General features: G+C 34.6%; 6 protein-coding genes across 10 annotated transcripts; 4 read left to right on the forward strand and 2 right to left on the reverse strand.

Moving 5' to 3' along the window:
* The first annotated feature begins 5,166 nt into the window (after window positions 1–5,166).
* LOC121267089 lies at window positions 5,167–8,826 on the forward strand. The gene is made up of 3 exons (XM_041170966.1): window positions 5,167–7,721; window positions 7,831–7,918; window positions 8,029–8,826. Exons 1-3 carry the CDS (start codon window positions 5,167–5,169, stop codon window positions 8,824–8,826), a joined length of 3,441 nt encoding a protein of 1,146 aa, XP_041026900.1.
* Window positions 8,827–9,636: 810 nt separating this feature from the next.
* On the forward strand, window positions 9,637–11,133 carry LOC121267090. The gene is made up of 5 exons (XM_041170967.1): window positions 9,637–9,827; window positions 9,921–10,130; window positions 10,228–10,320; window positions 10,561–10,656; window positions 10,786–11,133. Exons 1-5 carry the CDS (start codon window positions 9,717–9,719, stop codon window positions 11,131–11,133), a joined length of 858 nt encoding a protein of 285 aa, XP_041026901.1. The 5' UTR covers window positions 9,637–9,716.
* Window positions 11,134–25,711: 14,578 nt separating this feature from the next.
* On the forward strand, window positions 25,712–28,344 carry LOC121268544 (protein SRG1-like). 2 transcript variants are annotated; one of them, XM_041172859.1, is made up of 4 exons: window positions 25,712–26,080; window positions 26,801–27,051; window positions 27,145–27,469; window positions 27,904–28,344. In XM_041172859.1, exons 1-4 carry the CDS (start codon window positions 25,823–25,825, stop codon window positions 28,168–28,170), a joined length of 1,101 nt encoding a protein of 366 aa, XP_041028793.1. In that variant the 5' UTR covers window positions 25,712–25,822; the 3' UTR covers window positions 28,171–28,344. The 2 variants fall into 2 exon arrangements, with proteins under 2 accessions (XP_041028793.1, XP_041028794.1); XM_041172860.1 differs by having other exon boundaries at window positions 25,714–26,080; window positions 26,804–27,051.
* A 7,325-nt stretch (window positions 28,345–35,669) lies between these two features.
* Window positions 35,670–40,808, forward strand: LOC121268057 (eukaryotic translation initiation factor 4E-1-like). 2 transcript variants are annotated; one of them, XM_041172173.1, is made up of 5 exons: window positions 35,670–36,081; window positions 37,507–37,672; window positions 37,767–37,892; window positions 40,369–40,434; window positions 40,510–40,808. In XM_041172173.1, the coding sequence occupies exons 1-5, from the start codon at window positions 35,783–35,785 to the stop codon at window positions 40,522–40,524; spliced, it is 672 nt and encodes a 223-aa protein (XP_041028107.1). In that variant the 5' UTR covers window positions 35,670–35,782; the 3' UTR covers window positions 40,525–40,808. The 2 variants fall into 2 exon arrangements, with proteins under 2 accessions (XP_041028107.1, XP_041028106.1); XM_041172172.1 differs by having other exon boundaries at window positions 40,552–40,808.
* Window positions 40,809–41,634: 826 nt separating this feature from the next.
* LOC121268048 (transcription factor GTE12-like) lies at window positions 41,635–47,033 on the reverse strand. 2 transcript variants are annotated; one of them, XM_041172158.1, is made up of 11 exons: window positions 46,882–47,033; window positions 44,464–45,370; window positions 44,094–44,151; window positions 43,879–44,022; window positions 43,732–43,796; window positions 43,593–43,644; window positions 43,412–43,477; window positions 43,208–43,323; window positions 42,992–43,058; window positions 42,117–42,238; window positions 41,635–42,021 (listed from the first exon to the last, which is right to left on the reverse strand). In XM_041172158.1, the coding sequence occupies exons 2-11, from the start codon at window positions 45,268–45,270 to the stop codon at window positions 41,836–41,838; spliced, it is 1,683 nt and encodes a 560-aa protein (XP_041028092.1). In that variant the 5' UTR covers window positions 45,271–45,370; window positions 46,882–47,033; the 3' UTR covers window positions 41,635–41,835. The 2 variants fall into 2 exon arrangements, with proteins under 2 accessions (XP_041028092.1, XP_041028091.1); XM_041172157.1 differs by having other exon boundaries at window positions 43,412–43,495.
* A 3,521-nt stretch (window positions 47,034–50,554) lies between these two features.
* On the reverse strand, window positions 50,555–53,404 carry LOC121268533 (bidirectional sugar transporter SWEET2a-like). 2 transcript variants are annotated; one of them, XM_041172844.1, is made up of 6 exons: window positions 53,169–53,404; window positions 51,973–52,009; window positions 51,661–51,877; window positions 51,403–51,561; window positions 51,196–51,315; window positions 50,555–50,932 (listed from the first exon to the last, which is right to left on the reverse strand). In XM_041172844.1, the coding sequence occupies exons 1-6, from the start codon at window positions 53,227–53,229 to the stop codon at window positions 50,819–50,821; spliced, it is 708 nt and encodes a 235-aa protein (XP_041028778.1). In that variant the 5' UTR covers window positions 53,230–53,404; the 3' UTR covers window positions 50,555–50,818. The 2 variants fall into 2 exon arrangements, with proteins under 2 accessions (XP_041028778.1, XP_041028780.1); XM_041172846.1 differs by having other exon boundaries at window positions 51,505–51,561; window positions 53,169–53,349.
* Between the last annotated feature and the right edge of the window lie 4,361 nt (window positions 53,405–57,765).

The following is a 57,765-nucleotide window of genomic DNA, read 5'->3' on the forward strand; positions in this document are numbered from 1 at the left end:
TTAACATATGGTAAAAGGTCAAAAGTAGACGTTTATTTTAAAGCTTCTGAACATGTTGAAGAAAACTTATGTCATATGGTTAAATCTTCTAGAAACCAGTTCATGTTTTGTCTTTTCCATTCTCCCTTCTCTCTAATTTCTCCCAACTGAATTCAACCTACCACCAACCTCACTCTCTCCCTCAAGGAAAGGCCCATTTCCTTTTCCTTTCTCCTCCTCTTTCCTATAGTAGTTAGAAGGTTTTTATTTATTTATTTATTTATTTTTCCTTTTGTCTTGATCTATCCTCTTCCACCATTTTTCTTTGTATTTCACTACTCCTACCTTTCTGTCCCCCTTCATCTGTGCTTGTTGCAGTATAAAAAATTGGGCTTTTTGTCTGTAGACTAATTTCTAGGTATTTTGGGTTATATGTATATATGTATATTGTTCGTTATTGATATCTTGATGCTGTTACTGTTGAGAATGGCATTATGCAGTCAATCTGTAGCTTGAGATTTGCGTACTCTAATCTTTTCCTCTAGTGTGATACTTCTTGTTGATGACTTACAATTACAATAATTTTATGTTAAAAGAATGGGGAATTTGATCGGTATTATGGTATGGAAAATGTTAATGTGTTGTAATGAGCTAAGAGTACTTGTCTAACCTTATTATAGAAGAAATTAGTTTTGGAGGGGTTGGAGAAGTACTGGCGCCACATGATCATATATGCATGTACGAAAATACTCTTGCAATTATTTTAGGACTAATGTAGCAATGTTATGCAGTCTTTTGTTTTTGAGATATAGTTTCTTTTGTTTTATTTGTTCACGTAAAAATGAAAACCATTTCATTATATTAAAACCATCTAAACTAAAACCTACCTATCCTTCCCCCAAAAAGCTGTTTCTTTCAGCTTGATTCTAATTGGAAATGGGGTCTTAGAATAGTGATATTTTAATTGACCATAGAGATCATATTATATAGTGCAAGCTAGTGAAGAAAAAGAGAGGTGATGGTACTGATCAACCTGTTTATAAAAAGTTTGTGTTGAAAATGGAGCAAAAGAAAAAGAATGCAATATAAGTTGTGCCAATTAAGTAAAGAATGTTTCTTTCTCCATCTCATGACTGGTGTTTTATTAAAGCTAATCTTCCTAATATTGATAGTGATTGGCATAGGATGGCCAATTAATTACATGTGCATCTTCTTTAATGTGATAAGTACTGAATTGTTTTGCATTTGTTTTGTATTATCTGTCACCTTGTCTCACTCTCTGATCATCATAGAAAAAAATAAATAAAAACTGGTTTTTATTATTGCAGCTTGTTTTTAATAATATCTATGGACCATAGCTTATCCCTTCATTGTGCTACTTACAAAGAAATTAGGTTCCTTACACACCAAGTGATCAATAAGGCAATCATTCAAAATTTGTTCTTTAATTAGCAGGCAAAGAATGGCTAATCATCTTTCTTAATCAGTCAATATTCCCTTTAAAAAAATGACTGGCTAGCATGTATAATGATTTCTAAACCATCATGCATGTATAATGACTAGCTAGCCACATGCAAATTCCAATTGTGCCTTAACTTTTTAAGAGATTTTGTAGCATATTATGTGTATCTGCCTTTAATATTAGAAAGTGTTTGGATAAAAAGGATCTCATGGCCGTTTTGTTTGTTTTGCTAAGGGGAGAGAGGAAAAAAGAAGACCGAAAGTAAGAGAAGTGTCTGCTTGGCACTAGAGGCCAATCTCTCATGTTTGGTCCTCTTTCACATAACCAAACAAAACTATGTTTGATGGCCATTGAAGACCACATTACTTTTAAACTACTAAGAGCTTTAATAATTGTTCAGTGTAGGTTGTGTCACAATAACATGTAGTTTTCAATTTCCTATTCAAATAATATAGATCTGATCATTTTAACTACCTTTAAAAGGCATGTAAACTACTTAAGTTTTGAATGTTTCGTCCTTTAGTACTTGGATATGATGCAAGCTTGGATGTGTTGAGTTTGAGTGATGTATCTTGTAGCTTCTGATCTGTCTATCAACTAGAGCATTGGACCTTTGGTTTTAAGATGAGTGTCTTTTTTTGCTTTGAAAAATTCTTATGCGTATGCCCTCGCAGTTTCGTCTTACTTTACAGCAGATATAATACTGTCTAATAATCTGTCTTTTTTTTTTCCCTATAATTTGTGATTCTGGGCTGAATGCAAATGAAGTTGTTTTCCAAGTAATAGAGTTTTTATCTTATCTTGGTGTACTTGTTGATAACTATTTTTGTGGTCATCGCACTATAAATTTTGGCCCTGCATGCATAGTAGCAGCTAGCTGAGCCGGCATGACCCATTAGAGACCAATAAAGATATAAAAAATTATTAGAAAAGTTGCATGGATTACAAGCATATCAAGCTTTAATCAATTCACGTCATAAAGCTAGCCAGTAAGAATCTTGGTGGTTGGGACAATTTTACTCAATTTCTTTCTGCTTAGTGTTGCAGGAAGGAAAAAAAATTGATAAAAAAAAAAATCACAGAAAAGCTGAGTAGTACTATTACTGGACTTGCATTATGTATGCTCCCATACCTTTCTCATGAAATCTTCTATGCCATTAATATACATATATTTCTGGCCTTTCCCTTATACAATATAATAATATATTGTGCTGGATAATGCATTTTGGATTGTTGTAGTATTAAATATCTGAAGCAACTACAAATCCACTACCCTCTCTCTCACTCTCTCTCTCTCTCTCTCTATATATATATATATATTTATACACACACACACACAGGACCTAATCACAAAGTTGCATCTGTTGCTTCATATAAGTAAAATGGAAGAGGGAAAGTCATGAGGAAACACGTGGTGCTAGATTTTAGGGTGAAAAAAAAATTGTTACAAGATAAACAAAGAACAAGGAGATTGTATAAAAGTGTTTTGGCCTGTTTAAATCACATATTCTCAGCGTTTGTGCTGAAATTGATGTTTGTGGTCTAATGCTTTAAATATTATTTTATGAGATTTATAGTTGAAAATAGTGTTTTTATATCGAAATTTTGAGGGAATCGAGCAATATATATATATATATATATATATATATTCTACCTTTGTAAAACTAATCATGAGACATCATTTTGTAATATTTGAAATGGATCTTGATTATTATTTTCATAATTGTAATCACACTTAAAAACATCCATACCAGTTTTGTTCTTACCATTTCAGCGAATTATTATTGGAAAAATAATGTTACATACAATCATGATTTATGCAAGCATCTCGTCCTCATTTTGAAAAAGAGTGAAATCCACCATTAAATAAATTAATTAAGTATGTAGCATTAGAACAATATAAATAAATAAAATAAATTAAGTACTTTTTACTTGGTGGCTTAATCATATCTTATAGATAGTGAGTCACTAAGTGATTGCATTAATTAATATGAGTCTCTTTTGTATTTTGGACTCTAGCAACTCTAGGGATAACCAAAATAGCATGTTTTTGCTTTCTCAAGCTTTTTGGATATTTTGTTTTGATCTTCTTAGCTTTTGGAAACCCTACTAAAATTTTTATATTATCTGCCATGAAAATCTTGAGAGGGAACAACCAACTATAAAGGTTAATTAAGAGTTCAGGTTCGGCTTCAATGGTTGAGGCAATTTCTAAATAGGCTTGTGTGAATCTTGCTATGGATAAGCTTGAAGTTGAGTTGTTGGTAGCATTTAAATGGTGGTTTTTGTTTTTCTAGTATGTATTTTAAGGGTCAACAAGCCTAGTAGTTTGAGGTTTTTGAACGTCCAACCTTGAATCCTATGGTCCCAAAAGATCAAGGATAGTGCCATTCGACCATAAGACCATTTGCAACATTTAAATAGTACTTGTCTTTAGATAAGGCCAATGACTTTGTAGATAACATTGTAAAGGAATTTCCTATATATGATATGGATGAAAAGGTCACTCTCATTAAACTTCTTGCTATTACTACATTTTATGGAAATCTACAAAGAAGGTACTTGGGTACTTGCAAAGCACTGCATGTTTTATGCTGACGTCTAACTGATCTGACCTTCTTGATATGGTTGAGTATTCTAATATCGATTATGTTGGTTATCCATATGAAAAAGTATACTTCTCCTTATATTTATACTTCTCCTTCTTGATATGTAGATGCATGCATATAATCTAGAGATCAATTTGGTGGACTTTAGAGTTAAAGCTGATGTGTTTACTTGTTAGTGGAAAATCGTATGGCAGCATACATGTTAATTAGATCCAGAAAATATTCCTTCCCAAAAATATCTTTAATGCAGGAAATAAATTAAGAGTTGGGAATATAATATCTGATATATAACCTGCAGTTAAATTGGAAAAAAGTCCGCCTCCTGATCACATAGCTAGCTAGCTGGAATTTAGTTTCGGTCGTCTTTTTGTCGCATTATTCCCTACAAAAGTTTGATGGAGTCTCATTGTTCCCACACACTTTCTTTATTTATGGTCAAACATGCAGTATATAAATTGATTAGTCTCTATGTATTATATATCTTTTTCTTCGATGGGCTATGAATCCAAATTTCAGCATTATATCCTAATTAATTAATATGGACCTGCTGATAATAATTGATATTTTGTGAATTTCGGGTTTAGGTTCAATTCATGATTAAGAAAGAAAGAAAGAAAGGGCTAGTTATGAAACTTTTATCTCTCCACCGAATCTCTCTCTCTCTCTCTCTCCATCTCTCTCTCTTTCTCTCTCCATCTTCCTGCATACTGATGGCACCCATGACTTTCAATTCTTTATAATGTTCATTATTATTTAGCCAAAAAAATGCAGTTATTAGCCACACATTCATTATATAAGTTTGCATAAAGTTCAATACCTCCCCCTACCCTACAAATCTATGGCTCTAATTGCATCTTGTGTGAGTTTCAATTTACACAGTCCTTTGATCTATTTGTGTCATATCATAAATTAATATTAATATGTATTGATGTAAGAAGTCTGAACGCCACATTCATGATCACTTCCTCGTGCTAAATCCAGCGGTGATTTTCAGTACCTCATAAATCCCTCTTTACACTTTCTTATCTCATATGTATATAGAATATCGTAATAACCTATCATAACATCCTTCACCGAGACATTCAACAGAATTTGACGAGTCTTCTTTTTATTTAGATGGACAAAAGCTGGATGAATTTGGGTGATAGACTTGTATCACCTGCATATGCTGAAGGGGTTAAAAATTTCCTCACAATGGCACAAAACCATTGTGAGGAAAGTGATCGCATTCGGTGTCCCTGCCGTATATGCTGTAATAACCACTTCTTGCCTATATTTGAGGTGGAGTCTCACTTGTTCATAAAAGGGATCAATCCAAATTACACTCAGTGGATATTTCATGGGGAGGAGGAAACACTCCCCATCATTGATGACGACACTGATCCCGGGGTTGGAGTTGAAGAGAAGTACATTGATGACATGGACCGTATGTTAGATGACATCCGAGCAGGCACATTCGAAGATGCACCTGAAGACAACACTACATCGTCAACTCAGCCATCAATACCACATCCCTCCCCAAACTCAACTTTTGACCAACTATTACAGGATGCTCGACCTCCTCTTTTCGACGGCTGCACTAAATTCTCAAAGCTCTCATTCGTTGTGAAGTTGTTACATATTAAAAAGCTTGGTGGGTGGTCAATCAAGTCTTTTGATATGCTCATAAGCCTTCTGCGGTCTGCCTTTCCTGATGCTAAATTGCCTAGTTCATATCAGGAGGCAAGGTCATTGGAGCGAGGGTTGGATTTCAAGTACCACAAAATACACGCATGCCCAAACGACTGCATTTTATTCTGGAAGGAATATGCTGATCTTAACGAGTGCCCTATATGTAAGGCTTCGCGTTGGATGCCAAATACACATGGGTCACGAGTGATCCCACAAAAAGTGCTTCGGCATTTTCCTTTGAAGCCAAGATTGCAGCGTCTCTTTGTGACAGACAAGATAGCGTGTGATATGAGATGGCATAAAGAGCAACGGGTACCCGATGAGACTAGTATGAGACATCCTGCTGACTCTCAGTCCTGGAAGACATTTGATCAAGCCCATTGTTGGTTTGCTAGGGATGCTCGCAATGTTAGGCTCGGTCTGGCAAGCGACGGCTTCAATCCCTTCAACAACCTAGCAAAACCGTATAGCATTTGGCCAGTGATTCTTGTCCCGTATAACTTGCCACCGTGGTTATGCATGAAAGACCAGTTCTTCATGACATCACTCATTATCCCTGGTCCAAAATCACCAGGGAATGACATTGATGTGTATTTGCAGCCGTTAATTGATGAGTTGCTTGAACTCTGGGAACATGGGGTACCTACATATGATGCTTCTACAAAGGAAATGTTCATGTTGCATGCTGCCTTATTGTGGACAATTAATGATTTCCCTGCATATGGAAATCTTTCTGGGTGGTCAACAAAAGGGAAATTGGCATGTCCCTCTTGCAATGCAAGCACAGATTCTATTTGGTTGAAGTATGGTAGAAAACAGTGTTATATGGGACATCGACGTCTCTTACCGGCAGGTCACATTTGGAGGACGAGGAAAGAGTTGTTCAACAGTAAAGAAGATTATCGCATGCCACCAAATTGGGTTGAAGGAGCAGGTCTCTTAACTCAACTACAAATGCTTGGAGATGTCCAATTTGGAAAATCTTGTGGGAAGAGAAAACGCCCTGCAGAACAGTTGAACTGGACAAAGAAAAGCATATTCTTCAAACTACCTTATTGGTCAATGTTGCGGCTTCGACATAATCTAGATGTTATGCATGTTGAGAAGAACATTTCTGATAGCTTATTGGGCACTTTAATGGACATTCCTGGCAAAACAAAAGATAATATAAATTCTCGGCGTGACTTGGAGAACTTGGGCTTCAGAAAAGAATTGCATCTTAAGTCTGAAGGTGGACGTGTTACAATGCCACGTGCATTGTACACATTACATGGAGATGAAAGGAATAAATTCTGTGAGTGGCTCGCTGGGGTTAAATTTCCAGATGGGTTTGCCTCCAATGTCACACATTGCGTATCTGTACGTGATTGCAAAATCACTGGCCTCAAAAGCCATGACCATCATGTTTTCTTGCAACGATTGCTTCCTATTGTTGTTGGGGGGTTCTTAAGGAGTGATATTGCATTGGCATTGACTGAACTTAGCAGTTTCTTCAAAGAGTTGTGCGCCCGAAACCTGGATGTGAATCGCTTATCCCAGCTCCAACTTGATATCGTCACCATTCTATGCAAATTAGAGATGATATTTCCTCCTTCTTTTTTCGATATTATGGTCCACCTAGCTGTCCATTTACCGGGTGAGGCCATACTCGGGGGTCCAGTTCAATATCGGTGGATGTATCCGTTCGAAAGATATCTTGGCAAATTCAAGCGGTATGTTAAGAATAAAGCCCGTCCAGAAGGTTCAATAGCGGAAGCCTACATTCACATCGAGTGTTTGACATTTTGCTCCATGTATCTCCAAGATGTTGAAACGAAGTTTAATCGAGCGGACCGCAACATTGATGGTGGAGAAGAGGATACTATAGATGGTTTCAAAGTTTTCAACCAAAGACTTCGTCCATTGGGTATAGCTCGTAATGTGCAATTACAAGATAAACTCCGCACCTCAGCCATATGGTACGTGCTTAACAACGGTATCGAGATTGGACCTTATCTCGAGTAAGCAATCATGACTTCCTTTGTGCTTTTTCGAAACGACCTACTACTATCTCGTAGACTTTACGTAACTAACTAATATTGATTGGCCGATTGTGTTCTCCAAATGCAGGGAGCACTATGAGAAATGTAGGTTGTCAAACCCAAATTCTGTCGATCGTACGCATCAAACTGAGTTTCCAACTTGGTTCAAGCAACGTGTAAGTTAGCAATTGGACTAAATTCTATCTACTTATAATTAACCCGACCTTGCTTTTGAGTATGTACTTGAAAGTATAAGTTCAAAATTTTTGGGTCGCTATTTGTGTAGGTTCAAGACCAACGTACGGGAAACCCACCACGGGTGTCCGCTGATTTGTATGCGTTAGCTTGTGGTCCTGACCCTTGGGTTGCATCATATGCTGCCTGCATTATAAATGGTAAACGGTTCCATACGAAGCAGCTTGAACTTCGCCGGCGATCACAAAATTCAGGAGTGTTGGTAACTGGTGACGAAGATACTAATAATTTAGACTTTTATGGTGTTCTTAATGATGTTGTGGAGTTACACTACATGGGAGGTCGTCGAGTGTACTTGTTCAGCTGTGATTGGTTTGATGTTAGTGATAAGAAGCGTGGGGTACGAGTTGACGATCATTTAACTAGTGTCAACATGGACAGAACTTGGTATAAGAATGAACCATTTGTGTTGGCATGCCAGGCTTCCCAGTGTTTTTACATTAGAGATATAAGGTCGAAGGGGAACTGGTATGTTGTGCAGAAGTATAATAATAGGAATGTGTATGACATTCCACCAATGCCAAGGGTTCAAGATGATATTGATGACGAATCAAGTGAGGATGATGTATATCAAGAAAATGAGCCATCATATGATTATCCACTTTTACATTGTGATGCATATCCAGTATCAACTCCACTTAGTAGGACTGATATAGAACCTATCCACATTGATGCACGAGGCCATATGGCAGTTGGTGGTGAGCCTAGACATTCAACAGACTTTATTGATGATGGAATGGTTCCATCTGGTTCCGGAGATGGTTATGGTGATTGGGAATATTCAGATGAAGAGGACCTATCCACCGATGAAGAAACGGAGTCAGAATAGGCATCTGCCAACCATTGGAAACCAGGTGAACAGCGAGTCAGAAGAGGCAGCCTTCATGGATTGGATCGTATGCTGGGTTGCAAACTGCACTTTATTACAAATTTTTCTAACTTTTTCATTGGGTTTTTTCGTGGACCCTGAAATAGCAGTATTAATGAGGGTACTTCATGCAAATATATATAGTTTCACAAATTGACATTTTAATGCATTATCTTATTGCATGGTTGCTATGGTTATGTTTCCTCTAAATAGCTTCATGTAATTAACGTTTGCTATTGTTGAATCTCAGGTAGACGGAAATAGGAGACTTTTGGACACTTTTCAAGGCAAAATCCATCATAATCTCATCTCAACCCATGGAGTTAATGAGAAGCATAAACGGCCCAGCTAGATCATTGCCCAGTGTACGAGGAACCCGTCGCAGGACTGGTATGATGTACAGATGTAGTGCACGCAGGCCACGTGGAGTCCGCATTGGAGACGCTAGTTCAGATGATGAAACGCAACCTCCAAGCCCTCCATTGGAGACTCCTTGTGCGAACCCATGTCTGGAGACAGAGGCAAACAGAGAACCCTCCCCGAGGGAACAACCAGATCCTCTTCAAAGTAATCAGATCGGTATAGTTGACAATGATATACGAGGTGAATTTAATGGGCTATATCGTTGTTGTGTAAGATTGCTTTAAACAAATGAGACCCCTAACGCAACCTTATTGTGATTATGTCATACAGGTGAGGATGTCCCGCCTGTGCCTGTATCCAACCAGGCACATACGAGACGTGGTCGCGGGCCGACGAAGTGTACTGAATTTGAAAAATTACGTAAGCATGGAAAAGTGTTGTTGAAGATAAATAGTGGAGAAACAGCACCATGTTGCGAGAATGCAAACATGTTTACAACACGTTTAAGCTGGATCATTAAACATCACTGCAACATGAGCTACCCAAGATGGAGTGATGTACCCCAAGAGCATAAGGATGAATTAATCGATCGTGTTCGGGTAAGACTTTTATACTTTGATGTTGATCATTAAAAATTTATACTATAACTAATATTCACAAGTGATCACCCTAAATTTTAATGGGCTATGCAGGGTGATTTTGAATTGGATTGGGACTTAGAGAACCATCAATTGGCTGTGACTAAACAGCTTCGTAAGCGCTTTAATGCCTTCCACCACCAACTACATCAGATATATATGTCATATGGCAGCCATGACGAGGTATTGGCGACTGGGACTAGTTTGGTCACCCCCCTAGTATGGTTTAAGCTCTGTGAACGATGGGGTAGCGAGGCCTTCCAGGTATGCATTCTGCGTGTTCAATCATTAAACCCAGACTTTTCATGGGATATGGATTACTATATGTACTTTTGCTTAAAATGCTGGTTTTCAATGACAGAAAATAGCAAGTAAAAATCGGGACAATAGAAGGATGCTGAAAATTAACCACACAACTGGTCGCAAATCCTTTGTGAGGATGCTAGAACAAAAGGTATAAGGTTTGAAAGCTCATGTCATGGCAACCACACACTAACATAATGTTAAATTTAGGATGTAGATTTTCACGAAAGGGGTATATAAATTAGAACCCATGCTTTCTCTCATATATGATCAACAATTTTTGTTTAGCATTTGTTTGGATAGTCATTTAGTAGTGATTAACCTTTCCATGCCATATGTAATATATTATCTGATTGAATATGTTATATGCACACGTACCACACACATGTAGCGTGCTGAAAATGCAAATTTGGTGGACTTCTACAAGGAAACCCACTGGTCCAAGAAGAAAGATAAATTTGTGACACCTGCTACCGAAGACATTTATGTGAGTATATTATAGCATAAATTTTGTATGTTAAATGCAATGACGGAATACATATTTATCAGATTGAATCATAAAAATGCATTATTAGGACATATAAGTTCATAATCGGTTCATTATGTCATATTGCAGAAGGATATGGTAGGAAAGCTGGATAATTTAGAACCAGACAAACGAACTGATGAAGCAGCAGCGGGTGTATTCAGAGAGGTACTTGGGCGTCGACCGGGTTATGCAAGAGGAATGGGAGAGATGGTGATCCCCGAGTCTACAAGAAAACACTCCTTGGCACGAGAGAAAGAGTATATAGCTTTGATTGAAAAACATAAGAAAGAGGCTGAAGCTTCCAAGATTGAGATGGCGTCAATGAAGGCAAACATGGAGGTTATGATGGAGAAACAAAATGAAACCGATCGTATGTTGAGGGCCATCTTAGCTGCGAACCCGTCCCTCATTAAGTCTCTTCGAGAGACTCAGTGAGGATATTTTTTGGGGTTAAAAATATGGGAATTTTTTTTGCGGTATTTTGTGGTGCATTTTTGGCCTAAGATGGTGGATTGACAAGATATATATAGAATATATATCCAATGGGAGGTTATATGTATATGTTTTGTGGGAGCAAGCTGGGTTGGGAAAGCATATGTATTGGCTCAAGTTATATCCAAAGGAATAGGTATGATAATATGTACCAAAAATTATGAGATGATGTTAGGCCTCATACTTACATGAGTCAAACATGTAAGTATCTACGCTTTAATGCTTTCACTATACATATCGATTGGGTGTAGTACTGGCATGCTTAACAACATTTGGTTGCTTGTTGTACAGGCTAATTCATACCATATTGGATGTACTCTCTCTCTCTCATGGGTGGGGTCGTCTTACGCTAGAGCCTAAGACGTGTCCTGGGATTTTGTAATCATGGTTCCTAGTGCATGTTATGTTCTGATGGTACGTGGTAGCACATTTTGTCTAATGCTTGACTAGACAAAATCATCTTGCCCAAATTCACGGAAGGCTGAACAAGCAAGTGATGTCTTCATTCCCCTATGCGATTTACATCTATTATGCAGTTCTATACAAATGATATGAATTTAATGTAAATTTTATACATTACATACGAGTACATAAGCTTGTGCTTCTGCTCAAGTATAGATAGGCCTACTTTACATACACAAATAATTCAGGAATGTGGCTTAATTTGGAGTGATGCTGTATGAGATAATGAAGCATACTAGTTTAGACAGATTATAACTTATATTGGAACATGTTAGCTTATGTAATATTAATCTTGTGATGTTATATGTAACTGTTAGTTAGCTTATGTGATGTATACATGTGATGTAATTCAATGGAAGGTCTTGAATTATGATAATGTAATATATAATATGGTAAGGTTTTGTGGGTACAATACAATAAAGAATATGTATTGTATAGTATTTTTGGGCCCAGGTAGCTAACTTGAATGAATGGAGGAAGGGCTTTTTACATTGATTTTGAATTAAAATGTGTAGCTTGGATTAATGTTTTAAATTATAAATTGGTTAATGGATGGAATAACTAATTTGTTGGATCTTTGTTTTGTCAATATAAAGTGAAGCACATAATCTGGGGTAGGACTGAAACAACAATAAATCGCTTGAAGCTCTTTTTGTCAATATAGGTGAATCCCATGTTACTGCACGTGGAGGGTTTTCAATTTTCATATAATGTACCTGAGGAGCGCGCAAAGCTAATGCAACATATCAAAACCGGGAGTTGTCAAGGGAAGGTGGTGGGGTGATGAGGAATTTGAAAGTATAAGTTTGCTCCAGCTGAAGGGTAAGGCATGGCATGAGCGCATACGAAGTTGGCTAGATCCACTCTTGAAAGGTAAGCCAGTTCGGTTGATTGATCATCAGTTTTGTTGTTTATAAGTTAGTGCATATCTAAAAATACATTCAATATTTGTAAGATCCAATATTTTAGTTATAAATTAGGCATATGTTTATCAACATACTTAATTGATGTAGGAGTCAATGATGTGGCAGACACGTATTGACATCAGTGCTGATCTTTTAAGTGGACGTAGCAGCAGGCTTCACATTCAAGAACCCCCTAGTATGATTTTACAACCCAATGTATATAAGCTTGTTAATTAACTGGTATGCAAAACAAATTTTTTATGTTGCTACAAGTTTACTAGGGGTTAACTAAGTTTAAAGTAAAGAAATGAATAGCAGTATATAACTAAGTTTAGGCTAAGCAAGGGTAAGGTTGGCTGATCATGAAGTTCATGTGTACTTCAATGGAGGGGATTCTTTCATTTGCCTTTTGAGTTGTTTTGGACCATATTAATATATAATGTGGTCCTGTTTGACATTAAATAAAGCAAGTAACCAACAATTAATTGGCATAAATTAATGGGTGTCATCTTTATCCCGAGACTTCGAACCCATGTTTCCGAACTTCTAACTCTTTAATTAGAGGGTAATTATTGATGAGTCTGTGATGAAGAAAAGGTTGCTACTAATTGGAGAATAGGATTTCTCATGACTCAGTTTATGGGGTTATTTGCGGCGAATTTAAGCGCCGATAAAGACCCTATTTCCTGAGGTGTAAAACTGACAAGAATACCATCCCCAAGTTTAGGTCTATTTCTCAGTATAGACCTAGCTATGTGGGCTTTCTGTCTGTACAGGGAAGCTTTGGGGACCCTCTCTCTCTCTCTCTCTCTCTCTCTCTCTCTCAAATTCTGTGTAATTAAACACTCTACCCACTTAGGTAAGCATGGAAGCATGGGGAGTAAGAGCCAGAACAGGACAGGAAATGAAATAGACTTAATAATTAATGGCATATTTAGCAGCCCAAATGAGTTAGGCAATTTGCTCAACATTTAGTGATAACCATGTCGTGGTTCACATCATGATGATAGAAATAATATATATATAGCCCTGGAGATCAGAAAAAGAAAAAAGAATGAACATTATTAAGCGGCAGATCTTGTACAAGTCATGCAATATCTAATGGTGGTCCAATTTTTTGTTATTTTAATTTTTGATCTTTTAGACCCGTACCCTTCAGGATTGGGCACGAGTTTATCCGCACAGGTTGGCGGCTACCTTGTCTTATGACAGATTATTCCCTTTTCCTCAGCCCTATGACAGATTATTATTTACACAGTCCTTGAAATCCCCAAAACCACCCACAACGGCCAGGGCCTCTAGCTATATCTAAATATATAGATGGATAAATAGATAGCCGGGCCTTTAAACCCTAAAAACAGTAGTATATACTATATATATATATATATAAATATATATATTATATATATATATTTATATATATAGTCCCCCAAAGTTTAATTTGCATGTTGGGTTTGCTGAGGTGTGTGTCTGCATTATGCATGCCTGGCCTAGTACTGGATTTAGCATATATTTAAGACAGAATAATACTAACACAGGTTCTCTTCATGTAGGGAATGAGCTGGGATATCTCATATTATCTATATACAATTTGAATATTGATATATAGGTGTAATAGGTTACTAATTAACTAGTTTTATATATGCATTATTAACTTTCTTAACTGTTAAATTATTATTTCTTTTTCCTAATAATGTAGTTTATGGTTGCAACAATAATGGCATTTATTGTGGTTTCATCACTTTTTTTGAGATACTTAATCACACATATACCTTAGCCACCCCCAATTACATAAACAAAAAAAGGTGATAATGCAACATTAAAAAGTGAGACTGATGCAATGCAATGCAATGCAAGTGTGATGCAATGCAAGTGCATGACCTTTCCTAGGCCGGTCATGCAATGCAAGGGCAGTAATATATGTAGTATGCATCCTTCGAAAGGCTTGATTGAGGAAGACGCTAAAAAAAATTAAAAATAATAATAATGCAGTTTTCATGAACAATTGTATGCAAGTCTGAAATCATCTTCCTTAGCATGCATGTGGTATATGCAAATATAATGTACCACATGATCTAATACAGATCATAATCATCTTGAATACCTATATATACTTCCATTTTAATACATTTTCTAATTAGATTAACAATATATATTACTATTAGGTAGCTAGCTAGCTAAAAAAAGGTTTTAGATAATTTCTGCTATTTGTTCGTGTGAGTTTTATGCCCAAAAAAATTATAACATGTATAAGGCAGTGTATGTACTTCAATTGGCATTAGTGCTATTAATTGCACCATTATTTGTTCACATACACCATTTGTTATCATATTAAAGGCTTCATTTCAGACTTGCGTGCCTTCTTTTGTGCAGCTCATGTAGAAGGCAGTAGATGGAATACTTGATAACCCTGTTCCAGACAGCTGGACTGATCTTTGCCGCTCAATCACCAAGTCATCGCAAATCATCAACCATCGATGTGCGAAGTTGCGGATGAACTCCACCCACCATTATTTGTTTATACTTGTATCACCTAGATTGTGGATGTTTGATATGTACTTTAAAGCTTGTAAGAGACATTAGCTGCTCCCATTTGTAAGACTTTATTGCCTTCCATTAATATTGCACCATGATATGCCAGTTTATAGTAACCAGCTTAAAGGGTCTGATGTACTGATCATGTATTGGATGAAAACTTGAATTTTCATATATTAATATATGCTATTATGGATTAATGTACAATTTGGTAATATTATAAATGAGTTGGAGCAGGAAATTAGGTACCCAAAAAAAAAATTGTGCATTCTGTACGTGTAATGTTACACCAGTTTCAAAAGATTATTTGCGGCGATTTTATGTTCGCCGAGAAAAAATTTAGATTTATGTTTTGTGTATTTGCGGCGAATATATATAGACGCTAAAGCGCCGAAAGATTATTTGCGGCGATTTATTGTCGCCGCTAAAAAGATGCCTCAGTTGTTAATACTTATCTGCGGCGAATATACTTGGACGCTAAAACTAGGATTTTTTTGCGGCGCCTTAAACTCGCCGCTAAAGATCATTTACAGCCAAACAAATGTGCTGCAAATAATTTTTCGCAGCGATACGTGACCGAAATCCCAACGTTATTTGCGGCGTCATTAATAATATTAGCAGCGAAATAAATCGCTGCAAATAAAAATTTTTGGCGACCATTTCTGTGTTTCGCTGGCTATTATTTTAAAAGGCTCTACATTTGCAACGAAATGTCGGCGCAACATAAATCGCTGCGAATAATTATTTGCAGCGATTTCGGTGGTTATTTGTGGCGAATTTAAGTGCCGAAAAAGACCTTGTTTCTTGTAGTGTCTCTTTCAAGTAATATATAATATTAATAGTCACAAGCTTTAATACGTGATCTAACTCAGAAAGAAATGTTGTAAGTAGGGCTTGAAGGGAGGGGGGGGGTGGCGGATCGGACTGGTACATATATATTAATTTTTTAATTTTATATGTTATATATAAAAAAAAATTATATGATTTTTTATATTATATTATATGCTAAATCCTTGATTAATATATTCTGAAATTTTAAAATCTTATTATTCATGTCTATTAATTTATAACATAAAATTAATATAACATTTGACTATGATATAACATAAATTAATCTTATGATTTTTAATATAACATTTGAATTTTGATATAACATATAACTTTAGTTTTATAACATAAAATTAATATAACAATATGAAATTTTAATCTTAAACATGAACATTAATATTAAGCTATTAATATAAACTTACTTCGGGCCAATCACTTGCTAAAGTTTTGTTGGAGTATAATTTTGACGTTTATACGTAAAATCGGAACCGGACCGAATCCGAAAAAATCGGAAGTTTTGGTTTAGGTGGTGAATCAGTCCAATATTGATTCTTAAATTTTCAAAACCGATATATATTGGTTTGATTATAAAAATTGTCCAAAACTGAACCAAATTGAACCAACTACACCCCTAGTTGTAAGTGACCTACCTAGCTCATAGCACATGAATCATCTGAAGAACCAAAAGTAACCATATATACACATAAGTACAAGTTGTTTAATAAGAGAAATAATTTATACAAATCCCAAATAAATAAATTATGCACAGACCTTTATAAAAAAATAGACCTCAGCTTGAAAAGGTATGAAAAAAAAATTACTTATTTTTAGTAAAAGATCTATACATGACTTATCTATTTAAAACTTCTACCTAACGTTACATAAACATCATAATAATAACGTAATTGCCCCCATACGAAGTACTCAACAATATCTCCCGGAACAAATCCAGTGATGGAACATCAAGAGGCATAAACATGATGAAACCAAAGTCAAGCTGTGAGCTTTTCCTTCAATCACATGGAACATGTGGAACAAATGAGAAATCAAATTTGTGTCCCAAATGGCATTTTTTTTTTTTTTACTTAGTGATTAAGAAAATATTTTTTAATGATGTTGTGAATTTTTTTATTTTTTTTTAAAAAAATGTTTATGATGATTAAAAAAATACATGAAAAAAAAAAAGAAAAAAAATACACTATTCGAGACCCAAAGTCGGGACCCTTTTCGGTAGCTGTAGCGGAACTCGAAACAAATCAGGGAAATGCTTGGGCCACTGCTAGGTGGTCCCGAGACATTCTCCTGACATTTTTTTTAATTTTTTTAACTTAATGCTTAAGAAAGTATTTTTTTTTAATGATGTTGTAAATTTTTTAAATATATTTAAAAATTACATTTAAAAAAAAAAAAAAAAACTCACTCATCGAGACCCAAATTGGTGGCTGCGGAGCCACTCAACAAATAAATATCTCAAGAATTTAAGATATCTACTCGTGGGTCTGTGAAAAATCCATGTGCGTACTCAATCATGTACAATATGGTATATTCACGAGTGGTATATATGTATAGATAATCACCTCATTTTTTTTTTTTCTTTTTTTTCTTGCTTTACTATTTAAATTTGGATTAAAAATCTTAGAACATGACTTCATGCATAATGTTGAAGAAAATAAATTCAATTAATCAATATAATCATGTAATTTAATTAAAAATAAATTAAATTTCATAAAAATTGACCTAAAAAGTAAAAGAATGTCAATTTTTATAAAATTGAGTTTATTTTTATTTAGATTATATAATTATGCTGGTTGATTAAATTTATTTATTTTTTAATTTTATTAAAAAGGTCATTTCTTCAAATTTTAATTCAAATTCAAAAGGTAAAAAATATAATGAGTAAAAGGAAAAAAATAACTTAATAATAAAAAAATGTAAGGATATTGGTCCCATCAGGCACGAACCAGCCATGCGTTTAAGATCACATGGTCCACATGTCAGCACGCCACTATGTCTATCGTGAATCTTCGACACTCCCACAACTACATGCACGCGGGTACGAAGGGGTGGGTCACCCACCGCTGGAATCCCGCTAGGCCAATTCAATTTTTTTTTTTTTTTTCACATCATTTTTTCATATTTTTAAATATTTAAAAAAATTCATAATATTATTAAAAAATATTTTCTTAATTATGAAGTTAAATAAAACTAAAATAAATAATAAAAAAAAAAAAGAGCGGAGATACCAGCGAAATCCCTAACTTTTTTCCAAACTATTGGTCACAAGCTCCGATACAAGACTCTTTTAAGGAATCTATACATGTATATTATTTAAATAATTAAATGATAAGATTTAATTTATAATATTTAAATTTTAATGGATTTCTTCACTATTGCTAATTTACTAGTTATTTTTTTCTTTTTATTCTTTAAATTTAGATTAAAAATATATAAACATACATGGCATTCTTGTATAATCTAAGAGAAAATAAATTTAATTAACTAACATAATTATGTAATTCAATTAAAAATAAATTCATTAGTTGGTTGATTGATTGAATTTATTTTCTTCTAAATTATACAAGAAGATCATGTTCTAGAATTTTTAATTCAAATTTAAATAGTAAAAAAAAAAAGATAATAAAATAATAATAAATAATGTGTAAGCGTATCATTATCTTTTTTTTAATATACTGACTAATTCTAATTAAATAATGTGTAAGCGTATCATTATCTTTTTTTTAATATACTGACTAATTCTAATATTATAACTTCTAGAAGTTCAAATGCATTCGCACGTTGCATAATCCTCCCAGAAGATTATTAATATATATATATATATTGATGGATGTAGTACGAATTTCATCCATATATAGGCGATAAGACTAGTTCCTTAATTCAATGACCAGGTAGAAATAATTAGCTGCTAGGGTGCTAGGGTTACAAATTTTTCTCTCCTTCTTCGGTTTTAAGACAAATTAGTTTCAACGTAAAACTAATATATTATTCAGTTAATTATACACCAGTTTTGCTATTTGCAAGCATATATCATATGTCAATATATGATATAGAGTATTTTTTCATCTTTATAAGACCGATGGACTTCAATACGTGTTGAGTGCGTGATAATTATTTTGTAAAATATAGAGTATTTTTTGTGAAATCATCACTTGTTTTAAAAATTTAAATATACGGATCCGAAATCATATGAAGAGGTAGATTTAATTATTTATATCATAATCTTAACACCTCCTAGCCCTTGCATGTAGGATCAGACTCCTCCTCAATGAGTGGATCTAACATGTAGAATATTTAATTACATTGATAGAGTGTAAAGTAAAGATTCGAATTCATGACACGTGTTCTATACTATCTGAAATAATCATCACTTATCCCAAAAATTTAAACTTATGAAAAAATATAGATTTAATTATTTATATTATAATTTTAACATTTTAAATATATATATATATCTATATTTTTCAGTATGTGTCAAACTCCCTTAATTTGGAATTGCAGTTGGAGCTATTTCATCACGTGGGGAAATAATGAATTAATAAACATGTACTTTAGTCAAGTCACGGACCAAGACTTATATCTAAATTAATATTCTTTGCTTAATGCCTATCCCAAAAGGCCATGAGCTGTCCTTGTTGCGTATAATGCAAATAAAAACGTGCTTAAATCCCTATTTTCTTTTGTGAAATTAAGTTGTTGATGGGTATGGTTTGACGAATTTGCAACGACTTATGAGTTAAGTATTGATCATCTACAAAACCAACCACTTGTTGATCTGATTAAGACCATCGTGATCAACTCCTTTTAATAGTAGATTAATGCATGTTGATATTATTTGTCTCCACGTACGACACTATCATGCTGTACTACTACTTGTTGTCGACCGAATGGATCATATCATGTACTGGTCAAGGTTAGGGCTATATGTAAATAAAACCAATCGACAAGTTGTTTAATGAATATTCAAAGTTCGGCTCGATCTGCATGCAATGATCGATGAGCGATTTGTATACACAAAATTAAGAATGAATATTATTATTATATAAATGCTACAGTTCATATAAAACTCAAAATGCACGACTTGTATAAACTTGAATAATTTCATATTTCTTACGTTTTATATTATTACTTTTAAGTTTTAAGTTTTAGAAAAAGGTACAAAATATAATATACATAGTTTATTTTATCAAAATTAGGTAGAGGTTGAAAAGGCTTAAATTATCTAAAAAAAAAATGAAAGAACTATTCATAAACATAAAATATAGTTCGAAATAACTTCTGATAACAAAAAGAAAAATACAGAAATAGCTTGAGAAAAAGATGAAAACGTCAAGTTCTATCGTATCACTTTCATAAATCAAACATCAAACATATTATTATTATGGTAAACGTTTTGCAGCAATCCATCTGATATTGAGGCATTAACAGCCCTCCAATAACACTTTGCCACATCAACAATTTCATAGAAATTACAATAGACTTCATTGCACTACATGATAAAATACATCTTCTCTTCTGATCCTCGCCTCCTTCAGCAAGCCGCAACCTTCATGGAATCTCATGCAGTGGAACCACTGTAATCCATTCTTGCCACACGTACTCGCTACAACAAGATACCACGGCAAGCTATCCTCCAGCCCCTCATGACCAGAACGCCCTAGACCCTTTCTCCAAAAACTTTGATTATTTGCTCGGTTGTAAACACACAGAAAAAAAAAAAAAAAAAAAAGGCAAGAAACACTACAAGAAAAACAGACTTTTATGACCATTTGTTTGTGATGAAAAAAACTATTTGTGACCAAAATAGATTCATTTTAGCTGAAAATAATCATTTAGCTAGAATTAACTGGTCACAAATAAATATTTTTCTTGTAGTAAAACTTGTACAAAATTTTCACTTTTCCTGCACTTGTTGTGGTATCAATCTATTTTGTTTTCCTTCTGGCTTTGGTCATGAAGAGTGATAAGTTATGTGTAAGCTCATTGATGAGAATAAGGACTAAAATTCAAAGGTCGGATCTGTAATTTTTTGGGTCATGTACAACACTGCACACAATCAATTAAAAATAAATTTTTACATTTTTCTTTTTTTTAAATCTTTTCCACCATTCCAATCCTCGATCTCCTCAGACAACTTCCCTTGGTGATCAGGTACTCGATCCACCTCTTCTCCCTTCCCACATCCCATGCCACTGTCCAATTACCTTACAAGAAAACGTATTTTTGTAGTCATTTAATTGCGGTAAAAAGATCATTTGTGATGAAAACAGACTCATTTTGACTGTAAATAGTCATTTCGTTAGAATTAATTGACCATAAATAAGCAGTTTTCTTGTAGTGTTAGAAGCATGACCAAAATAAAATCAAAATGGAAATCATTATCTCAATCCTTTAAAGAGAGAAGGAGAGAAAAAACATGAGATAAAAAAAAAAAAAAAATGGATGAACTACTATGGTGTGCGTAGTGGAGGTGCATTGATCTTGGAGAAGATGAGGAGATTTTCTTTCCGTTGAGAGGGGGATAATCGATTTGAGAATTACAAATGTATGTGCATGTGAGGCTACATGGGAATTAATTTGGAATGTCTACATGTCACTCATGTATTGGAGGTTGTTATTTGGGATATATGGAGTGACCGGTTTTAAGATTTTCTCCATTATTATTATTATTATTATTATTAAGTTGGTTTGAAATTGAATCTGCTTATGATCAGTAGCTGCGTGCCCACGCAATTATTCTTAATAAACGAAATATAAAAGAGAAATGATATTTGTAATCATGAGTGTGTAAGTGTCGTATAGTCACTTTAAAAAAAGTAAATAAATATAGAATCTACATGAAAAGAAATTAATTTTTTAATAGTAAACTTTACTTTTTTTTAAAATGACTGTATGATACTTGTACACTTCCTTATTTTATATAATATTACTCAAAATCAAATTGGGTGATCTGTGCCTTTGCTTTATATATATATATATATATATTGTTTGGCGCCGTACAGACGGGTACATGGACTTGGTTTGTACCTATAAATTACATCACCTTTGTATAAAAATGGAGGAATATCAGAAAGAAAAGTCTTAGGTATCATTTGGAGTTGAGATGAATTGAGATAGATTGTGAATAGTAATAAGATGAGTTATAAATAATAGTGAGATTTGTGAATTAAAGTTGATAAATAATAATGAATAATAGTGAGATGAGTCAGGATGAGTTGAGATGACTTGCAAATACAAACTGTATTTATAAAAATATATATCTTATAAATTGACGTAAATGATATGATAAGTCAGTCAGATCTATTTTCCAATAAAATAAATTTTTTAATCTGACCTATCCCGTTAAATTACATAAGTTTATTCGTTCAGTTTTATAAAATTCATTTGCAGGTTTAGTATATGATCTCCTCTACAAAATGTAGGTGAAAGGATACCATGCATTGTCACGAATCACGATGGTATTTACTATAAGACAGCGCATGCAAAGGATCGATCGAGCTTATTGGAATTGCAGTTCAACTAAATTTAGCATGATGCATGCATGTGCAGGATATATTTTTTACTCTTTATATCTCTTTATATATATTCTGCACATGCGGTTTTTGAATAAAGTTAATTCTGAATTTCAACATCCTAGCTATGAAAGCTACCTCTTTTCTCGATTCATAGGTATTTTTAGAAATGATATTTACAGTTATAGGGTATGCAAATATCACATAATTTTTTTAAAAAAAATGAATAAATACGGGACTTATATAAATAATAATAATAATAATAATAATAATTTTTTAATAAAAAACTTCATTCTTTTTTAAAATGATTGTACAGCCCTTGTACACTCTGTAACTGTATATAACATTACTCATATATTATTCACGTATGAAATTATAATTGTGTTCTAACGGAGGAACCCATGCATCAAGATATTGGAACTAAAATAATCAAGATTAGGATAAGCTAGCTAATAATTAAGCTGCGACAAGTCAAAGCTTTGATAAGCATGCATGCACTAATGATATATTTAATTTCTAATTGGGACCATTTCAAAACTGATCATCGCCCATTAATTATTCCGTGTTTGTGGGAGAGGGTCGATTAAGCTGATCATCCTCCTTTTGATGTGTTTTTTTTTTTTTTTTTTCTTCCCGGTCGTAGATGGTCGTGGCCTGATTCTTTACGGACGACTGCTAAAGATATCACAAAAGTAAATCTCACGTATTGGCCATGTGGTTATATATTATATGTTAAATTATTATATAACAATTAAAAGTGTTATAGATATAAAGAGAATATTCTATAAAAATAAATTTATAAATTGACATAGTACCATATGATACGTTAGATCTACTTTACAATCTGACGTATTACAATTAATCACATAGTTTGTAAATTTTGATCTATACACGATTTAAAAATTACTCAAATAAAAAAAATGAGATAATTACGCGAATGTTTGAAATTACCACTTTATATCTTAAAAATATGGTTTTTTGACACATTGCAAATTTCATTTTTAAATTATTAAAATAATATAATATTCAATATCTTTTGTTGATCATTATATTTATATATATATATATATATATATATAATTGTGTTATGTAGCCTACATTGATCTACCTATATATATCTTGTCAATCAATATTACCATAAAGTAATGTAGCCTACATTACTTTAAATAAGTACTATAAGATTCAATCCGTTGATAATATTATAATTATAGAGTACTGCAAGTCTGCATGTTACAAAACGGATGATAATTCAATGTCGCAAAATGAAAACGATCTCCACTTCGTTGTTCATGACCTGATCAAGAGATATCAAATTGGATTTTGAGCCCAAGAGGCCCTACTTAAAAGCCCAAAGAGACCCACTTATATGATGGCCGGTCCATATTGACAAAACAAAGTCCAAAACTCCAGCCTACCAACCCTCACCAACCCCATCAAGAATGATACCCAACATTATATCAATAAGCACAAATGTACTTTTTATATTTTCTTTTCTTTTTTTTCAACCATTTTTTCTACATCTTTAAATATTTTTTTAAAAAAATATTAATTTATTAATAATCACTCATTTAACTATTAAATAAATAAAAGATGGGTCGATCTTATCTATAGAAATTCTCGATTCAAATAGCACTTTCCATTTTTCAAAGATCTCTTACCGGCCCCTGAATAAGAGGAGTGTACGGCGGCAGTCTTTGCTTTGTAATCACCAAGTTACTTCCTAGAAACTACAAGATGCACAATTTGAACAAGAAGATCCAACATCCCCGGTAGCTTGTTTCTGCTGGGCTTTATAATGGGCCGGAAAGTATGCATCCGACTTATAAATACTAAGACCAATTTTTGATTACGAAAATGAGATGAGAAATTAATAAGTAATTGTGAGATAATTTGTATATATTAATGAAATTGTTTGAATTAAGATTTTTATGAGATTTTAAAAAATAAGCAAGAAAAAATTTAACATTATTTTATTTTGAGATTTGAAAAAATTAAATTATTTTTTATATTTTATTTAAAAGTTTAAGAAAATTATAATGATTATATGAAAAAATTAAAAAATTGAAATTTTGAAATTAAAAGTATTTATAAAATAAAATGAGATTGGATGAGAGGTAATGGTATCAAAAGTTTGACTGTACATTATTCATTCAAACTCGGCTGATTATTAAAAAATCTTATTTGAACTCGAATTGATTTTTTTTTATTATGTTTAAAATCGACTTGGCACGAGACTAAAGATTAATTTGGGTATAGAGAATATTTTTTCAGAATACTTAATTATTAATTATTATTTTATTAATATTTTTCATATACATTTTATTATTATTTTACCACTATTCAATATTTTATTTTATCATTATTTTTTTTATTACTATTTACAAAATATCTCACTATCAAAACACAATCTAAAAATCAAGTTGACAAGCTTCTACTCGTTTATATATATATTTTTTTTTAAAGCTAAATTTAAGAAAACAAAGATAAAAAAGGAAATATCAAAATATTTCTACTCAAAATATACAATTACATACAATTTTTATTTTTATTATTTATGGTTGCATTAGGAAGGAAGAGCGTGAAAGAAAGCGTGGGTATAATAAGAACTGTATGTGATTGCGAGATTGGTTCGACGAAACTCATATTCGAATAAATATTAAATCAATAAAACTTTAGCTAATCACGGCTCTTTCAACATCCATCGTTTTCTCTCCATTGCGTTTGTTGCCATTTTGCGAACGTAAACGTTTTGTCTTTAACAGAACTTAAAAGTTATTTCCTACTATTAATTAAAAAAAATGCTCCTATTATCGCTATTTCTTATAGCTGGAAGCTGTGATATTTTATTTTTTTATTTAATAATTAAGAAAATATTTTTTAATAATATTATGATTTTTTTATTTTTTTAAAAAATATTTAAAAATATATATAAAAAATTAATCCTATAACTAACAGTAGCTCTGATAGCGGAGAGCAGTAGCTCTAGAGCCACCCATTAATTAATAAAATATTCATAAATCTATTTGTAAATAGTAATACTTTATATATTTTTAAAATGAATTATACTATTTATAAATTTATTAGATGGGTTATTTCTACAGTCTTATAAATAAAATTTTTTAACACAAAATATTAAGATTCGTTAAATTTATAAAAATGAATATAAAAAATGAATATCTTCGTACGTACATATCATGTTCTCACATCGTGTTTATTTATGAATAAAAGAGCTTGGGGATAGAATATATTCTTTCTAGATGACTCCCACGAGACCATTGGCCTGCTCGAACTTGCGTAGTCAACTCAAAATTGTCAGTATTTGGGAAGCTAGAAATAACGAAGGGACTGGTTTTGCTCTTCCTCAGGAAGGCCACCATGGAGACAGAAACAGAAGTACAAGTTAACTTCGGAAAATCCATCATAGTACCTAGTGTTCAGGAGCTGGCCAAGGAACCCATCCCCAACATCCCACCTATCTATGTCCGAGATGATCAGGACCTTTCGTTCCTCTCCTCTGAGTCATCACTTCCATCGGTGCCGGTCATCGATCTTGAGAGGTTGGTTGTTGAATATTCCTCCAGTTCTGAATTGGAGAGGCTGCACTCTGCTTGTAAGGACTGGGGATTCTTCCAGGTATGCTCTGTATTCTTCCAGGCCAAACAAGAGCCAAAATAGGTTCATCTACTTTGCTTTTCCTTGAAAACTTCTGTTTTCAGGATTTCCAGTATCTGATTCTAATCCATATCAGTTTCAGATGAAGATATATTCACCCCAAGCAGAAGAAACTCGAGCCGCATTTGCTAAATACTTTATTATCTCCAAAATACTCTGGCCCAAAAATAGTACACTCAGCAACCTTAGACTGCCGAGGAATATGCTTCTTATATCTCAAACTACCAAACATGAACATTGCATCCTCCAACCAACATGAATCCTCTGTTAAGATCCAATTATCAGTATTGTGGCAACACATGGCATTGATGGCAAGTTCTTGGAAGTGGGAAAGACCAATATGCCAATTTTTTCTTTTTTTTCTTTTTGTAGTTTGGGATGCAAGGTGCAGAATCCCCTGTGATTTTTGGGGGAAAGTATATTTATTCCTTGTTAGTGTAGCTACTCATGAAGACATGAATAAAGGCAGTGCACTAATCTTACCAACCGTAGACAACTTGATCTGAATAACATGCCTCCCAGGCCAAAAACACATGAACCCTGCCATAGATTATGAGAGCTGCTATAACTTGGCCAACCCTGCCCCTGCCCTTTACCTCTCTCTCTCTCTCTCTCTATCGTATTCAAGTGTAGCATCACTACTTTGACTTATTAGCACTATTGTTCTTATATTGTTAAGAGCAGGTTGTAAACCATGGAGTCAGTACTTCCTTGCTGGAAGAATTCAGAACAGAAATTGAGAATTTTTTCAAACTTCCCTATGAAGAGAAGAAGAAGCTTTGGCAACAGGCAGACAATCATGAGGGCTTTGGGCAGCTCTTTGTAGTTTCAGAGGATCAGAAGCTGGACTGGTCTGACATGTTCTATATAACTACTCTTCCACTCAATCTGAGAAAGAGTGACCTATTTGAAAAGCTTCCCCCAAAGCTCAGGTTTCTTTGTACCTTCAGTGTGGTTTTAAATGCACTAATTAGAGTTATAATGCACATACATGATTTGAATTCAACTTCATATTTGTGTTGCAGAAACACCTTGCAAGCTTACTCTATAGAAGTGAAAAATCTGGCCATGGAAATCTTAGGTCACATGGCCAAATCTTTGAAGATGGATGCTGAGGAAATGAGGGAGCTATTTAGTGATGGAGTTCAGTCTATGAGGATGAACTACTATCCTCCATGCCCTGAACCAGATAAAGCCATTGGGTTTACTCCACATTCGGATGCAGATGCTCTAACAATTCTCTCTCAGCTCACTGAAACCGAAGGTCTCCAAATCCGAAAGGATGGAAGATGGGTTCCAGTAAAACCTCTTCAAAATGCTTTTGTAGTCAATATTGGAGATATCATGGAGGTGCTAGTTTACTCTGATCTAAATACAGTATAGATAAAACCTGATCAAAAGAACTGTGCAGGAAAACAATTGTTAGCTTCCCCTTCTATGTTTCATCCAAGCTACTAGTGTGTAAAATGTAATCCCTTGAATCAAACCGTAATCCCTTGAATCAAACCACAGTAGCTAGGAGAATGTCTATGAGGGTAATCTGAATCATTTAGATCATATCATTCTTGCATATTGGCTGCCTCTTCCAGGGTCTGGAATCTGTTATATGCAGAAACAGCATAAGACTCTTGCTCTGCAAGACCTAAAATTTTAAGTTAAAAAGACATTCATGACTTCATCAATTACCTAAAATCTTGCCAGAAACTAAAGTTGGAACTTCATATATAATCTCTTTTCTATGTGAAGTTGACATTTGATACTAAAATTTCTTGTTTGCCCTGCAGATTGTGAGTAATGGCATTTATCGGAGCATCGAGCATAGGGCAACAGTAAACTCCTCAAAAGAAAGGCTCTCCATTGCTACATTTTATAGTTCCAAGCTAGATTCAGAGTTGGGACCTGCACCTAGCCTTGTTGGCCCTCATAACCCAGCAAATTTTCGACGGGTTCCAGCGGAGAAGTATTTTAAGGACTTTTTTGATCGAAAACTAAACGGTAAGTCATACCTTGATTTCATGAGAATAGATAATGGGGAAGGCAACAGATGCTGAATCTGCATTAGCTAAATAAAGCAGGAGTTGAGTAGCCACAAAGGTGATAGATTGTGCAAGAATTTAGCTCTGGATGTTGCAGTGAATTTCAGTGATGTTAATGATCAAAACAAATAAATTCAGGCAATTTCTGTTTAAAGCATCTCGCAAGAAGGCATATAGATTTGCAAGGACTTCATCTTCCAAAGGTTTATTTTTTGCCATATATTGTGATTGCACTAGATCATTTTCTTCACCCTTCCATGCCAATAACTAGAACTAGGATTTTTTTTTTTTCTTAAAAAGATAAGAGAAAAGAGTGTCGAGTAACTATTTATACCTTGTTGAATAGGAATAAGGAGTAGAATTTCTCATTTCATTTATTTTATACCATGTCATGATAAAAGATATTGAAAGTTTCGAATATACTTTAGAATGGGATAGCCAACTAAAATTAAAAGTAATGAGTAATGAGTTGTACAAATATCAGGGATACAAGTCTCGCACATATCTTTATGAAAAACTGAATCTCACTATGAAAAAGTGTAAAAAAATCACTTTTTCTTGATGGAGTCTATCTTTTTACAAGGAATCTGTACCTTAAAATTTGTATATAGCATTACTCAAAAACAAAAACACAGAGAGGAAATATCACTGCATGTGAAAATAAACAAGTGATCTCTATCAAAGTGAGGTGTCTGGTTGTAACCACAATTTTCTTCTGTCAAAAGTGAGAGCTATCAATAAAATTGAGATACTGTCATTTTTAAAAAAAAAAAAAGTGATTTCTATCAATATACCTTTAACGGTTCCTAAAGAAGAATTTAGGATTTCTCATTCCACGATAAAAAAAAATCAACGATGAAAACACTCTGCTAAGCTAACTTGAGTAGGAGGCCATTTATCTTGCACACAAACTCTGCCCACTAGGAATCATGTAAGTGGTAATAGCTCGAAAAGTTGTAAAGAAAATTCTAAAAAGTAAAAAAAGGAAATTAATGGAGTGGTTTGGATTCAGAGATGAGTTGAGATGGATTGTGAATAGTAAAATAAAAGTTAAATTATTTATTATATTTTGTGTAAGAATTTGGAAAAAGTTATTTTAAGATTTGAAAAAATTGAATTGTTTATTTTATTTTATGTGAAAATTTGAGAAAGTTGTAATGATAAGATGAGTTGAGATAGAAGAAAAAAATAAAACAGAGGATAATTTGAATAAAAGGGTGTCTTATTTTGATGAATCACAACGTGAACTCTTAGGCTATACTAGAGGAGTATTTAAGCTAAGTAATACAATGATCTCCCATATTAAAAGAATCCCATAAAATCTACTATGTTGACATATGATCCTCAGATTTTATAGTTGGTGTATATCTCGGATTTTCTGCAGTTAGTATTGATCTCGGATAGGATTTCCTACAGTTGGCATTGATCTCGGATCCTTTTGTTATTGACAGCTTTATATTAGGATCTTCCTTATTAGCCGCTGAAACTGATAGATCTTCATGTTGATCTGATTCTTCCTTATTTTTAGGACTTGTTGAATCATCACTTTGGTTTGAACTTGTTGCCGTTAGAGCTCCAATACCTCTCAACGTCTCTCCACTGATTTTGACAGTATTGTGAGAGTCTTCCCCCTTTTTTCTCCAAGAATCTTGTGCTTCCTTATTGCTCCATAGATTCTCATTGTTGTTGAGTGTATCGAGTTGTGGTATACTGTTAATACCCTCCCTCAAACTTTGCCGGGGTTGGAGGCAAAGTTTGGTTCGAAAATATTGAAGGGCTGCTTTTGACATTGGTTTTGTGAAGAGATCAGCAACTTGGTTATCAGTGGAGATATGCTGAGTGATAAGCAGTCCATGTGCAACTCGTTTGCGCACAAAATGATAATCCAACTCAATGTGTTTGCTTCGAGCATGGAATACAGGGTTAATTGTCATATGAAGAGCACTGAGATTGTCACAGTAGAGCATGGGAAGAGACTTCATTGTAATTCGAAGGTCTTTTAGAATGAACGTCATCCAAGTGAGTTCGGCTGTTGTGTTAGCCATGGTGTGGTACTCTGCTTCTGTGCTTGATCGTGAAATTGTATGTTGTTTTTTTGCACATCACGAGATGAGATTCCCTCCAAGGAATGTACAGTAGCTTGTGGTTGATCGTCTTGTAGTAGGACACCCTGCCTAATCTGCATCTGAGAGAGCAAAAAGATCAAGTATAGTATGTGAAGAAAAATGTAATCTCATTTCAATTATTTCTTTGACATATCGTAAAATGAACCATTTTTAAGTGTGTCATCGTGGGAGCATGCATGAATTGGGATACATAATTTAACACTAAATGAAATATCTAGGTGAGTGAGTGTAAGGTATTGTAAGGCTCCAACAAGACCTCGGTAGTAACTTAGGTCTTCCATGAGAGTTTCATTGGAAGAAGTTTTGGTTTTAGCTTCAAGAGGTGTACTCATAGACTTGCAATCTACCATATTGGAGTGTTCAAGTATGGTAAGAGCATAGTGGGATTGAGATAGATGAAGCCCACTGTTGGTTGTCATGATTTCCATTCCAGGAAAGTGATGAATTGGTCCCAAATCTTTCATTGCAAACTCACCGCTTAGTAACTTAATGAAATTTGCAACAAGTGCTAGAGTAGATCCTGTAAGCAATATGTCATCCACATAAAGAAGTAAAAATAATGAACCAAATTCAGAGTGATAAATAAACAATGAAGGATCGGCTAGACTACAAAAAAAACCAAATTTAAGAAGAAAAGCACTAAATCGATCAAACCAAGCACATGGTGCTTGTTTTAATCCATAGAGTGCTTTTTTTAGTTTGCAAACATATGTTGGATGTTGCGGATCTGCCATTCCTGGTGGTTGCTGCATATATAGATCTTCAAAAATTAATCCATGCAAAAAAATATTTTTTACATCTAGTTGACGAATAGACCACTGCTTAACAAGAGCAATAGTTATAATCATCTGAATTGTTCCTGGTTTGATAACGGGAGAAAAAGTTTCAGTGTAGTCTATTCCATCAACTTGATGATATCCTTTTGCAACCAAGCACACTTTAAGTCGATCTAAAGTCCCATCCGGCTTAAGTTTTGATTTGAATACCTATTTTGAACCAATGACATGCATGTTAGATGTGCGGGGAACAAGTTTCCATGTCTCGTTTTGATGAAGAGCAGCAAGCTCTTCATTCATGGCTGCTTTCCAACCAAGATGTGCAAAGGCTGTTTGGATGTTTTGAGGCTCACGGGGTATATTGGTAGAAGTGATTATGGTCAAGGCATACTTAGGATTGGGTTTTACCATACCTAGTTTTGATCTAGTGATCATGGGATGTGTGTGTTCTGCAGGAGCATGTGTATGATGTGGTAATTCTGTCGATATGGTTGTTGGCAATGGAGCTACGGTTGGTTGTATTTCTAAATTTTCTGGTGTGTGTCTCATGTGGTGATGGAATTTCTGGTGTGCCAGTGTTGGCAGGGAATTCAGAAAGTCATTTTCAATGTTTTCTGTAGTGGTTTGAGGTACTGCATTAAGAGGAAGTTGAGGTGAAGGTTCAGGTGACATGGAATTTTGTGGGAATGTTGTTGTGTCTTGGATTTGAGGTAAGGTACTTAAACAAGGAGCTGTGGAAGAGACCAAATATGTCCCTGCAAAATAAGAAATATCAGTATGTGATAACCAAGTGTCAAAAATACTTATGGCCAATGGCTTTGCTGTTGTCATGCAAGAATTATTAGATGATTTATAAGGAAAAATTAGCTCAACAAATACAAAATGCCGGGAGATAAAAAAACTTCTTGCTTGATGGATGAAAACATTTATAAGCCTTATGTTGTTCACTGTAGCCTACAAAGATGCAAAGAAGTGTTTTAGGATCAAACTTGTGACGTCGTGTATCCCAAGTGTAGGGAAAGCACTTAGATCCAAAGGCTCGGAGTGATGAGTAAATCGGATCCATTCCATGCAATGCAAAATATGGGGTTTCAAAATTGAGAGCTAATGAGGGTAGTCGATTCATGAGATAAACAGCTGTAGCGAAAGCTTCTACCCATAAAAATAAAGGAGAACCATTATGAAACAACATAGTCATACCTAATTCTCTTATAGTTCTATGTCGTCTTTCAACCATACCAATTTGCTTGGGAGTGTATGGGGCTGAGATTTGATGAACAATACCTGTGGAAAGAAAGTGGGTTGATAGTTTTGAATTGATGAACTCACCTGCTCCATCGGAATGGAATATTTTTATTTACTTGTTGAATTGTCGAGCAACATATTTTTCAAAGGCTAGATATGCATTGAAAAAATCAGATTTTTGCCGTAAAGGGATAATCCATGTATACTTAGAAAAATCATCAACCAAACAAGCATAATATTTGAATTTTGCAATAGAAAGAACACGAGCAAGTCCCCACAAATCCCAATGAATTTTCTCAAAAATGCTGGTACTTGAGTCTTTTGAACAAGAAAAAGGTAAACGACTAAGCTTTCCTAGTTTACAACTATCACAAAGATGTTGCGATTTTGTTGTCCCTACAACATCAATTAATCCCTTATTTTTTAACATTTGCAAAGTCGAAGATTGAGAGTGGCCGAGGCGTTGATGCCTAACTTCTGTTGTGCCAGACTTGAAATGATGAGAGAAGTAAAGTTCTCATGAAGTGGGTAGGACATAGAGATCACCCTTGCGTTTTCCTGTTATCATTGCATGCCCTGTTTCTCATTCCTTAACACAAAAATCCATATTAGAAAACTCACAATTAACAGGAAATTGAGTGGTTAGTTGACTTACAGAAAGCAAGTTCATTTTTAGATTAGGAACTAATAACACATCATTTAGAGGTAAGGTTATTTTTTTTTGCTTTATATAAGAGTCTCCAATTGCAAGAATCGACATGGAAGATCCATCTCCAATTAACACTGAGTCGGAACCAGAATAATGCCGAATGTTAGTTAACATACCTGGCTTACCTATCATGTGATTGGAAGCCCCGGTGTCAGTAGTCCATTCTGTGTCTGCTATGCTATTGTCCAGTGTTGATGCCACAAGTGCTTGTGGAATTTCATCTTGTGAAATTGATTTTTTTGGTACCCACCAGCATATCTTGGCAATATGGCCCATCATGCCACAATATTGACATTGTTGATCACGATATTTCTCCCTTTCTGATGGTGTCATGCGACGTTCATCTGGTGGTGGAGGTCGGCATTGTGCATTAGCAGGAGAAGAGTTGTAGGCTTGGGTTGAATCCTTCTTTGTTGTGCCTAGAATCCACGTCCAGTAGACATGAATTTTTGTGTTGATCCACGATGTCCTGAATTGTTTGTCTGAGAACGTTGTTGTTGTCCATAAAATGCCACTTGATGAGAGAGTGTTGAAACTTGGACGTCGGTGTGGCTAGAGAACCAATTTCGCCTTTGATCGTAATTTTGGAGTTGAGAAACCAACTCAGAATAGGATGGTCTCAGAGGCTTTAACATAGTTGTTGTGAATGTTTCATATTGTGGACCAAGGTTGGTGAGGAGACAAAATACATTTTCTTGGTTTGGAACAAGCTTCCCAATTGCTGCTAAATTGTCACAGAGATCTTTGAAGGCGTGGATGTGCTCTGTGATTGTTGTATGGTCTTCTTTCCGAAGATAGGTAAGCTGTTGACGCAAAGTGAATTCACATTCTTGTGATTCTTGGACATATGCATTCTTGAGAGCCTCACATACTGCATGTGCTATATCAAGACCAATGACGAGTCCGAGAGCTTCCTCAGAGAGTGTCCCAATGATCCACCCTCGAAGAAGACGGTCAGACTTTCGCCATGCTATGAAAGCATCTGTTAATTGAGGAATTGTGTTGTCTGCATTTTTGGAGTTGCTTGGGATAATATATTTGTTTGGTGCATGATCTTCATTTGTGAGATGCCCCACTAATTCTTGGCTCTCGGCAAGAGCTAATGCTTGCTCACGCCACAAGGGATAGTTATTTGGTGTGAGTCTTAGAGTGATGAAGTTGCCAACATTGAGAGAAAGTGTAGCCATGGTGAGCGGAAGAAGGAGCGGTGGTATATTGCCTAAGGTTCACAATGGCTCTTGATACCAAGAAGAAAAAAATAAAACAAAGGAAATAACAAAGGATAATTTGAATAAAAAAATGTGTCTTATTTTGATTAATGGTAACGTGAACTCTTAGGCTATACAAGAGGAGTATTTAAGCTAAGTAATACAATGATCTCCCATATTAATAGAATCCCATAAAGTCTGCTATGTTGACATATGATCCTCAGGTTTTGTAGTTGGTGTATATCTCCGATTTTTTGCAGTTAGTATTGATCTCGGATAGGATTTCCTACAGTTGGCATTGATCTCGGATCCTTTTTTTTATTGACAGCTTTATATTAGGATCTTCTTTATTAGCCGAAACTGATAGATCTTCATGTTGATTTGATTCTTCCTTATTTTTAAGACTTGCTAAATCATCACTTTGGTTTGAACTTGTTGTCGTTAGAGCTCCAATACCTCTCAACATCTCTCCACTGATTTCGGCAGTATTGTGAGAGTCTTCCCCCTTTTGTCTCCAAAAATCTCTTGCTTCCTTATTGCTCCATAGATTCTTATTGTTGTTGAGTGTGTCGAGCTGTGGTATACTCCTAATAGAGATGAGTTGAGATGAGTTTTGAATGCAAACCAGGCCGTCTTGTAGCTCTATATCTAGATCTAGACAATCGCATCTTATATAATTAAATAAATAATCAAAACAACCATCTCCAACTCCAAGCACCTTAAAAAGCCAAGACGAAATATTTTTTTTTTGGATCTTTGACATTATTATTTCCGCAAAATCAATCTCGATTTCTATGCAATTTTAAGAAAATATAATATAAAAATTCATTTTTCATTACTAATACTACATATTGCACTCATATCTCACTTTGTAAATGTGTGACACTTTTATAGTTTTTAAATTATCTCTTAATTTTGTTAAAAATAACTTAAAAATTGATGGACAAAACCACCACTTATGAAATAATGGTGTAGTATAAATGATTTTCCTTTTCACACGTATATACATACATATATGAAATTCGGATAATGAAAAATTATAAAATATATTTATATATTTAAAAAAACCAAGAACTGGTTAATAATTAAAAGTACAACACTGTGTTAATACAATAAGATAAAATTAGAATTAGCTACCAAATTTTTATGAAAAATATTTTAGTCACAAAAAATTATACAAAAATAAACACATAAACTGAAGTGATTTGTTGTGATACGTTAGATTATAAATTTATTTTTATTGTAAGTAAATTTAACGAATCTCATAAAATCATGTCAGTTTGTAAGTTTATTTTTGTATAATTTCTTTATGTCTATAACAGTTCTTAATTTTTATATATAAACAATTGTTTTGGGTCAATTATATGGGCCCTTGATTGAGGCCCAACGACTAACAGAAGCCCAGCCCAGACTGTCTAAACTTTAGTTACCCTATTCCATGCGTGGTTACATTCTCTCTCCCCACTTTCCCGAGGAAAGAGGAAAAGAAACGCCGAGAAGGAGCGAGAAAGCCAGAAAAACCTAAGGAAATTCCCCCCTAGAAACCAGGATTGAGAGAGCAAAATGGCGGTGGAGGAGGTGCTCAACTCAGCAACTACTGAAGAAGAGATAAACGCGATCACTAACCCTAACCCTAGGTCAGGCGGAGCTGCAGATGAAGAGGATGAGCCCGAGGAGGGAGAGATCCTAGGGGGAGACGAGGACTCGAGGCAATCGACGGCGGCTGTGGTGCACCAGCCCCACCCGCTTGAGCACTCATGGACCTTCTGGTTCGACAACCCCTCCGCCAAGTCCAAGCAGGCAGCGTGGGGTAGCTCGATTAGGCCGATCTACACCTTCTCTACAGTCGAAGAGTTCTGGAGGTAAAATGAAATATCTTCGTTGCTATCTTTCATATAAATATATTAAATGTATGGGGTTTTCTTTCTGGCTGATCTTTGCTTGAGTGCTGAGAAGTGAAATATTGATTTGTGGCGGGGGAAGTTGAAGAAGAAAGAAGTAAAATAGAAAGAAACGTTCGCAACACTTCTTGCCTTTGCTTTGATTTAGGTTGGGTTGTCACGGTTTCTGCTCTAATGGACATTATTTATGGTCCCTCAGATTTTGGCCCTTCATCCATGAAATTTAACAGGTTCTAGATTTTTCCGTGAAAAAACATATTGTCCCTCCAGACTCGGCCATGCTTGCGTGTCAAATTTAAACCATGGCCATATTAGCCATCTCTTTACAGTATGTGTAATTCAATTAAGGAGGTGGCGTTGCTTTCTTTTTAATCGTTTATAGACACAAGATGTTACTTTCTTAAATTTTGGAATATAATTCAAAAAATCTTGGAGACCAAATTATATCTTGGTATTATAGTTTAGATTAGTCAATGAATGGATATCAGGTGAATAGTTCTGTCATAGTTTAGATTATCATTTGAATGATCTTCACAGCAGGCGTTCATGGATTCTGGGATGATGTTGACAACTAGTAGATTATCATTTGGAATATTTCTTGTTATAATTTTGGTTTCATACCTTTCGCTAGATTGTTGTATGGTATTGCGTTGAGGTCGTCTTGTTGATTGGTATCAATATTTATTTATTTTTTGATAAGAAGACATTCTATTGATATTGAAATAGGCATTAGCCCAAGTACATTGGATTTTTTTTATCGGCAAACAAAATTTTATTGATCATAAAAATATGCTAAGGCCCAGGTATACGGGACAGATACAAGAACATCCCCTGAGCATTCTAGTTCAGAGATCATTCCATTAAAGTCAATTACAACTGACCAATTGAGGAAAGTATTGAAATGTTTTTCTATGCAAAAGGAATGATAGAAATTTTGAGGATCATGAGAGTACAATAGGAGAGCTTAAAATTTTCTTTTTGAATACCCTGTTCCTTTGGGCCACCACTATAGATTTTTAATGGGTTTTAATGGGTCGATCTTTCATGATTTTTTTGTAACATTTTCTGGTTCTAATTAGGTGTACCTCTCGTATATGCCCTATATATACTTGAGCTATGCCTTTTCATTTTCAATAAAATTTTCCATAATATTTTGAGTAAAAACTAGGTTTAACTCTCTTTCTCAAAATTTCGAGTACCTGGAACTGATTTTGATCTATGGACAAATACATGTGAACCAATACGTACTGTTGGCTGGAGAAATCAGTATACTTACTATCGAGGGATTTGCTTGTCTTTATTTTTGCCTTGATATTTTATTGCTGTTTCATCTTCTCAATTTATCAATGAGCTTCTGTCAGCATGAAAATTTTATTTTGTGTACAGCATTTACAATAATATTCATCATCCGAGCAAATTAACTGTGGGAGCAGATTTCCATTGTTTTAAATATAAAATAGAGCCCAAATGGGAAGACCCTATTTGTGCTAATGGAGGGAAGTGGACAACAATCTTCCAAAAAGGGAAATCCGACACCTCTTGGTTGTATACGGTATGTTTTCAGCCTGTCTTTGTAACTCTTTGTAACTTAACTGTGAACCAAATATTTTCTGTTGTGTCTAATTTTCTGAATGGACTGATACCAGTTGCTAGCACTGATTGGAGAACAATTTGATCATGGAGATGAAATTTGTGGAGCAGTTGTTAATGTCAGAGCTAGGCAGGACAAAATAGCTTTGTGGACCAAGAATGCTTCAAATGAAGCTGCACAGGTAACTTTTTATTTTCTTGATCGGTAGAAGTAATATTTTATTTAATCAATGAATTTGGCATAGCCTAAGTACCCAAGAAGTATACAAGAGTAAACGCCTATTAGAAGTTAGATGCTTGAAATAACTTCAAAGAAATTTAATAAATCCACCCACTTTCATTTTAGTGCCTGTATTACATTATTAGTCCCCATTTATGTTTCTGGACCCACATGAGGACTCTTTTTGTGACGATGCATGGAAGACCCAAGCCACATCTAGGCCTATACTCTAAAATGACTGGTTCATGTTATCATTAGAGCCCATTGGAATTACTATAAAGGGCAATAACTTCTCTCTAACAAGCAATGTGGGAGCCCATTCACAACATTCCTATACTCAATCCAAGGTTTTACTCTTTCACTCTACTCTTTAACCTTGTCACCTTGTAGCAGTGCAACATGGATCCTTAGCTTTTATCAGTTTGACTAGTCTTTTGTTTCAACTTTTTAATGCTCCACTCAGATTGCAAGAGGTTAATTAAAGAAAAAAAAAATTAAGTGCAAGTTGGAATGGTTGTCATTAAGCTCTAGGGTCAAAATACACTTCAAGTTTGATGGCGAATGAGCAATGGGGTGAGCCCATATCATCATCTTGATTTCTCTGTTGGACACATTCATCCTTTCTCCTTGTTCTTTTTTTCACTTGTGGATTCTATATAAACCGATCCTTTGATTCTATAAGATTTGAGATGGAGAATAAGTTGCTGTTGTAATGTACTTAAACCTGCAATCTTCTCATCATTTGAGACCTTGATATATAATGTCAATGTAATTCAGCCAGAAGTATCAGTTGTGATATTATTTTTTTTGATAAGTAAGAAATTATATTAATCCACGTAAAAAGGCAATGCCCAAGTACACGGGAAGTGTACAAGAAAAAACCTGATTACAAACTGCGCGCTACGAAAAGTAGCGTAAAAGTCATTAAAATTCCTCCCATTCAATACAATAGAAGAAGCCCAAAGCAACAAAGTGTGATAGAAAAAGGCCCTAAAACTATCCGGAGAGCGTTCCCTATTTTCAAAACATCGGCCATTTCTTTCATTCCATGTGCACCACATTAAACATAGAGGTACCATCTTCCAAACAGCTGCAATGTGACAATTGCCCCTAATCCCTCTCCAACATGACAATAAATCCAAGACCCTCCTGGGCATCACCCATGCAATATCAAGCCTAGTGAAAATGTCGTCCCATAAAGCCTTGACTACATCGCAGTGGAGAAGTAGATGGTCTGCTGATTTGCTGCTGTGTTTGCACATAAAGCACCAATCGGTTAAGTAAAGGCCTTGCTTTTTCAGTTTATCTATAGTCAATATCTTCCCATGGGATGCCAACCAGACACTCCGACTTCCTTTCCCACCTCCATTACCAAGTTTAGTCCTGCATCCACTTTATTCATCAACACCGAAACTTCCTCAAATACACCAGACAACTGTGCTCTGACAGACCACAAAATACCTTCCACCTCCCCCAATTTCGTACACGGCGTTCCACTACCTATGCAGTGAGAATCACCTGCAACACAGAGCTCCTTGCCTCTCGACTCCATGGCAGAATTGCTTCTTGCCTGTGAGGGTGCTGGTGACCTCAAAACAGAAGCAAACGAGACACCATTTGAGGGAGAAGATTTCTCTAAAACCACACCACCCCCACGAAGACTAGCCATCCTCTTGAGGTGGTAAGAAAAACCTTCCCATCCATATCCCTTCTCACCTTCAGGAATAATAAAAAAACCCCTCCTCCTACCATTCCAAAACTCCTCCAAACGCAAAAAGCAACCCCTACTATTTCTATGACGTTGGAGTATGAGAAAACCATTGCCCACCACAACTTTCTGAAAAACTCTTGGCACCCACGTGAAGCAAGAGCTTCCTCCACCATCCTTGCCAACCATGAGGCTGACGTCCCATTAATGAAGAGAAACAAAACCATTTTCCTGTTCCTCTCAGTAATACGAAAGCTGTTAGCAGCCATCTTCACAAAACTGAAGGTTTTAGACTCCACCGAAAAGCTTCCATCAACATCCATACTAAAACAGCAGCAGAGAAAGGGAGAAAAGAAACTAAAAAATGGAAAAGAAGAAAAACAAAGGGTGGAAAAACAGAGAATCAACTCCGGCAAGAAGCGCCGGAGAAAGGATTACATGCATGCAAGCATGAGAGGAGAAAGGAAATGTGTACGGAGAGAAAAAAGCAGCTTCCTTCCTAAGGATTCAGAGGTCAAAAAACCAAAGCACACACAACCATTCAGTTGTGATATTATTAAGACTTGATACATCATTCATTAGCTCAATTTAAGAAATTTTATATTTAATGGGTTGAACCTTCACCCTAATTGAAGCCTGGTTGATAATATACTGTGATTGGGTCATTTTCAAATTTGACTTTGATTGTAAAATATAGACAAGCATCTTATGTCAAACTCGTTTGTTGCAGTTGAGCATTGGGAAACAGTGGAAGGAGCTTCTCGATTACAACGAAACAATAGGATTTATAATCCATGTAAGGATGTTATTTTTGGAGCACGTGCTTAAATTTATTTTTCCTTCATTGAATGGTGCTGGTTTTATCCCCTAGGTTACGGGTTACTGATGTAAAATTTATCGTCTGATCTTTCAGGAGGATGCAAAGAAACATGACAGAGGTGCCAAGGAGCGCTACAAAGCATGATCTGTCTAGCGTTCTTCTTCTCTTCTCTTGTAGTAGTGTAAGTGTAAGTAGGATGCAAAGCTTGTTTTCCGGATTCTAGTCTTGACTTTTGACTTTGTTATGCTAAAGAAAACTTACAATCATAAGGAGAATGAGATTCCTTAAAATGTACATTGCGTAGCCTTGGTTTCTCCGAAAAGAAAAACAAAATTCCTCGTTTTGCTGTCTGAATCGTATTTTATATTCGGTTATGGATGTGCACCGTTCTCTTATATCAAAGGTTAAAAATTTTACAGTAACTTGCAGTACACAAGTGTATACAATAGATGTCGTTATTCAGAAAAAAATTATTCAGAAAAAAATTATCCGAAGGGTCTTTTTTTTTTTTTTTTTTAATCTTCAAATTGTTTTATTGGCACCAAGTGTTTGAGAACAAAGTTTCAACTAATCTCAGGTTGCATAGATCATAAAGAGTTTTCGCAAGTGCATTTTAGATAATTCAAGTGGAAAGCAAAAATTCTTTCAGTTCGATAGTTTTTAGAAATTGTTTACACTTCAAAAATAAAATTGAAACCTTAAAGTAACTTATTACCATCAAGACCACCAAGGCTTTTGCCACATGAGCTAAACTCTATAGGTGAGTAAAACTATTGTTATTAAATAATTAGTTAGTGTATGGACTAAAAAAATGTAGAAATATGAGTTTAGTGCATCAAGCTTATATCATTAATTACTTTTGAAAAAAAAGAAAAAATACTTTTATCATTAATTTTATTTGACCTCGTCGAGAAAAACTAAAGGACAAAGCTTGAATGGTGTGTAGGAGAATAACGAACAAAATCTTGAAATAAAAACTGAATGGAACTGTTATTTGTGCTCGATTCCATCCCTTTACATCCTTCCCCATTGTTCAAGATTTTAATAGATCTATCTCACGATCTTGAGCTATAGCAGAAAAATCATTTAAAACAGTTTCGAATGGTACTTGCAGAGAGTAGCCCAGCCCAGCCCACGGGAACATGAGACACATACATTGATACAAATAGAAAGCTCTTCAACTGAAACTTGCATATTATAGAACAACTCTATTTGAAGGGCTTTACACCATATTATATTAATTAGTAAACACCTCCAATCTGTCACAGTTTCCATCACCTGGTTGAAGAATAGTCATTTTCGAAGCAACGTCTCTTTTCCCTCTAGTATAATGATGTAAACAACCACAGCTGGAAAGAATAGAGGAGGTCAACTTCATTAAAAAATCTCCCCTTCCTCCCCATCTACATACAGATCCATCTCATCATATTCCATGGCTTCATCTTTGATAAACAAACCAAGCTGCTCCAATAGGGATCGTGAGCAAGACAAAGAAGAACCAAGTAACATATCCAGCTCCTTCTGAATCCACACATTCTCCTCAAGATGAACAGCTTTTTTAATCTGCCGTGGATGAGATCGTATTCAAGTCCAAAATATGAAAGAAAATTGAATTGCATATGGTAAAGATGTGAAAAACTATTAAGCAAAGCTTAAACCTTGCGAAGTGCAGCTCGAGCAGCTTCCCTTTCCCTTTCCCGCTGATGCTTCAGATCAGCCTCTTCCTTTATTTGTAAGGCCGCTTTTGCCACTCTCATTTGGGCTTCAATCCTAGCCCTCTCTGTAAGTAAAAATTTATATCCGTCAACTAAAATGCTGACAGGAATCAGGAAATGACATGCTCCACGACACACAGATTTAAGAATTCCTACCCCATTTCTAGCCCGAAAATAAACCAAAACCCTATTCATTCCCTGTTCACCGGTCATTACATAAAACTGCTCCATGTACATAATAATAACATCTGAATGGGAAAATAGTAGTTCCATATTTTATTTTCAGAAAATAGGCACAAGAATCACCCCCAAGAAGCCAACAAATTAACAGGAAAGTGAATAAACAACATTCATATAATACTAAAATAATGAAAGCATATTGGTTCCACAAGAATGATTATCATCCCCTTGTCTATTTATAATCCTAAAGGAAATACGAAAGGGACGGAGAACATGATGAGGAAAAGACTATAGTATTAAGGTGAAATCTGTTTATTTCTCCTTTTTTTCTAACAAAATTCATCAGCTCAACACCCCAACTCCACCAACTCCTATTCTCCCCACCAAACAGGCCATGAGTCAATACCATGGGAGTACCAAAAACACCAATAATGCAATGACTGTGTAATATAAAAATCACGTAATACATACAATATCAATTTCAGAACAATGGTTTCCTCTACATACAGCACAATTAGATGGTGCATCATACGGATGTGGTAATGCCCTCAGAACATAAAGGTTAAGCTTCTGGCTTACAAAGGATTCACAATAATGCACTTGATTCATACAAATATAATGTTGTTTGCTTAATTCACCTTCGCACTGTCTCCTTTTCAATTTTTCCTTTTCCTGCTGCATCTTCAAAGTATCGGCTTTATCACCCTAATAATAAACAATAAAATGGCAAGTATGAGCAACTATAAAAACATAGAACTGCAGGATATCCAGATGTTACAGTATGAGAATGCACTGCTTTCAGTGCTTTGGCATTGATCATATAGAGAGATACAGAGAGGTAGATCGCATCTTACGTGGTCAAGCAGTGTCTTATGTTGTGCTTTCAGAATAGTTTCAGCAAATCGGCTCTTCAGCATTGCCACCCGTATAGCCTTCTTTGGTGACAGCTGTACATCAAAATATGGATATCCTGTAACAAAGAAACAAAAAATACTTACAGGCAGCCAGTGTGCCATGTCAAACAGCAACAAGTAGAACTTAATTAAGGCATTACCAACCTCCTTCAGGAGCCGCATCTGTTGTAGGAGGTGTGGAGTGAGAACTAAGGCATGCAATTTCATAATCTAACACACATACAGCACCTTCACATCATCACCATCAGCATTCCAAAACTCAGATCATTGAGAAATAACTAGAAAATATCACGTATTTACAGTCAAATGAAAAACTTTCACCCACCATCAGAATCTGAATCCGACTTGTTTATGCACGATACCTGCAAGCTTTTTACCTGACAATTGTAATTGGAATGGAAGTTTTAACTCATCTCATGGCAAGAAAGTCTTAACTCCCAGACATATTCATGATGTAATCATACCTGTCTGGAAGCATCAAAACCACATATGCGATGATCTCTGTCCAATGATCTTTCCGAAGAGAAATCTGAACCAAAATAGAACATCTATAAGCCAAGTAAGTAGGGGTAGAAAACCAAAAGCAGCAGCCAAAGAAAATATCAACTAACCACTTGTGGATGCATTGGTTGCATCACAAGGTAGGCTGCACTGGCATGCACTCACACCACATCTAACACATGTGCGTGCAATTGAGCTCAATGGAGGTTCAGCATTGACAGAGCCACAACCATGTCTGCTGCCATTGGCAATTCCTATAAGACAAATAACCAATGAGCTCTCATAAAGATCTGGAAATTACAAAGTACATCATGTCTGTACATACCTTTGTGAAAATCTTTTCCTGACAACTTCCCTGGGCGGTCCCATACTGTTTTGGTGAGCTGTAAATTTGAAAAGAAAATGCACAACTCAGAAAGAGCAGAAAACATCTATACTGACAGGACAACAATGAAATAAATATACATCATATAAAAAATTAATAAGAAGAACTTGCAATCTCATGTCTACAACCTATCCTCCAAAAAGGTTACATATAAAGCCCAAGAAACTCAAATTGGCTAAACAAGTAAAAGCTCACTTATAGCTCATTTAATATTAATACAGGTTGGAAAAAAAAAAAAAAAACCACCATATGATCGTGAACAGAAAAACATATTACTTATCAAAATACTCAAAATTAACAAATTACTTACTTCTACATCTCCTCTATCAGAACTCCTGATCTTTTCAACGGATGGCAATGACTTCTTATGCAATAAATTATTATGCAGAGGAGGAGCTTTATGAGCATCCTTCCTCGTATCAGCAGTCTCCTTCACTCGTCCACTTGAAAGTTTCACTTGCCCAACCTTTGAGCTTTCACAATTCCACTTTTCCATAAGAGATTTCCATCTTGTCTCAAAAACATTGTTTAATTCCTGTGCCATTTTGTGGACGCTATTATCAGGAGGATTGTAAAGCATGGCATTGGAAAAGGTCAATCTGATATCAGCTGCAAACTCTTCGGAGCCAAAATACATATTTTTCTCCAGTTTAGACTTTATTGTTCCCAGATCCATGGGGTTGGTTATAATCAATAAGTAATCTGGAATGTTCAATGCCACAGGATCCACTGGTTGGTTGAAAACCCAACCGGTTGGATGAGTCATCAGCTTTTTCAAAATGGTGGAACACTGATAAGTCAGACTACGATCCATCCTTAGCCTCTTATCCTTTTGGCACGCTTCCAATTGTGGAGGTCCACGCTTTCTAGAGACTGGCATAGAGGGCTTTGCCTTCAAATGTGCAGGATCCAATTTCTTTCCCCAATCAGAAGGACGAATACTGTGCGTCTTTTTCATCTCAGCTCCATTACTTTTATTCCGAGAACTACTGTGATTGCATTCATCAACGAATGATTCCAGCTGCTCCAGCCCACATGCAAGAGTGGCTTCTATTCTTTTCATGGAGAATTTAATGTTGAACTTCTTGTTGGCAACTATGGCTTCAGTTGCAGTCATATTGAGAAACTGCAAGAATTTGCCAAGGTCAGTTCTCAGGAGTTGACCTCTTCAATAAGCTTACACTGAGCAAAACTCAAGCCTGGCATGGAAAAAGACCCTGCAAAATATCTTCCAGCAGATAAGCACCAGTAAGAAATTTCTAGTGATATTAGTGAGCTATTGAATATTTTTTACAGGAAAAAGATAAGAACAAAAGAATAGAGAAAATAGTTAATGAGCTGAGGTTTCCTTTTCTCAGCTTTCTCAGGAACCAAACATGGTTGCCAATTTGCTTATGTTTATTTTCCTCAGCTTCCTCAAGAACCAAACATGGTTTACTCACTTTTTCTAACATACATGCATTTCTCCCGATACCAAAACAAAACTACAGAGAAAAAATAATGATAAGGAGGGAAATGTCAAACATTATCTCTCGTTTCTTGTTCCCCAATTTTTTTTCTTAAGCAATAATGGACTGCCCAAAATCAACAGTTTTTTTCTTCTTTTTTTTTGAGAAATGATATTTGCAGTCAAAATGCACAGGCGTCGTGTACTCATCTTGAAAAAAAGTAAATAAATATGGAACCCCACTTTTTTTTATGAGTGCATGGCGCTTGCATAACACATGAGTGTATCTAACATTAGTCTTTTTTGGTGCCGGGGTTTTTTTTTTTTTTTTGGGGGGGGGGGGGGGGGGGGGGGGGGTTTGGAGGGGTGGCTTCTTTTCCTAAATTTATTGAGAAACAAAAGATCGTGAGATTCCAACAAATTCTTCCATTCTTTTTTTAATACGTAAAAGAAATTTGTCCATGCTTCAGGGTAGAAATGTTCACGATATTAATTGTAATTCAATGAGCTATGGTACGCTACAAGGGATTATTTGCTACAAGAAATTGATCCTAATTCTAGGATGACTAAACCTTTTAAACCACTACATTTTTTATATTAATAAGTGAGGAAAGTGAAAAGGAATAATTGAAAGAAATAAAATCAGTTAGTTCTTCATCAAGACTGGGTCAAAGAGATGTTTTTATAGGCATTCACATAGCTTCTTTACCGTTTAGGTGAAGTCTGATAACTAAAGTAGTTGAGACCCAGCTTCTCTGCGTACGTGACATCTTCGCCTTACTGATGCAGAGCATCACAAGAATTGGGAATCTAGTTTATACTGGATCCTGGAAAACTGATTGTGATTGTGCATCACCGAGCCACATTTTTCCCTTAAACCCTGAACACGCCAAAGGTTTATATTGCATGATGAATTTTTTTCCCAACCCCTCATCATAATTCAACCTTAGCAAAAACTCAAATTCAAACCCTAACGCTAATCCAAATTCGAATCCTAATCCTAATCCTAATTGAAGCACTAAGCTTAACCCTAATCCAAATCTTAACCCTTAACGATAATTGAAAAGCCAAGGTACTGTGAGATGGGTCAGCTAGGATGGAGCAGATGAAATTCGAGATAGCGAGACGAGACGGATGGAGAATGGAAGCGAAGCGTTCCCAGAAGAAGAAGAAGAAGATGATGATGATGAACAAGAACCAAAAAACAGAAAAAACGCAAATCGAAGCAGCAAAACAAGCAAAAGAAGAAAGAAAATTAGCTTGAGGACTCCAAGAGCTTACCTCTGATCGATCGTCGCAGATGCTCGAAGACCTCTGAGGCGAACGTACTGCACTGCATGTAGTAGGGAGTAAGCGTTTAGGAGTGAGAGACAAGCCAGTGTAATAAAGGATGAGACTTTTTAGGTCAACCCGAATTTGTCCCGTAATGAACCGGCCACCGGGCCTGTCCCCGAACCGACATAATGGGATTTTTATAAAAATCTAATATTTTTGTATTTAGTTTATGAGTGATACTTTGAAATAGAGTTTATTTTAAAAGTATAATAATGGAAGATAGATAATGCCATGTCAGCTTAATAAAATGAGAATCAAAAGTCTATTGAGCTAGATTTTAGCATTTCTCCGAGTAATGTTGTATTTTCGAATTTTTCAACCTTTATAGCTAATTTGGTTACATAAAATAAAACTATTTTATTTTATTTCATCTTATATAATCATTATAAATTTTTTAAATTTTCATACAAAATATAATAAAAAATTCAAAATTTTTAAATCTCAAAATAAAAATAATATTATAATAATATTTTATTCAATTTTCAACAAAACGTGTTGTCTCATATCATCTGAATTGCATGTAGTGCTTGTTTGGGTTTGAGTTTGGAAGTCTAAAATTTTTTTTTTTTTAAATGAAAACTATTTAAATTGAGGACAGAATACATGAAGGATAATCCTTCATATCCATAATTACATGATAAACATGTAGAGCATTTTGTGTTAAAAGCATGTGCTACATTATTAGTGGCTCTTCTCACTTGATGGATAAATCACTCTACATAGTTTTGAACCTTATTCTTCATGTCACAAATAATCATTCCTACATTGGTCTAAGATTCGTCTTCCTTTGTTATATCTTGAACTATCTATTGAGAATCACCATCTAGAATGATATGACTAATGCCCATTTTCTGACGAAAAATTATAGTACTTTTAAGTTTTAATAATCTAAAAGCTCTTTTAAAAAAGAGTACTCTGCCGTCTAGAGTAGCCCATTCAATTTAACCGCTAGGCTAAATGTGTATTTTTATTTTTTTTCTCATCTTTCTTTTCATATTTTTTAACATATTTAAATATTTTTTAAAAATAAAAAATACACCAACACATAAAAATCAATTTCTTAATCATTAAGTAAAAAAATTAAAAAAAAAAATACATACACAAATGGTCAAAGTAAAGGGGCAAACTAGCATTTTCTTTAAAAAAAATAGTATGTAGTAAATTTATAAAAGAGTAATGATAAGTACAAATCTAAGTTATCGATGTCTTGTGAAGACCCTTTGTGAAAAGTGGCTCCTACTAAAAAATTATAATTTTTTTTTTTTTACTTTTTATGGCGGGGTCTATTGTTTTATAAAAGAATTGCGTGGGACTTACATTTGGACCTTGTACAAATCATTATTCTTTTATAAAAAATGTTATCAACGCCTAAAAAATATTGAAGATACATTTTTAAAAAAACACCAAATTAAAGTTTTTGTTGGAAAGCTCTTGCAAATGATGTTAGATTATCAGAAAAACCACCATAACGAGCTTTAAAAGTACTTTAGGTGTATGTTTATCAAATAGTAAATAATTTTAATGGAATAGATTTTTAGTAAAACTCTACATTAAAGGCATTACTATAAAAAATTGAGTAATGATATACATACAACATATTTCACAATAATATATAAGATGAGGGTATTTTTATAAAATGATGTTACTTTTATAAGATGTTTTATAAAAATATCCTTTATTTAAAATATAGTTATATAATGTGTTATGAAAAATATTATATCCAAATCATTTTTCAAAATAATTATATTTCCTGCCGCAATTCTAAACAGGCCGTAGTTTTTTTTTTTTTTCCATATTTCATATTTGTTTTGTTTTAAAAGCACTTTAAGTGTATGTTTATCAAATAGTAAACACTTTTTAATAGAACAGATTTTTATTAAAACTCTACATTTAAAGCACTACTATAAAAAAATTCTATTTCCTACCGCAACGGCAAACAAGTCGTAGTTTTTTTTTTTTTTTTTTTCATATTTCATATTTCATATTTATTTTGTTTTTAAGCCATCTTATGGAAGATACAACTCTTTTTATTTATTTTTGTATGCCAGGGCATTACATTAATAATAATGATAATAATAATAGAAAAACAATTTTTACAATCTAAGGTGTGCAAATCTCACACAATCAATTTGAAAATAAAAATGGGGCATACTTAAGTATCATACGAAAAAGTTCTGAATTTTTTCATTATGTCCATTTTTTTTTCAAAGAGATTATACTAGGGTCGCACACTTCAAATTATATTTAGCAATACTTGTAATAATATCATCAAAAGAAAATTCTATATGCCATACTACAATCACACTTTCATTCTAATAAGTATGACGTGTCATATGTATCATTATTAAATGATTATTTATTACATACTTCTTTATCATCTAATGGTGATGAATGTGCCACATACCACTTAGTATGATCAAAATATAATGAGAGTGTTGTATATAACAGTATTCATAACCAAGAGAAGCATCTAGGTGGATGCTGCAAGATGACTTTATGGAAAGACAGGAGTTTAACAGATGAAACTTCATGATTTGTCAGAATAAGCAGAATGAGAGAAATATAGATCACTCTTTTTTCACAATTTCTGTCATATATAATTGAATTTGACGCTTTGCTAGTACTAGTGTATTGACAAGGAGGAAGACGAGCATAAATACCTTTTGATTCTTCTGTTTATCCATATGGATTGATTCCAAAATTCTTTTTATGTACACATCAATTTGAGGTTTGGTAAATTGGAAGGGTCATGTGGAAATCACAAGGCAAACTTTATGGGAAGAAACCCATGTCTTGTCTAGTTTGATCATTGTTTGTTTATGAATGTAAAAATCAGCAAAATCTTATGAAAATGCAGAATTAGATTCCCATGAACAGTGATATATAGGAAAATACTCTGACCAAAAAGCAACCCTTTTGGGGTTTTGTTGGTAACGTCTCACATGCAAATTCCGTTTATTTTAGTGGGGTTTAGTTGATGGTATTGGTTGTGGGTAGATGAAATCCGTTGAAAAGGTAACAATATTTTAGCCTTTTAGGCTCCCAAGTTCCCAACGGTTTTGAGTTGCTTCGCCTTTTTAAATATTTATAGCATGTAAATTTTATAAGTAGTAAGATAGTTTGTGAATAATAATAAGATAATTTGAGTTGAGTATTTTTTGGATTTTAGAAAATGAGAGAGAAAAAGTTAAATAAATAATATTATAAAGTTAAAATATTGTAAGAATATAGTTTTATAATATTATTTTTGTTTAGAATTTAAAAAAGTTAGAATTGTTTTTTATTTTTTATTTAAAAATTTGAAAAAGTTGTATTGATTAGTTTGAAAACTTTGTATTTGAATTATGTAAGATAAAATAAGATTAGATGAAAATTTTATGTCTTATCTCATGCCTCAAACCTACTTGTATTGCATTCCTTATATATATATATATATATATATATATATATATATATATATTGAGGCATTCTGCAAGTCTACGTGTGAATACATACTTACTAAGAGGATGACGATTAAAATGACGAATAATTTGAAAAATATTGTCATTTGTCTGTTCACTTGTCTACGAACCATTTGATACCACATCAAGGAATGTTGAGAGGATGGTAGTAAAAAATATGATAAATAGTATTTTTCGCTTTCAATAGCACAAGGAGCTGAACAGTTTCTCAGCTGCCCAATAAATAACTTCCAACTTCCAAGACCAAGTTCATCAAATCTAGTGGGCCATGCCTTACATGTCTTCAGTTATCTTGTTAACCTCACCATTGCACCATTGATCTTACCAATTTCTGTCATATGTTACAAAATCTGGTTGTAGACTTCTCCATAAAGACAGAGAAGAAAATAATTTGGCATGAAGCTTGACCCCAATGGATTCATTCAAGCATATGGATTTACTAGAGGTTCCCTTGAGTCTTCTCCAAATGCACTGCTATAATAGGAGTACAAGGCCAGCTGAACAAGCCCCAGAATTGTTCCAATTCCATTTGGGACCTAAACCCAAAAATTTAGCAAAGAGAAAACATACATAACAGTTAGCATAAACAACAAAATCCTGGGCAGTCTTTGGACTTATCTTTCATTGATTTGGTAAATGAATCATGTGTGTAACTGCTGAGAATAAGAAGCATATTGACTATCAATTACTGTAGGTTCCTTATTTTCCTTCTCTTTCCCCTGCCTGATATGCATATGAAGATTGTAACGAAAAATTTGCATACGAAGTTAGCTGGATCTGCAAGAAGAATAATACTTACATAAATGAAAGGATCATACTTGAGCACTCCATATGCAAAGAAAGATAGACTCATCAAGAAGGTTGAAAGGGAAAGACAAAACGGCATGAATTCAGTGCTTCTTGTCTTAATCACCAAATTCTGGCATCACATATGAAACCATATGAGGGGGGAGAAGGTGTCCAAAATAAAATCAAAATTGGGTGAAATTGTTTCACAAGAACTTACAATGATGAACAAAGGTGAAGCAAACATGGTAATGAGTGAAGCAACACTCAAATATCCAACAAAAGTTTGTCTCTCATGAGAGTCAAAAAATCTCATGCTTACATATACCGTGGTCCCAAAAATGGAAGCAACTGCTATTAACAAACCTAACATCTTCAGCTGCAAGAAAAATTCAAGGGACAGTAAGATAATCGTGCTGGATTATGGGAAAAAGGCCTGCAATTTTCCTGGTAAGAACAGATGCAGGGTGATGCTTACCTTTATAGCTTTCCCGGCAAATGCAATATAGATGCTCAGGTAGATTAACTGGAAAAATGCTCCAATTGAATTGACTGTAGCTACTAGTATAATATTAGGTGACACTAGGGGCATTCCATACCAAAGGCATATCAAGCAGTTCAAGAGAGCATATATATAAGGCAATCCTGAAAATTGTTCTGTCGACTTGTTTCTGATGATTCTCTTAAATGTGGGTCTGGAGAACATAAAGGTCAATTTCATTATTGAGTTTAGAACTGCATAAATTTCTTTCATTTTCTTTTTCTCTGAAGAATATCTTTAACAACTTACATTGGTGACACAAACAGCCCAATAGCAAAGAGGTTTCCTGTAATAACAAATGGGTATTAGAAGTTAGAACATCTATCAAACATAGTTGTTCTAACCAAGCAATAAAAGAAACAAATCCGAGTGTACTGTGAAGACACAAATATTTTAGGATCCACTGTGACAAGTATTACCAGGTTATAGGTTTCTCACAATCAACAATGTTGTTGGGTGTCATAGGTACAGGACTGTTTCCTTCTACAGCAATCCCAAACTGCTGTCCCTAAATAACTGTTTTCTTTATGGATAGAACGCTGAAGTTGAGGTGCTCACCTTTTTTCTTTCATATGTCGATTTATCTAAATTGATTTTAACATCTGGATTGAAATCTTGGTTGCAATAAAGTTAATCCAGAGAATGTAAATACCTAAAATGAAAATTTCTGCTCTTGGCTCTTGGTATAACTCCAGATTCAACAAAAACTAATCCATATCAAGCAGTCAACCAATTCCTAATGTTGTTATAATTTATGCATGTTAAATTACATATGAAGCTCCTTCTAGATCTTGGAAAGAAGCAGGGAAACAAAGGAGAAAAGGGCTATAGTCGCTTAAGAAATGAAGATATCTTCAGATTTCTGCAATTATCCTTCGGTATCCTCCTCCATTCTTCTCAAATCTAAACCATTCAGAGCCAGTTTTTTCCTATTGACACTAGTTCCCCAGCAGCCTAATAAAGCAAAGGATCAAATCTCTTATCCAGTTTAGAAACTTAAATTAACAAGTTTGTGGAAACCCAAACATTGAAAACATTCCAACATAACATACCATATACAACAAATTACTCGAGCTCATGTCACATACCATATTGATTACTGCAAGTCTCCTATTGTCAATTTCTAAGATATATGTGTGTACACACACACACACACACACACATAAAACTTTGGACAGCAATGAAAAAAGAGCTGAAAGAACAAGGAAAAAAACAGCAAGACTACAAACATGATGATGGGGAATTCTTATACATATATATATATATATATATATATATATGTATGTCAAGATCTCAGGCCATAAAGGTGATGGACTTTTCCACAAACCCAATCAAGCGTATGGGTTTGCTTCATCTACATCTTAGAAATTAGTTATAATACTTTTCAAGAATATAATAGAAAAAGTATAAGCAGCAGAAAAGAGTGAAAGAAGAAAGAAGGATACCAGCAATACCAGCAGCATCACTGCAAACTGAAGAGACAGAAGACAGCCCACTTGGTAACATCTTAGAATGATATTCAACTCCACTGATCACTTAGTCCAGACAACTCTCTCTACTTTATACACCTTTGTACCTTTGTGCACAAGTGGCTCCCAAGAAGGCCTGTATATATAGGTAGTGATGATCGTACTTATCTACCTTATTTTGTGGGGTTTCCATCGACGTGGAAACTTCATTTCTTTTTCGAAAATGGGTGAGAAAGCCTCGTAATATATAATCTAATGGTCTGGATCTGCAGATACAAAGGTTGATATAGATAGACTTAAAGTGGAACCCCCAGTACCAAAAATGAATATTTGAGAGGGACCCATGTCCCTGTGAATAAATAAAGAAATGAAGTTTAATGCATGTGCTTCAAGATAAAGACTATATCCGAATATTGGGATTTTCTGACGTTAAGATGAACCGGATTCTCAAGCTTGAAGCTATTTTCTTTCGATTAATAAAGTTTTAACTTGAAGAACACCACAAATTATCTTTATATACTTCTAAAATTGGTAATATAATTATCTAGTTTGGCTGTAACCATGGTGTACTTACACAACAAAACAAGTTCGAACTTGTTCATAAGATGCTCATTTTGATAAGACAGATTATTTATATTATATTTTGTAACTTTATTTATAAATTTTGAAATTTGCTAATATCTTTATAAAGTTTATATATACATATATTAATAATTATATTTATAAAGATTCAAGTAACATATTTAATATTATGAACATGATATCCTCTAATTTTTTTAATATTAAAAATATTTCTATTATAAATATAGAAATAATACTATAAAAATAATAATAAATATGAAATTATTTAATTTTGTACGAACTTATACGCACTGAGCGGAATTTTATATTTACGAACAACTCATTTAATAAATAAAATATCATCGAATTTAACCCAATCTAGAATGACTTCCGGAGTATTATAGCCCGATTTGTCTTGTATTTTAAAGATTAGACACCCAAAGGACATGTATGGTCTTGTTTCTCTGGGTCTGGGTCCCTATTGTCCTGCAGAATGGTTTATAGTCAAATAACTATGAGAGTCATGTATTTCAGATATTTGGTTGGTCCTAGTTAGCCCTTTCTCATTTTGTCATGATGGCCATATATAATTAGAAGTACTTTATGTGCTATAAAATTATAAAATACTTAATAAATTGAGAACCATATATACATATTGCTGCAAAACAGCAAAAGACAAAAAAATAAAAAAAAAAATAAATAAAATACATAGATATTATATATAATAATATGAACAGTACTGGCAGTGATAAATCCATACAATTATAATCATCATGGTATAAACATGTTCCTGCATTTTAACTTATCAGGACTCACACCACCAAATCCAAGTAAAAAATTTACTATAAGAAAATTGATTATTTGTGATCAGTTATTTTCTGTAAAAATGACTATTTTTTATTAAAATAAGTCTATTTTCATCGTAAATAATATTAATTATCGTCACAAATAATACGTCACAAATGCTCGTTTTTCTTGTAATGATTATGATAATCACAGTAGCAATCACTAGGTTTCTATGATTTATATACATATATATATAATTATGAATGATGTTAACTAACCCCTGGACCAGGGTGGTTGTTATGAAAATCATATGAAGTTGGGACGTATATTAATCCATCACCACAATCTCGAGTTTAAAGACAAAAACTATAGGGGGATAACGTCCTACGTACCTTTTTAATAATTTAATAGGGGGACAAAAACATGTTCAACGATAAGAACAAAATAATTTAATAGGACCAAAATATATTTTCGATTTGTAAGAGGTTGAAATAAGCTGGAAGATTGTCTGATACTATTATACACTAGACCAATTGTTTTTTTGTACATTGTTTATAAAAATAAATAGATTGTATTTTTTAAGAGCTTTTATAAATAAAAATAATGATAATTTAATTTTTAGCAATTTATCAATAATATGAAGATGGATTTAGTTTTAATAAGAGCCAAGTTGGAGATGTTCAAAACCAAATCAAACAGTTGGAGATGTTCAAAATTACCCTAATTAATTAAGAGCATTTTCATATTCCTTTATCTCACCTATTATTTCTTGGCATGTTGGTAATTACTGCAAACCTCTCCAAAACTTGTTCTTGTCTTTTTAGGGTTGAAATGCAAGTAAATGCAGATTATTTTGGAGCAATGGATGCGCATGGGATACCAATTTATTAATGTGTTAACACCTAAAAATAGCACAATAGTACGAAATGGGAGAAAGATAAATTCTCGGCCTCGCTGAGGTTGTTTTGGGCCTCTAATACCGGGCTTATGATAAGAAATAAAAGATAAAATATAAAAGCATCCGAAGGAATACAGATATCACCACCCAAAAGAAAATAAGCTCACCACCCAAATAAGAACTCAAAAGTGATATAGAAATCACCACTCAAAGGAAACTCACAAGGGATACAAAGCAAGAACTCACCACCTATCGGAATCCACCGAAAGATAAGAGTTATAAGAAGAAGCTCTTCTTCATAAGCTAAAAGCTCAATTTTGTAATCAACTCAAGTCTATCGTATTTTTCATTAGTATAAAAGGGTTTATATAGGAAAACTTGGAACAACCCTCCAAGCATGGGCAATTCCAAAAGATGTGAGAATTTCAAAAGACATTGCCTAGAGAATTTCAAAAGATAAGAAAATCTGAAAATTTGCAACATCATATAGCCTTGCACACCCTTCAGTAAAATCCTTATAGCTTCCTCTAGATAACTCCAAATTGCACATCGTTTGATGCGTTGGAAACTAGAGACATGAGGCTTTCCAATGAGATATAGTTTGCTGGCTAAGTTATCCAGAATCTTTCCAGAATGACGTTTCAAAAAATGTGTTGGTCAATGGGGTAATGAGTTGGTCTTTGGAGTCATTGTGCTTAATGGCTTCATTGGATTCATTGGGCTGATCCTCAAACACTCCTGTGTCAGCCTCGATTGGTGTTGTGTGAAGCCCCCGGTGGTTGTCTGTACGGTTGTATGATATCCGTGCATACATCCATGAAGGTAAACAGTAAATAAATGTAGAGAAAATAAATAGAGACACACAGATTTACGTAGTTCGGCATTAGGCCTACGTCCACAGGAGTTCTGGGAGAAAAGAATCTACTATAATATGCTTGTTTACAATATTTCATGATCTCTTGTCTTCACTGTACAATGGAGATCTGAGTTTTGTCCTTCGATTTTCAACATCTCGCTGGAGTTTTTGTGATGAAGTTGAAGAAGGTGAAGTCCCCAAGAAGCCTGGCCCCAAAGTCCCCCTAAGTTGTCTGGTTCTCTCCTCTTTTATCCTCTACCCCTTGCTTTACGTCCCTTCACCCATTCTTTATATCACTTCTCCCCTATTCCTCTTAACACTTTGCACTCCCTCAACCTCTTGTCATTTCCCTCTCTCTTCTCATTTTTCCCTCCTGATGAGTCCCCCCATTAGGCTGGGCCTAAGAAATAGCATGATCTATTATATTTTATCCCTTATAGTTCCCGCGATTCTTAAGAGTAATTTGCTTAAAAAAAAGAAATTGAGAATCTTCAAAAATAAAATATGCAATCGAACTGATCCACCCAAGTTAGTAGAGAAATAAATTTCAAGAGCTGGTCCCTGGTTATCCATTTTACTTCGTTAAGCGATAAAGATTTTCGAGCCCGAGATTAGGCAGGAGATGAGCTCGACCGCGTGAAGTGCAAGCACAAGGCTCGGCTTAGCGAGATAAGTAGGAGATAGGCTCAACCGCATAAAGCACGAGTGCGAGGCTCGGCTTAGCAAGGTGAGCAAGAGATAGGCTCAACTGCATAGAGCGTGAGCGTAAGGCTCATCTTGATGAGGTGAACTGGAGATGGACTCAACCATATAGAGTGAGAGCGTGAGGCTCGTCTTGGTGAAATAAGTGAGAGATGGACTCAACCACGTAGAGTGTAGACACGAGGCTCGACATGGAGAGATAAGCGGGAAATGAACTTGACCTTGTAAGGTGAGAGTGCAAGGCTCGACTTGGAGAGATAAGCAAGAGATAGGTCCGACCGTGTAAGGTGCGAGCACGTAGCTCGGCTATGACGAGAGATGTACTCCAACGTGTAAGTTACAAATGCGTAGCTCGGCTATGGCTGGAGATGTGCTCAACCGCGTAAGGTGTGAAGGTCAGATAGTCGAGTGACCTGCACGCCTATTGGGCGCTAGAGGGGTTGAGCGGCCCTTGGCCCTTCTCATTTGTTTACTCGTTGTCAAAAATAACCCAGGAAAAACGGTCATGGCTCAAGTGTAAATACTCTGTGTTTGCTGGAGGATATGTTGTCTCAGGAGTAATGTCGGGCATGCGAAACATTGGACCCGCACTTCGCCATGAGGCAAACTAGACCGCCTTAATGCTGGACCAACCTGTTGACCCTCAACGGGAAGGTAAGTAGGAAATGTTTGACCATAATGCAAAAGTCAAATCGGTCAGTGTAAATATTCTCTAATCACAAGTGCGAAATTCACAAATTTGAATCGTCATCCTAGAGTGCGGCAAAGAT

This window comes from Juglans microcarpa x Juglans regia, chromosome 5S (genome assembly GCF_004785595.1).
Source record: "Juglans microcarpa x Juglans regia isolate MS1-56 chromosome 5S, Jm3101_v1.0, whole genome shotgun sequence".
Classification (NCBI taxonomy): Eukaryota; Viridiplantae; Streptophyta; class Magnoliopsida; order Fagales; family Juglandaceae; genus Juglans; species Juglans microcarpa x Juglans regia.

Coding starts and splice junctions, on each gene's coding strand:
- LOC121267089 (XM_041170966.1), top strand. CDS start 5,167: ATGGACAAAAGCTGGATGAATTTGGGTGATAGACTTGTATCACCTGCA. Junction 7,722..7,830: donor GAGATTGGACCTTATCTCGA/GTAAGCAATCAT, acceptor CTCCAAATGCAG/GGAGCACTATGAGAAATGTA. Junction 7,919..8,028: donor CAACTTGGTTCAAGCAACGT/GTAAGTTAGCAA, acceptor CTATTTGTGTAG/GTTCAAGACCAACGTACGGG.
- LOC121267090 (XM_041170967.1), top strand. CDS start 9,717: ATGTTTACAACACGTTTAAGCTGGATCATTAAACATCACTGCAACATG. Junction 9,828..9,920: donor AATTAATCGATCGTGTTCGG/GTAAGACTTTTA, acceptor TGGGCTATGCAG/GGTGATTTTGAATTGGATTG. Junction 10,131..10,227: donor GGGGTAGCGAGGCCTTCCAG/GTATGCATTCTG, acceptor TTTCAATGACAG/AAAATAGCAAGTAAAAATCG.
- LOC121268544 (XM_041172859.1), top strand. CDS start 25,823: ATGGAGACAGAAACAGAAGTACAAGTTAACTTCGGAAAATCCATCATA. Junction 26,081..26,800: donor AGGACTGGGGATTCTTCCAG/GTATGCTCTGTA, acceptor TATTGTTAAGAG/CAGGTTGTAAACCATGGAGT. Junction 27,052..27,144: donor AAGCTTCCCCCAAAGCTCAG/GTTTCTTTGTAC, acceptor TTTGTGTTGCAG/AAACACCTTGCAAGCTTACT.
- LOC121268057 (XM_041172172.1), top strand. CDS start 35,783: ATGGCGGTGGAGGAGGTGCTCAACTCAGCAACTACTGAAGAAGAGATA. Junction 36,082..37,506: donor ACAGTCGAAGAGTTCTGGAG/GTAAAATGAAAT, acceptor TTTTGTGTACAG/CATTTACAATAATATTCATC. Junction 37,673..37,766: donor ACACCTCTTGGTTGTATACG/GTATGTTTTCAG, acceptor GACTGATACCAG/TTGCTAGCACTGATTGGAGA.
- LOC121268048 (XM_041172157.1), bottom strand. CDS start 45,270: ATGACTGCAACTGAAGCCATAGTTGCCAACAAGAAGTTCAACATTAAA. Junction 43,496..43,592: donor GTCGGATTCAGATTCTGATG/GTGGGTGAAAGT, acceptor GATGATGTGAAG/GTGCTGTATGTGTGTTAGAT. Junction 42,022..42,116: donor CTCGAGCTGCACTTCGCAAG/GTTTAAGCTTTG, acceptor CATCCACGGCAG/ATTAAAAAAGCTGTTCATCT.
- LOC121268533 (XM_041172844.1), bottom strand. CDS start 53,229: ATGTTACCAAGTGGGCTGTCTTCTGTCTCTTCAGTTTGCAGTGATGCT. Junction 52,010..53,168: donor TGATGCTGCTGGTATTGCTG/GTATCCTTCTTT, acceptor TTGTTATTACAG/GAAACCTCTTTGCTATTGGG. Junction 51,878..51,972: donor GGGCTGTTTGTGTCACCAAT/GTAAGTTGTTAA, acceptor TATGTTCTCCAG/ACCCACATTTAAGAGAATCA.